The following is a 69,191-nucleotide window of genomic DNA, read 5'->3' as shown; positions in this document are numbered from 1 at the left end:
CTGTTCTAGTGTTAAATTGGTTACCTAGAGTCTTTTGCTGATTTCTCTCTCTCTCTCTCTCTCTTTCTCTCTCACAATTGCTCCCCCTCTTCAATCAATTACAGGGACCAGCTATGGCAGCTCTCTCACACTCAATGCCGGTGGAGATAGACTGAGACTGAAATACTGCTTTGAATGCTGCCATCCTATTTCTAACCTCTCTCTCATACACATACACAGTCTGTACTGGTCATATATCTCTCCCTCTCTTTTCTCTTCTGTCTGTCTGTCTGTCTGTCTGTCTGTCTGTCTGTCTATCTGTCTGTCTGTCTGTCTATCTGTCTCTCTCACTCTCTATGGGAACATGCGGTACACCGCATCAATTTGAGGACAACATCATTGTGGTTATTATGGTAATAGCCATATTCCATATTCCTCTCCCTGGACATTTCAAAGCCACCAGCAATCAATGTCCACTGGTTATTCAGTTCTATTTTGTATTTCTGAAGGTTTCTGCTTTGCATTATCCTCATTGCCCATGTGTGTATTAGCAATGCAGCACTCACCACTCATAATTACAAGAATTATATTATTCTGGGGTGAGAGGCGAGTTTGACACCCAGGCAGGCGGCATACTGCCTTCACTGGGAAATGCCTCATGGCTTTCTAATTAAAGTCTCTCACCTGGCAGCATGGCACACACTATGCCAGATGGACACTGGGTACCGTAGTTGAAAGACATTTGCGATAGATACAAAACGAGGGGTAGGGGTAAAAATAAGAAATGGGATTGGGCCTTTAGACTCAACAAGCGTGCACCGGGCTATACTAACAGTATGTACTGTATGTTACAGTATTATATTATTATTATATTTATCAATTGAGGTAAACTGTGCTGTGGTATTCAGTCCTATGTTGTGGCACCACAGAGCCCAGAGTTTTAAATGACCACATGATTTGTACCAGGAACAACTCTAGCCCCTAGATATAGGGCTAGTTTTTTCAGTTCTTCACATATTCGTCACATATTCAGGGAAAATACATGACCCAAGGCAGAACTGATCTAGGTGATACAATAAAGGTGAGGCGAAACATATACATAGGATATGCATCATGTACGCAATCCAATTACACTGAATGAATAATTCCTAGAAGTAATGCACGCCTCTGTGTATGACCAGTAGATCATAGGTCTCGTCCAACACAGGTACATACATATTAAGCATGGTCTGACATTTAACCAAGACAGTTGACACTGTCAATGTGAACCCATAGAAAGACCATGACTATGGATGGCCTTTTTTTGCGCTGGTGAATACAGATGAAAAGATCCTCTCTTCCACACTGCAACTCAATATCAGGAAGAGATGTCAATTGCCAATGCCAATTATTTAGGGATTTTAACATCTAGTCCTATTAAGAATCCTGTAAATCTTTTGTAAAGCCTTGACACATTTCCGAAAAGAAATGCAGAATATGGAGTTCAGAAAGAAGAAAAGGAATCAAACCAATGCACATTGACGTTTTTGACATGATGCCTTGTCTATAGAAAGTGTACTGTGTACCGTTTGTTGCCCCAGATGCTTCAATAGAATACACACATTAAATTCCCCACGGATCTAACATTTCTCATTTAACCTCAACAAGCACAAATTCACAAATTCTATGGGAATGGAAAAGATATACAGGTGGATCCGAGAATGTCCAATTAGTGTCTATTCTCAGGGAGAACTGAAAAAAACAATCTAGGTCGTATAGCAATAAAAGGAACTTGTATTTTGTTATGCAAAAAGGAAATGACTATGGTGGGAGAAAACATCCTCTAAGAGAGTATACATTAGACTGTTTGAGAGAAGATTGGAATCCTACGCAACCTGCCCAGTGGTGAGTACATAGTGTAGTGTTTGAAGTACAGTAGACCAACAGACAGCACTATATGCATTTCCTGTCTTTTGAGGCCATAATGTGTTTGACAAGCCTTAACTTCTCACTTAAAACATAGTTTTGGGTCATTCATTATGTAGGTAGATGTTGCCTGCACAGCAGGCAGTCAAGTATAAAAATGTGCCTTTATGGATGTGCATAGGGTAAAGAGCCGCTGCTTCCCTGATAACATCGATCTTTCAGAGATGTTAATGATAAACAATTGTGAATTAAACATGCCTTACAGGCCTCACTGTTGATGATGTCATTCTAATTATAGCAGGCAAGATTAAGGACTTGTTCTTCTGTGCAATGGGTGCAAAAACAATTGTCCCATATTCTTTCATATTTCAAATGATCAACAATCATTTTCAAAGTATTATCTAATTGTGAAGCTATCCATGGTACGTTTGGCTGTTCATCGCTTCCCTTTATAGTATTTTACTATTGTGAGTTCACCGTAATATGTACAGTGAATAATACAGTCAGGAAGAGCAGTCTGATTCAGGTTTTAGAGTTCTGAAAGAGATAAATACATGTTTTGATTCAATGTTTAGTACAAAACAAGGTAGCCCGCACTCACTTTTCGTTGTTCCAATTTTTATTTAGCAAGCAGCAAGTAAAAATAGACGTTTCGACCGTGAGGTCTTCTTCAGTATAGCAGGAAACAGAAAACAATGTCTTTTTTTAGACAAATGTGACATTGACAATCATTAGCCCCACCTGGGGTGTTGGAGCACGTATCAGTGTAGACATGATTTAGAACAAGATTCACAAAAAATTACATGATTACATAGTATTGTTTTTTTCTTCTTTTTCTTTTTTATATAAACATACAAAATTTAGAAAATACACCTCTCCAAGGAAATCAGATCCTAACTTGATTTCAACCTTCATGTTGACTACATCACCAAAAACACAAACAAATGTTCATAGACAGGCTATATTCAAATTTGATTTCAACCTTCATGTTGACTACATCAAAAACACAAACACATTTTCATAGACAGGCTATACTCAAATTTTCATAGACAGGCTATACTCATAGACCCTCTGTTTTACAAAAAGGGCCTGATATCGAAGTCTTCATTTAAGCCTACAGGTGCCATTGTTTTCAAGTAGTCAATCCACCACACTTCTCTTTTTAGGAGAAGATTATCTATGTCACCTCCCCGTCTGGGGTAATGCACTTTTTCAATTCCTAGATATCTTAAAGATGAGACATTGTGCTTTGCCTGTTTAAAGTGTACCGCTACTGGACTTTTCTCGTCCCCATTACGAATAGTGCTCCTGTGTTCCGCAATGCGGGTCTTTAAGGCCCGTGTAGTTTTTCCGACATAAGCTTTTCCACAGGGACACTTGAGCATGTAAATAACATGAGTAGTTGAGCAGGTTATTTTTCCTTTTATTTTAACCTGTTGTCCTGTAGTAGGATGTGTTAGGGATTTGTATTAAATACTGTGTGTTCATTTAAATAATATGTGACTGAGATCAGTTGAAGGCTCCCAGAACCATAAAAGAGAGGTTCTGCTTTTGAGCGACGTGGGGGGAAGGGGCTCCTGACTGGGAGAAAGTATTGAGGTTCAAACCGCCTGTAGATTGCTTATTTTTACCTATGTACTAACAACCATTTTGTACCTGCTGTTATGATATCCTATTTTTCCTATACTCATTTTATACTATCATAACTAATGATTAATGATAAGTCTATTCTTCAATATTGTATTTTAAACTTGTTAATCGAATCCCAAGTCATGGGAATCTGTGGGCCTGGCAACAGTGATGTTTACACAAACGATCCTGATAAGGACAGAGAACCATACAGACCTGGTCATGGAAGGAATGTGTTTGAAGATTAAATAACTGGCCAATTAGTGCTTTAGAACGTATGTAGAATACACCCAAAATAACTATCAAAATATCTGTGCATTCTAAAAACATAACTGTGTGCATATGCTTACTGGTTCCTTAAAAAACATTAGAATGTGTGTGTGTCTAAGGTCGTGTTAGGCTGTTCAGGACACCGTTGCAGACAGAGTGTCCAAACACTCCCACCATGACAAACGACCGGGGGGTCAGAAGAAGAAGATAACACACTCGCACGGACACCGAAAGGAGTCGAACGCCACATTCAGACATAAAACAGACGTTTACCATAAAACCTACGAGAGGGACAGCCCATCCCAAAATGTTAAAGAAAAATAGATATAGACTGTGGACCCAGGGGAAACGTGGCTCTTGTCCGGTGAAACTTCTGCGGAGGTGAAGCTAGATAAGACCCCTTTCCATGGAATGAAATGCTATTGTATGCTGATATTATTGTTTGCAGATGTGCTCAAATAAATATTCTCTTAAAGAACAGTTCAGTAGTGGTGCCGAATATTTGATTGGATCATTTTATCTTAGAAGTTATATCAAGGACGTCTCGTTGAGATTAAACGGACTCGCTTGTAAGTGACGACTCAATTAAATCAATTCTGGAGAAGTTGATCACCTTACAGATGATAAAAGAAATTACATTTTTCCGTAAAGTGACACTGGGCACAAGACCCACAGCGTCTGTTCCCATCAGGTAAATCATCTAAGAAAGTATGCATTTTCTTGGGCGGCAAGTCAGACTTCACCACAATGTCTCTAATATTAGGTGCCCTTCTATACACTAGACGGGGGGGTACCTGAAACGATTTATCTAGTGTTGGATCCGAACTCAGCAGATGCCAATGTTTTTTTTTAATCGTTTTTTTCAAAAAGTTACCAAGAGGTGAGTATTGTGTCACACATAGCACTGGTTGTACTGTATTTTCTTTTTTATTAGTCTGCAAGCACTCATCTTGAGTCTTCAGACTAACTTTCTCAGCTGCTTTGTCTACAATGTCCTGTGTGTATCCTCTGCTTGTAAACATATTTTTCAAAGTCTCTGTCTGTTCCTGGAATGACTTCTCTGTACTGCAGATCCTCCGGATTCTATAGAACTGGCTAATAGGTAAACTGTTTTTTAAAGGAGTAGGATGAAACGAATCACTTTTCAATAAAGAGTTTCTATAACAAGGTTTTCTATATACATCGGTTTGGAATGTACCATTTTGTCTTGTGATACTAATATCCAAAACATTTACTTGGTGCTGGTCATGCTCCATAGTACATTTTAGATGTTCATTTTTCACATTTAGAAAGTTAAAGAAATTAAGTAGTGTCGTTTCATCCCCTGTCCACAGTATACAGATGTCATCAATATATCTCTTCCACATTTTGATGTAGGGTAGAAACACATTTTCCGTCGAGTTAAATACATAGTTCTGTTCAAAAAGACCCATATATATATTCGCTATGGACGGGCTGGCTTTGCTGCCCATACTCACACCCTTGACTTGTAGATAGTTCTCGTCTTGGAACATGAAGTAGTTGTGTGTGAGTAGAGTCTCAGTCAGCTCAATAAGAACATGAGTTTCTGGTTTCGAACCTGGTGGTCGCTGGTTCAGGAACAGAGTCAGAGCTTCTAGGGCCCCTGTATGGGGTACTGAGGTGTACAGGGATTCCACATCAAAACAGGCCATGTAGGTCACAGCAGTTGGATCTTGGATAGATTTTAGAGTCTTCAATAGGTCCGTTGAATCCTGTGTAAAGGATGGGAGAGATTTCACTATTGGTTGTAGGAAAAAATCCACAAAGGAAGATATATTTTCAGTGAGAGATCCTATTGCTGCCACTATTGGTCTACCTTTTGGCTGGATCGGATCTTTATGCACTTTGGGTAGGCAGTAGAATACTGGAGTGATTGGGTGTTCAATTTTTAGAAACTCATATTCCTTTTTGGTCAAAAGGTCATTGTCCAACCAGTTTTGTAGTTGTTGATGAATCTCATTTTTGAAAACTGATGTTGGATTTCCCGACAGTTTTCTATAGTGTTTTTCATCTCTTAGTTGGCGGTGTATTTCTTTTTCATAGTCACTCCTGTTTTGAACTACTATCGCTCCTCCTTTGTCTGCATTTTTAATAATCAATGATGTATCTTTTGACAGTGTGTTCAGTGCCTCCCTTTCATCTTTAGTTAGATTATTATACACCTTATATTCTTTTCTCTTCTTAAAAGAGTTTCTAACATCTTGTTCCACAAGTCTGCAGTATGTATCCTATTAAAAAAGTAATTAGTTATAGTTACTAGTTACTTATCCCAAAAAGTAACTGAGTTAGTAACTGAATTACTTCATTATAAAAGTAACTAGTTACTAAGGAAAGTACACACACACACACACACACACACACACACACACAACCTCTTCGGAAAAACTCTTGGTTGGATGTAACTCGGACGGTCTCATCTCTGGTCTCAGTGGTTTTTTAAGTCTTTGTCTGTTTCACCTTCACCCTTCACCTCAGTTCTACTGCTGTGTGCCTATGTCTCCTCCCTGACCTTTCTGTGACCTTTAACCTTCGACCTCTCACTGCTCTTCCTCCCCCTCAGGGTCAGTATTGACCCGTCCAAACGGCAGACAGCCAAACCTTCCACCCCTCCTGCACAGGGAGACAAGACTCTTAGTAAGTCTTCTGTCCAACCGACCTCTCCTCTTCTCCTCCCACTCCCTCCCTCCCTCCCTCCTTCTCTCCCTCCTTTTATCACCCCGGCGTTTGCGGCCTGTGATCCATGTCTTACATTTTTTCTTTCTTTCTTTCTTTCTTTCTTTTCATGTATCCGTAAACAAAAACAAAAGAAAATATATACACTACTTTTTTTCAGAATCCATCTTTTCTTCCAGATTCAGGAGCGGAAGATATAGAGAGTTGTAGGAAGTCGCAGATGGAGATATAGCGACAGCGTAAGGGATCATTAAAACCCCCCTACCCCCCCCAACCCTAACCCCCCCCCCCCCCCCCCCCCACAAAGAGAGCTCTCGACCTGTCTGTGTTTCAAGGTTATGTGAGAGAACAAACTCTGATGATGCACACCCCAGTCCTGTCCTGTCCCGTCCCCCCCTCTCCCATATGTGTATGTAAAACCCTCACAGCCCCCCCCACCCCCCTGTCCCACATAACAGTCTCAGAGCCTTTTTTTCGGCCCTTCTATTCTTGCCCCCTATCCCCCTGGGCCGTCAGCAATGCTGCAGGAACACCAGCCAGCCCAGAGACCCTCAGGAGCAGCTTCTCCTCCGCCTGTCCTGCCCTGTCCTGTCCTGTCCTGTCCCCTGTCCTGTCCTGTCCTGTCCCCTGTCCTGTCCTGTCCTATCCCCTGTCCTGTCCCCAGCCAGCCCAGAGACCCTCAGGAGCAGCTTCTCTCTGCCTCCCTGCTGGCTGACGTCCAGGCTGGTCTGCATGTCCTGATGTCCTGATGTCCTGATGTCCTGATGTCCTGATGTCCTGATGTCCCCAGCAGGGGACTGGGCCTCATGTCCCTACCCGTAGTCTCTCTAGCCGTCTCTGCGCTCTGCAGCGGCCTGTCCTGTCCCCTGTCCTGTCCCCTGTCCTGTCCCCTGTCCTGTCCCACGGTGACTAGCAATCTGCTTGTCCTCTCCTGACACACGTCCAAGAGAGAGAAGAAATAGAGGACACACCTCCTTCGCCTCCTAAAGAGACACTGTCCAACTTTCACCCCCACCTCCCCTCCCCTTCCCTCCCCCCCTCCCCTCCCCCCCTCCCCTCCCCTCCCCTCCCCTCCACCCCCCCAGACCAGAGTAGACAGCATGAGTCCTCCCACACCAGCACCAAGTCCACATGGTGGCGTCTTCTGCATGCAGTGGAAGTGATGCACAGTGTGTCTGGTTATGCGTGGACTGTAGGTGAAGTGTGTGTGTGTGTGTGTGTGTGTGTGTGTGTGTGTATGTGTGTGTGCGTGTGTGTGTGTGTGTGTGCGTGTGTGTGTGTGTGTGTGTGTGTGTCTCTGTCTGTTTGGGTGAATCTCATGTTCTCATGTTTATCAAGCTTTACACAAGCTGTCATCTGGTCATAGCATCACCACCATCACTGTGTTCCCTGTGCTGTGTGTGTGTGGTGTAGAAGCATCTCTTCTTCTTTGTTACTTTTTAAAATCTGGGTTTCAATGTTTTTGGTTAAAGAAGCAAGAAAGTGTGAACCCCCAGTCTGACTGATCATGTGACTGGTCATGTGACTGGTCATGTGATTGGTCCTGTGACTGGTCCTGTGACTGGTCCTGTGACTGGTCCTGTGACTGGTCAGCTCGAGCTCCATTTGATTTATTCCAGATATTCTTGAGAGAATCGTCAATATTTTGTCCTGTGTCGGGGTTTCATGTTAAGATTGTTCTGATGAGGTGATGATATTTTGGTGGTGGCTTTCTTGTTTTTATAACTTCCAGTTATGTTACTTGTTCTCTCTCTGTGTATGTACGGTAAACAATATCTCTCTCTTGTTCTCCGTGATCTTTCAATGATAAAAAAACGTTCTTTGGGAAGTCAACATTTCAGTTTTTTTGTCTTCCCCCCCCATCCCCTCTTCATCTTCCTCCGCTCCCTCAACGTCTGACAGAGTCTCAACCGAGTTTGAGAGAACCGGGAGATTTGAGGGCTCAAGGTGAGGTATCTGCGCTGGTCCTGACCCCCACAGGCTTCAAGCCTCCTCCTCCCGCCACCATGCTATGAACCCCCCCCCCCATCCATCCAGTCAGTCAGTCAGTCCCTAGCCCCCCCGGTCCATCCAGGATGTCTCCCCCCTCCTCCCATTAGAAGCTTATGAGGGGATCTGAATGGGGTGTGTTGGTGTTGTTGGTGCTTTAAGTGCGTGCCCCCCGCCTGTTGTGATTGTGCCCCCCCCCCCCCCACCCCCGGTCTGCATGACGCCGCTCTGCTTGTGTGCTGCATAACCGCCAGTCAGTCGCATGCTCACGACCCCGCAATCAACACCCTGCATGGTCGTGTTGTCGGTTTATTGAGACCTCTGTGTGTCTGTACAGGTTTGATGGATACATTTTGTCCATTTCCTGTCTCCTGTGTGTCATTTCCTGTCTTCCTGTCTCCCACCCTGCAGTCGCCATGTACCTGGGGATCAGAAAGGGGAAAGGGCGGGCGGTAAACCCCGCTCCCTCAGGTTCACTTGGAGTATGCGGACCACCAGCTCCCTGGAGCCCAGCCACATCATGAGGGAGATCCGCAAGGTGCTCGACGCCAACAACTGCGACTACGAACACTGCTGTGTGTCCACGGAGACGGACACGCTGAGAACCTTGTCCAGTGGGAGATGGAGGTGTGTAAGCTGCCCCGCCTCTCCCTCAACGGCGTGAGGTTCAAGAGGATATCCGGCTCATCCATCGCTTTTAAAAACATTGCTTCCAAAGTCTCCAACGAGTTAAAGCTCTGAACACAAGGGCCGAATATGATCTAGAACGTATTTAAGCTGTACAATCATTAAAGTAGCAGTTTCCAAATGTTTTTTTAACAAGAATACACAGAGTATGTATTGAATATTATAATGTATAGAGTAATGCTTTGGCAATAATCACTGAATAACTTACTAATAACTACAGTATAATCTGGCCATATTTGGCCAACATAACGAGTTGAATGATTTGTCATGCTGTGAATGTGGACAAAGAGCATTTCTAGTCTTTGGTATTATTTATTTCATCTTTTCTCTCCTCATGAAACCTTAGCATTGTTTTCAGTGTACATAATGTATCTTACTTCCAGACAGCCACACATTGTTATACACCATTTTTCTTTTATATTGTTTAAAAGTAGAGCTCATGGAATTCATGTAAAATGTATGCTCACAAGGTCAGAGTCACCCGTCTCTCAATTAAAATGTCTGTAAACATGGTTCACAGTCTTGACTTCTCATGCTAAGGGTCGATCGTGTGGCTTATTTAAATACCAAGAAGGATCATGGGTAACTTCAGCACGCATGAAGTGACAAAGGACAAACGCAGTCAACCACAGATCGAAACATTTTATTGTTGTGTTTTCAGATCCACTCTCACATTGAAAGAAGACCTTGAGTGAGAGAGTAAGTGCTCTTTAATACAGAGTGCATTCCAGGATAGTGTCACACATTCATTCAGACATGGGGAGGGGGAGGGAGGGAGGGAGGGGGGGGAGGGGTGTCCAACCAGGGGAGAGTTTACTTCTGGGCGGGCATCAGGTCATCGATTGACCCGCCCTTCTCCAGCTTCTTCTCCATCTCCACCAGCAGCTTCACGCCGTCCACCACCATCTGCATCAGCGCCACCTCAGAGAAGCCCAGCCGGTCGGCGTTGGAGATGTCGAAGGTTCCTCCCACGGCCGCGGTGTCCACGCCACCTGAGGAGAGGCCAGACCGTTAGTCACCAGCCATCAACACAGGGGTTTCAGAACCTATACAGTATTCCTTCTGGCAAATGTATTGTCAGCATTACATGACGACATCATCCTCATCATCTCCTTTACCTGTTCCGCGTTTCTGAAGCCTCAGCTTCTTGAGGATCTCCTCAAACTTGGCGTGCTTGTTGACGTTGGGGATCTTGACGTGGACGCCGGCGCGCAGCCCCGTGCCGAGGTTAGAGGGGCAGGTCAGCACGTAGCCCAGGTGCTCGTTCCACATGAAGGCGTGGCCGTTGTCTTTGAACAGAGACTCGATCTGCGGAGAAGGAGATTCGGGGGGTGGGGGCAGAATTTAGTGAAGGTCGACATCGACGTTACCACAGAGTCGATAACTAGCAACATTTTTTATAAAAACACCACGTTCTGAACGTGTGACGATGGTAAGTTACGGTGGAGATGATTGGCAGGTCTAGCTCGCCCAACCAGACGCCCCCTGGGTCTCACCTTGGTGAGGCCGGTGCAGAAGCGTGTGAACACCTCCCTCATGTTGCCTCCCTTCTGCATGGAGATGACCCTCAGGTGGTCCTCCTCGTTCACCCACACCAGGAACGTCTTGTTCTCGTTGTGCCTGAGACAGAGGAGAGCCTTAAACAACCTTCCTCTGAGCTCAGGAAGTAAGGCTTCTGAAGCACCAAATGTAATGTATGTATAAATAAGCCTTATTAACACCAGAACAGCCGTGGGTGGGGTCTTTTGACCGTGAGAGTAAAATTATTTTTATATCTTTGCACTTGATCAAATTTCAGGACCACTAGTGGTCGTTGTGTGTAAGTAGCAGCTTCCCATTGTAAAGACTATGGTCGTTTGACCCCCGAGGCGCCTCACCAGATGCCCCGGCCGTCGGGCCAGTCCCGGCCCATCCCGGCGGACAGCAGCAGAGGAGACACGGGCTTGTCGAACAGGAAGTGGTCGTCGATCAGCAGCTGCTGCTCCTCGTCCGTCATGTTCTTCAGGGCGTAGTACTTCCCCTTCAGGTCACCTGACAGGGCGGCCAGGGCTGGAGAGGAACGGACATGTTAGCTCCTCTGGGGCTCGGGCGGTAGAGCATGGCGCTAACAGCGCTTAGGTTGTGGGTTCGATTCCCGCTGGGACCGTATATACTCAAATGTATGTATGCACTCACTGCAATGTAAGTGTCTTTGGATAAACATGTCAGCTGAATGGTGTATGTTATTATATTATTATATCAGCTCCGTTTGAGTCTCCATTCATCTGGAGGATTAAATGTGTGGTGTCCCTCTTCTTACCTTCACTAATCCTGCCATGTAACAACAGTATTATTAACACCAGTATTATTAACACCAGTATTTACATTACAAGCCACAAATGACCTGTTCAAAACAGCCAAACAAAGCCAGTGACCTAAAACTGTTTAACAAAGACATCCCCATACGACTCGCCAACTCTCCTGTCAATAACTTGCATTAATTCGGCTTGCCACCAGAGGGGGCCCTCTACACAGTAATGTGGAAATGCATCATGACAGGGTGGCGTGCAGAGCTCCTGACCCGTTGCTGTGCAGAATGCTGTCTGTCCTCTGCTCCGTTATAGGTCATGGCTGGACAGAAACATCCACCTTTATCCTAAGCCTGCTTAGTGGTGCGTCAGCTTCTGTCCACCGCAACCCCCTCCCCTGTCATCCTCATCTAACCCCGCCTCTGTCACCCTCATCTAAACATCTGTGCTCAACTCTACGTACCACCCTACCCCTCTATGTACCACCCTACACCTCTATACCGCCCTACATACCACCCTACCCCTCTATGTACCACCCTACCCCTCTATACCGCCCTACATACCACCCTACCCCTCTATGTACCACCCTACCCCTCTATACCGCCCTACATACCACCCTACCCCTCTATGTACCACCCTACCACTCCATGTACCACCTTATCACTCCACTATGTACTACCCTACCCCTCGACGTACCACCCTACCCTACCCTACCCCTCTACGTACCATCCTACCCCTCCATGTACCACCCTATCCTACCACTCCACGTACCACCCTACCCCCATCACTCCAAGTAACATTTAAACCCTCGCCACACGGCCCCTCTCCTCCGTACCCTCTATGGAGAGCTTCTCGATGCCCCTCCTCTCCCCGCGGCTGCAGTGGGGGGGCAGGCAGAACCCGCGGACGCTCCGGCCTGTCCGGACGCGGGAGCTCAGGACGTAGTTGGGGTCCAGGTCATCTCCGCCCTGCAACAACACACAGCGGTTAGCCTCTCTGCAGGAGGGTAGAGGGCTTCAATAAACCATGGGTCTCCCATCTCCAGAGAGACAGACTGACAGCCGTGTGTCAGGGAACAGAACAGCACCGGACCTTCAGGTTCTCTGGGTTCAGGTCGGTCTTGTGCTTGTCGGAGGGTTTGTAGCCTCCGTGTCTCTCCTCGATGACGGGGTCCAGCAGCTCCTTGAACACCTCGTAGGTCTCCTCGTCTCCCGCCACGCACCCCACCGTCATGATGAAGGGATGGCCTGGAGGAGAGACCAATCAGGAGGGGGCTTAGATGGAGACACACACTCAGGACCAATGACCAGGGTGGTGTTCCATCAACAACGCTAAAGGGAAAATCCAGGCTTATTCTGATAAGTCTAGTTATCCAAAATAAGCCTGGATGTTCCTTTATAGACGTTGATGGAACAACCCCCAGGTCACTGACCAAAGCTCAGAATGTCATCAAGCTCAAGGCCTATACTGAGACTGAGACTGGGGATGGGTGTGTGTTACCAGGATTATCAACCCCTGTCTGAATGACCCCGTCTATGGTGAAGCCGTTGGGGGTGGCTCTCTCTCGGAGCTGCTTGTATATGTCCTGGGTTAAGAACTTGGCCATGTGGTTGTTGTGCTGGCTGAGGTCTGGGAACTCCTCGTCAGGCGACAGCCTCTTGATTGTCACTTTGGCCATTTGGTCATTGCTGAACAGTAACAACAAACACATTCTACAGGGTAAGGGGAAGCTACCTGTTATGCTTTAAAAAAATGCATATGGCATTTTTGAAATCTACATTCTCCTTAAAAGTGTTCTCCTTACTTGGTAGGCTAGTAAGGTAGGTTAAGTGTTGATTGTAAGTCGCTTTGGAATAAGCCGGCGTCTGCTAAATGCCAAAAATGTAAATGGAAGGGGGCAACTGTCAGCTAGTGATATTCTTGTTGCCTGTTAAATGTTATTATGGCATGCCTGACTAACCAAATAATTGACCTATGTTCCAGCTACTAACACTGAGTGAGAGGCAGACCAATTGAATAAACTGCAACTATACACTTGATGCCGAAATGTTGCTGTAATGTTTTAACCCATCGGCAAGGTCATTGTGCAGAACAGAAGTGTGTCCTTGAAACGTGACGATCAGAAGCCGCCACATCGGATCCAGAGACGCCCTAAACGCCCCTCGCTAAACCCCGTTACCAGGCAGGACAGGTGTCTGGGTGGTTGAAAGCCGCTTGACTCTTTACCTGGGTTATCTACCCCGGTCTGTCTTGTAAACCAATACACTAGTCTTGTATGTAAAACCAATGCACTAGTCTTGTATGTAAAACCAATGCACTAGTCTTGTATGTAAACCACTACTACACTAGTCTTGTATGTAAACCAATGCACTAGTATTGTATGTAAACTTTACATACAATACTAGTGCATTGGTTTACATACAAGACTAGTGCATTGGTTTACATACAAGACTAGTGCATTGGTTTACATACAAGACTAGTGCATTGGTTTACATACAAGACGAGTGTGTTGGTTTATTTGGGAATCAGAAGAGCTTCATAATAATTGTTTGGGATTGTCAATGTCTCCATGTAGAAGAAGAGCAGTATTATGTATGCATCAATGCAATCACGATTCCCAGTTGTTAACTGACCACTAAAACCCATTAAAACCCATTGAAACCATTAAAACCCATTTAAATCATTAAAACCCATCTTTTTAATATTGCCTTTAAATTACTAAATGGTTAAATGATGATTACATAATGATTAAAGCATTTGAGCTGCAATGTTTGCAGGAAAAGTGCTATACGAATAATGGTTATTATTATAACCATTATTGTTATTATTATTATTATTATTATTATTATTATTATTATTATACAGTTTCTCCTCCTGTCTTTTTAAAAGATTCCGACGTCATCAACTGGAGCCGAAAATAACACATTTCAGTCGTTTGATCGCATCTACGAAGCGCAGCGTTTGCGCCGATTCACAGATTTGCACCGCATCTAGACCGCCTCGTACTTCAGATGTCAATGTAACTGAAGCAAATACGATGTGATAGTCTGCAAACCTGCGCCTCCTCCGCCCAGTTACAACACTCACCAACCAGGACACGCGGAGACTGATGTGAGAGCTCCTGGATCGCCATCCTCATTTGGAAAACACCGTGATATCAACAGCAACCTTTTATTTGATGTTTTAATCCAGCTGTTTTTCAGAAGGTGGGTCAAGAAGCTGATGAACGGTGTGAGAGGTGAAAGCGTAGCTACTATAGCTAGCATCGTTGAGACCAGTTCAGTTGTGCACAGGGACCTTGCCGGATAACACTAGCTGGCTAGTTTGCTTGTCTGTGTAGATTAAAGATGTGTACAGTTTCTCCAGGTTGTTTATTGTTAGGCTATGCTTGCACCCTTGGCTAGCTAGCCACCGCTGCTCATGTAGCTAACTGCTCCTTTAGTTTAGTTTAGTTTAGTTAGGGTTAGTTTACTCCACTGGGATATATTCTATATCTATATTATATATACTTACAGTTTCTCCATATGTTCTGCCGTGGTTGTGGCTGTTTCAGGTGAAGCCGTCAGGTGAAAATAAACGGTCAGTTAATCAGAGTTATGATGATAAACTGTCACTTTAAATGATACAATGTTTGAATCTAAACAAGGCGCGTGGCGTGTGTGGCGCGTGTGCATGCATTTGATGATTAACAACATTTTGTAGAATGTTTATTTTTGAGAGAGGAGATTTCTGCCTGCAGGCTGGTCAAGGGTTAGAATTGAGTGTCATAATGTCTAGGTTGTTGTTATCTATCTATCTATCTATCTATCTATCTATCTATCTATCTATCTATCTATCTATCTACATACAATATCTGTGTCCATACACTAGCTGTGTCCATACAGTAGCTGTGTCCATACAGTAGCTGTGTCCATACAGTAGCTGGTCCATACACTAGCTGTGTCCATACAGTATCTGTGTACATACACTAGCTGTGTCCATACAGTATCTGTCCATACAGTAGCTGTGTCCATACAGTAGCTGTCCATACACTAGCTGTGTCCATACAGTAGCTGTGTCCATACACTAGCTGTGTCCATACACTAGCTGTGTCCATACAGTAGCTGGTCCATAGACACTAGCTGTGTCCACACACTAGTTGTGTCCATACACTAGCTGTGTCCATACAGTAGCTGTGTCCACACACTAGCTGTGTCCATACAGTAGCTGTGTCCATACACTAGCTGTGTCCATACAGTAGCTGGTCCATACACTAGCTGTGTCCATACACATACACTAGCTGTGTCCATACAGTAGCTGTGTCCATACAGTAGCTGTGTCCATACAGTAGCTGTGTCCGTACAGTAGCTGTGTCCAGACAGTAGCTGTGTCCATACAGTAGCTGTGTCACAGGTAAGGGTCACCGGATCCTTCAATCGATCCAGACAAATCGGGCATCTGAATTGGTCCTCCTCTACAAACATTTTAGCTGCTCCCATTTTGCCAACAGTCTATACACAAAGTAGGAATTATATCAATTTTGACTTTTGAACAAGATTAAATGTAGAGCTGAGATCGACGCAAATGTGCCTCAACATTGAATGTGTGGTCGTTCTGGTTGAACTGGTACAACAGTCACTGGCTGCAGTGCAGTGTTCTTCGTCAATATAGTGTGGAACAGTCACAGACTTGGGACCTAACACACAGTGCCCCTAGCCTGGCACAATGCAGCAGTCCCTCAGCCGCTTCTCCGGGGTTAAAAGAGTAGGCACTATTTTACCCTCTACCTGTTGAATAGAATACTGCAAGTAATGCATCTTTTGAATTACTTATATTCAGTACTCAAGTTGTAAAAGAAAATCAGGGGGGATGGTGGATTTTATCATATGGGGACAATTTGAGCATCCCACAGCGTCAGTGACTTCAGTGTCAGTGACTTGGTAAAAATGTCATTGCATGTGTGCGTGCTAGGGGTGGGCATCAATGATCGACGATCGATAATTGATCGATAAGGATCTTGGTCGATCACAAAATATTTTAATCGATAATCATTAATAAATTAGATTTATTTTTTTAAAGGACATTAACGTTTTCAGTCATCCTCCTATTTGTGAGTAACTGTTTTTTTACTGCTCCTATGGTGAGTTACGTAAAATGTGTTTTTAAGTTAAACAATTTAGGCTACTCACTGCCTTGTTTAAGAGGATTGTTATCTGACTGATGAATGTGTGCAATAGCAACACAAATAACGTTTTTTCCCCCAAGGAAAACATGCTTGTTATTTCTTGTAAAAAAAAAGAAAAAAACCTTTTTTTTTTTTTATGAAAAAAAAGCGTATTGATTAATCGATAATTGGTCGTTAATTCTTGCGATTATCGAAAAAGAAATTTTGATCGTTTGCCCAGCCCTAGTGCGTGCCCCCCCCGCTCGCCCACAGTATTTTACTCAATATGCGCAAAACTAAATGTTGAAATAGCAGTAATACCACGTTCATTGATAAAATGACATAAGGGATGGAATGGGGGGATGGCAGTTTTCGAAGGGGGATGATTTTTACTGTTCAAAACAATGTAGCCTACATTGAATCAAATGGTCTGGTGTCAGCTCCATAGAGCTCCCTCAGCAGACACATGATGCGATGCTCTCTTCCTTCTGTCCAGTCGTGTTACCCCTAACTCACCCTTGGCCCAGCGTAGAGTAATTGTGAAATACCAGGTTATTTCTTGCGTCTTATTTGAACATAATCATATGGTCACCAGTTTGATGGTGATGGAGCGCTATCTGACAGAGAGAAATGTTATTGTCACCACTCTAGTGTCTTTTTGGGAGTTTTTTAAGTAATTTTTTCTGAGTGGGGCAGTCCCACTCACATTTGTCATTTTATTGACAGATACAGTAGAGAATCTAGACAGGAAGGATGGGTGAGAGAGAGAGAGGAGGGATGACATGCAGGATGTGTCCCCGGCCGGAATCGAATCGGTTACATGGTCAACGCTTAACCCGCTACGCCAACCTAAGCGCCCCCACTCTAGTGTCTTTATGGTGTTTTGTGCATCACACATTTTTTCATCCATCATACGTAGTATTACATGTTACCTGCTCACAGTACATGTCCTGCTCACAGCATGAAGGGGAGATAAGGCAACGTCTGGGTGGGGGCCACGGGTGTGGTTAGAAAGGCTTGTGTTTGTGCCTAAGGCAGGGGTAGGGGTCTAGCCAAATAAGGAGGACAATGAAACTGATTGGAGAGGAATCAGTCGAGTCGAAGATGCTTGCGCAGAGCACGATAATATAATTTTGAGTTGAGTGGTATCTCAAACTGTTTTGATAACGCTTCCAGAGCATTTGTTGCAGGCAACTTGTATACAATGTCTCGACTCTCAGGTGCAATGAAACATGCCTGATTGTAGCTATATCCTATCCTTACCTTATGATTATAACGCATATATATTTTGGGGTCACCAGTATTACTTTGCAGTGAAGTTATGTGTGAGATTCTGAAACTGAGTTTGGTAGGGAAATTTATAGGGCTGGGTATCGCCACTGATTTCCCAAAACGATTCGATTCCGATTCACAGCTCCCGATTCGATTCACGATTCGATTCGATTCCGATTCGATTTAGTTACAATATCAATTTTCCTTGAATATGAAGAGATTCTCAGAACTAATGCTATAAATGGTTCAAGGAACCCTATAACATGTAGCATTGTTAAACATATCAATGTTTACATTAAGAATTGACTCCAAAGCAGTTACATGAATGTACTTCTTATTGGAACATAAATGAACATCATTGACCAACATTTTGCTAAATCAGACACTACAAAAAGTGCTTTTTAACGTGCTTTACTGCAGCCAGTGTACCGTATTTTCCGGACTATAAGTCGCGGTTTTTTTCATACTTTGGCTGGTCCTGCGACTTATAGTCAGGTGCGACTTATATATCAATAATTCATAATCTCTGACTGACATGAACTGACATACGGTAATCTCTGACTGACATGAACCAAGGAGTAACTTCCGCTAGCGCCTCATACACGATAGAATAGCCATTATACTTGACAATGTGGACATTAAACACGACAATGTGGACATTAAACATGATGTTATGGACCTTATACACAATGTTATGGACGTTATAAACGATATTAAAGTCATTTATTCCTTCCAGAGACTGTTCTATGTTGCTAAGTTACCCCCGCGAGGCTATTTTGCTACTTCCGCTAGCGCCACATACGCGATAGAATAGCCATTATACTCGACAATGTGGACATTAAACACGACAATGTGGACATTAAACATGATATTATGGACCTTATACACGATATTATGAACGTTATACACGATATTAAAGTCATTTATTACCTTTCAGAGGCTGTTCAATGTTGCATTGTTTGTAGGCCGCCCTTCATCCTAACTACTTCCGTTTTTCACCAAGCTATCTTTGTCATGGCCTTATACACGATAAATAGTCGTTACACTCGACAATGTGGACATTAAGCACTATATTATGAACGTTATACACGCTATTATGAACGTTATACACGATATTAAAGTCATTTATTACCTTTCAGAGGCTGTTCCATCCTGTTTGCTTGCTCCCGCGACGCCATTTTGCTAACCTTCGTTAGCAACGCGCTAGCTAGCCCTGGCTTTACACTCGATAATTTAAGTATTTCTAACCTTTCAGAAGAAGTTTTAACGTGAATTATGTCCTTCCTGGGCTTACAAATCCTCTCATGTCTCTTCACAGTGCCAGACTAGAGTCAAGCTCAACAGGGTCTTCTTTCCCCGCTGATTCCGCCAAGCCCGTTCCCTTGAACCATGCGACTTATAGTCCAGTGCGACTTATATGTGGTTTTTTCCTCTTCATGACCCATTTTTGGCCTGCTGCGACTTATACTCGGGTGCGACTTATAGTCCGGAAAATACGGTAAATAAAGGGGCTACAAACATAGCCTATCGGTAAACAAGACATCACATATCCCTCAGGACTGTCTCAAATAGCTTATTTGCATAATATATATATATATATACAAAATAAAAATGTGCAAAACTCAAACGAAAATAGTGCAATAGATGAGGGTATTTTGGGGAACAAAAAAACACATAGTAAACCATAATGTCCATGAAACTAAAGCCCTTCATTACTGCTTTCTCACTTTTTGGAGATTGGAAGATTTTATTCAGGAATAAACATACTTGGAAAATCAATGATTATTAAAATACTGTAGTATACAGTAACAATAAGTTAGTGGAAACACCCCAAACACCACAGGCTTGTTTCGGATCCGCTTTTCCATGTTTCACGTCAGGGTGATGCCTCAATAAGTGGTTCCGTAGATTTGTGGTGTTTCCACTAAATTTAACCTCTCTATCGTCATAATTTTTACATCCAAAATGCACCCAGACATCTGCCTTTAAGCCTGGTCGTTGCGTGAGATATGATCAATTCTTGTAGCGCGAGATCTGGCCACGAGATCTCGTTGCGGGTTGAAGCTGCAAGCAAAAAAAAAAGAAAAAAAAGATCGATCTCGGGATTTATGAATCGATAATCGCTCATTCAATGAAGATCGATTCAGAATCGGGAAATCGATTTTTTGAACCCAGCCCTAGAAATTTATGAATTTCAAAAATCTAAAATGCTGGGAATTCATTTTCTCTGTCTAAACGGGAGGGCTGAACAGGGATATTCTTGAGCACAACCTTCAAGTAATGTTCAAACTAATTAAGACATTGAGAAGTAAATGCTTTTATATTCCACAATGTCTTGTGTTCATTTAGGAATACAGTAATCTCCCTGCATATTCAACAGATACAATAGCTGATCAGATTGTATAGATTGCAGTTATTCATGGAAGAGTTGTTCTGTGCCAAATAACTGTGCGTGTGTGTGTGTGTGTGTGTGTGTGAGAAAAAAAAACTAAACTAGCTTCATGTTATATGTGAAATTATAAGATGGTGTCATGTTTCGACCTCTGTAGGGCCGCTAACTTTTGACTTTATAAGTTGTTCAAAAAGCCAGTGCAATTTAGCGCTTTTGATATTCCCTAGATCTGTTAAAGCTGTGAAACTAGCTATTGTCTCTAGGGATGCACCGAAATGAAAATTCTTGGCCGAAGCCGAATTTAAGGAAACACTTGGCCGAATACCGAATACCGAATGTGTATCGGCAGTTTTTAATTTTATCATTGCATAAACTAAATACATTTTGCTTTTTATTCATGCTTCTCAAAGAAAGAAATTGAGATTGAAAAAAAAGAACTTTTATATATAACTTATTATAACTAATTATCGTGGGATTTAATCTCTACTGCTTTCCAGGGTTCAAGTTAATGATATTCATGATTTGTCTCTACATAGGCTTCAGAAAGTATTTAGACCCCTTCACTTTTTTCACATTTTTGAATAGATTTGCCATCAATCCACACACAGTAATATAATCTAAGTAAAAACGTTTTTTAATGTTTGCAAATGTATTCAAATGTAAATACAGAAATACCTCATGTACATAAGTATTCAGACCCTTTGTCACTCTTAAAATTAGGTCAAATGCTAAATGTCTTCAACAAGTCATTCAACAAGTTGAATTGAGTCCACCTGAGTGTAAGGATAATAGTTCATGTTATTTCAGAATGAATATCTTTTGTTTTTATAGTCTCTGGTTTGCATAGAAACCACCGCATGATACAGCTGCATGTCATAAACTCGTGTAGAACAGCTGGGAGTCTGAATATGTTTTCAACAAGGCAACAACTCTGCTTCTTCCGCTACGACTGCTAAGCTAACTAGCTAGATGAGTGTAAGGTTGCGTTCGTAAAGTCGCTCTGAGAGCGCTGGAGCGCACACTGGGCCCGACGTCATAGAGAAACCGAGTCATTTGATTGGACGAGAGGCATTCCACGAGTGCTGATCGGACTTCCTGAGTGAATTTACGAACGCAGCCAGTTTTGAAAGCGCGTCGCCTCGCGCCGCGCGCCTGTTGAGAGTTATATTTAATTGTATTGCGTCATCAAAACACGGCCACTATTCGGTGGTAAACATTCGGTGTTTTCACACATTCGGCCGAATACCGAATGTGCTTTATTTTGCGATATTCGGCCGAATACATTCGGTGGCCGAATGTTCGGTGCATCCCTAATTGTCTCAATATTTATTGTCTCAATGAATGGACCAGCTGCAGGGGAGAAAGAAGAATGGGTTGAAACTAATCTAAAATAATGCACATTAAGAACAAAGGAGGTAGAAAACACACACACACACACACACACACACAGACACACACACACACACACACACACACACACACACACTCTTATTTACTTGGTGCAGCAGGAGGCGACAGGCCCGAGCCTAAAAAGGAGGAAATACAAAACATTGTAAGTTCCTCTGTATTTCTGACCTCTAAATATTATTATTATAGTTTGCTCCTTACCAGAAACACACACACACACACACACACACACACACACACACTTTGACATTATGAAAACAGTCAGTTACAATAGTGCTGAATTGACAACCAGTTATGCCTATAAAACAGACAGTATAAAGCTCATGAGTACAAGAAGCACTGCCTTCTCCACATTGAGCGGCTACCAATAATAGCAGATACTGAGCAATACTTTGCTAACTGTTTGGCCCTTCTCTTAGATAGGCCAGCCATTTGAAGGCCTCTGACAACAAGCTTGTGAACATGGCCCAGGCTGCCAAATATGACAACTAAAAGTTTACATCTGTAACCCAGTTGTGATATGGCCTGCTCCAGTTGGTATTTCAAGAACTCGGTTGAAAAGGCTTCCTCTATGTTAACCTCACAGTAATTGTTTGATTTCAAATAAACCAAACAAACAATGTTTTATTAGCCATGCAATCGATCATTCAATCATAGGAATGTGGTCATTTTTTACACACACCCAAAAACACCCTGAAGCTTTTGGAGTGTAGAGCCAAAAGAGGAAAATATGCTTCACTGTCCCATTACTTAAGTGCAGGGCACTATAGATTTATAACTCATGCGCTTGCTGAAAATATAATTGTTTTCACTAGCAATGATTCATACTCAGCCAGACTCTGTGTGCCATCTCCATTCAATGTTTAACCTTCTTCCTTTCCTCTCTCACACTTCCAATCTCATGGTTGGTTCTTTGGAGGGCCCAGAGTCTGGCTCCCAGGTTGAACCCTCCTACATTGTGAGCATGGGGCCTCTGGAGGCACCTGGCCGGCAGCTTTGCATCGTTGCCCCTGTTTTTTCTTTTTGTTGTTATTTTTTCCGAGTGGGGCAGTCCCACTCATATTTGTACATTTTATTAGACAGATACATCGAAGACAGACAGGAAAGTAAGGAGAAGAAGGGAGAGAGAGGGCATGTCAGCAGGGCATGGGCCGGATTCGAACCCATGTCGACATGGGCATGTGTGCACTGTAGACCGTGGTGCTAGACCACTGGACCACCCCAGGCCACATCGTTGCCCCTGTTGATAGGATGGCAATACCCCTGCCTCGAGAGGGCCTGAGTTAATGCTCTTGACAAGCTGTTCAAGCTCTTGCGGGTGTTTGATCTGGGTTACCCAGAGCAGCTTGGCTCCTTTTATGGCTTCCTGGAGCACTTGTATGGTTTGGATATGACCCCACACGCTGCCCAAGACTCGCCCTGCAGCAAGAGGTCCAAAGTGCTTGAACTGGTGTCACGACTCCACATGCCTTCCTGACAAATAGAAACGGGACACATAAGACATGACTTCCCCCCCGACCGCTGTTTTCTTTATCGTGTCATGTTGCCTTCTCAGTGTCGTGTGATGTGACAGGTGTAACTCAAGACTGAAGTTTGCTTTACTATATTTATTAGCAGTTCCTCTATAGTGTAGGCTATTGGATTGTTTTACCCAAAATGTTTAAAAAGATATATGTTGTATTGAAGAGTATATTGCATTATGGATATTGGGCACTGAAGTGATGCCTCCTCTTTTGTATTGAGATATTCCTGATCCTGTCATTTTTTTTGTAAGAGTCATATATTTGATTTTTTAAAGAATAAATGTAATAGTTCAGAAAAGTGATGGTACCCAGTTTGTCATGTGAAAACCTGTACACTGCACAATGTATCATGATCTGAACATATGAGATCACAACTCTTCTTGTTATACTGTATGTGTGTGACTACCATACCATTACACTAAGATAATAAGATGGTTATCATACTTTTTCAAATCTTTAATAAGTAATTACAGAAAAAGTAAATGACATTTCTGTCATGGCTTCCGCATTTACGAGAGAGTCGGAATGTGAGAAAGCATAATACTTCTACATGATCCATTTTTAAAAGCGTATTATTCCTATATTAAAATAACACATTTTATGCTGATGAGAATTGTATTCCAACTTCATATCCCTTATGTTTCTAATGGACAATGTTCTACCCGTCCTGGGTACTGGACTGCAACTGTGGCAGTCAATTATTTGACCCAGGGTTGCCAGATGGGGCGTATTCCCGACGAATGGGTTACTTTTGATCACATTTTATTTTACAAATATCATTGGCAACAGACATACAGGCCTCCTACCCAATGGGCACCTACCCAATAGTAAATAGCGGTTTTCTGACAATCTAGGTTTTGGGCTGGTTTTTGGTGGATTTAGCTATTCTTAGACTGTAGTTAGGCTGGAATTGTTGATCCCATCTGGCAACCCTGTTGATTGAACTTCCAGGTCGCGGCTCCTGTTAAACAGACGTTGGACGAACTTCTTCTGTGTTCTGGAATAATACGGTATTTTATATCTATATCTATATATATATATATATATACTCACACACGACATACCTATACAAACTAAGGATATGTAAACAAACACCTTATCTGTCACTGAATTAGCTATTTGTTTGATCATAACTTCCTTTATTTTTCGAACAGTGCAATTACATACCCAGCCATCACCGTGTCTCGAGACGTCTTAAGACACATTTGACATCTTGACAGACAAAATGTCTTATTTGGGTTAATTAAGACATCTTAAGACACATTTGATGATATTTTGGTTAATTAAGACATCTTAAGACATCTCAAGGTGACAAGGTGATGGCTGGGTGGGTGGGTATGTACCATACGAGCTGCTAGCTAGCTAGCTCAGCAGACACGTCGACGCCCCGGCGCTCTCAGAGCTCATTTACGAACGCGGCCTTTTGTTACCAGGCTTGTATTATATCATATATATTATATTCCTTAAGTCATTGAACAATAAGTCATTGATATAAGTAATTGATTCCATAAGTATTTGAATAATATCGATGATTCGGTGACAGTCCATCTATCCATCATCATCACCTATGCTGCCTGTCGAGTCAGTTGGCTAGCTGAAGGTGATTCAGAGATTCATATCAATTGAGTTGACACGTATTTGACACTTGAGTGACATTCTTGGCATGGATTGTTTAATGTATCTAGCAAGCTACAGACTACAGGTATATAACAATATCATATAGAGGTTTGTCCCGTTTCCATGGGAATGTCTTCATCATATTTTCATCCATTGTTGCTGGGTCATTATGTCCTTATGCAGACTATGAGCTGAACATTGACTGTGTGAAGAGGTGGAGACACTTCTATTCACACCAAAGCGTTCCTGTCTGGCTGTCATAGCCAGCTCAACCACGTTGGCAGAATAATCACTTTAGTTTATTGTTGTGTGTGTGGTGGGGGCTGTAGTATTATTGTTATTATTATTATTTTAGCTCTATTCTCCAACAGTTTGGATTTGAAATCAAACAATTACTGTGAGGTTAAAGTAGAGATTCTCAGCTTTAATTCAATGTTTTCTTTTTCTTGGGTTCACCATTTAGAAAGTGCAATGTTTTTTGACATACTCCCCCTATTTCAGGGCTAGAGTAAAGGTATTGGAAAAAACATATAATGTCCACATGAAGTAGGCTACTCATGTTTAGCATTTGTTCAACAATACTTTGCTGCAATAACTGGCTGAAGTCACTGACTCTTCCGGATGCTTTTTGCCTAAAATCGTATCATCACCGCTTTTTGACTCTGAAATAAGTTGCTATGGCGATGCTCTGCTATGTTTGGGGTCATTGTCTTGCTGTATGATGAGGGGTCAGGGTCAGGGGTCAGGGTTAGGGGTCAGGGTTAGGGTCAGGGTTAGGGGTCAGGGTTAGGGTCAGGGTTAGGGGTCATGGTCAGGGTTAGGGGTCAGGGTTAGGGGTCAGGGTTAGGGGTCAGGGTTAGGGGTCAGGGTCAGGGTCAGGGTTAGGGGTCAGGGTTAGGGTCAGGGTTAGGGGTCAGGGTCAAGGGTTAGGGTTAGGGGTCAGGGTTAGGGGTCAGGGTTAGGGGTTATGGGTCAGGGTTAGGCCCTGTGGTGAAGCTCCTCCTCCTCCCATGATGCACTGCAGCGGCTGGGCTTCTAAACAGCGGCGTGTGTCTCTGTCTCTCTCTGTCTCTCTAACTCTGTCTCTCTGTCTGTCTCTCTCTGTCTCTCTAACTCTGTCTCTCTGTCTGTATCTCTCTGCAGGGCTCTACGCTAACCTTTTTCACTAGGAGCACATGTGCTCCTAAATGAAAAATGTTAGGGGCACACAAAGAAATTTAGGAGCACAGTGAAAAATGTAATTATAACACATTTTTATTAGTGATTTTGCAATTTTTGCACCAAAATCACACATTGGCCCATGCCTACAGCCCTACTAGACGCAGAGTTGATGGCATTGTATTATGGTAACTAGCTGTGTCAAGTTCTCCTGGTTAGCAGCATGTTCATTCATTCATCCATGTCATGCCTGTCAGCTAGCAGCTAGCAGCCCAGCCAGGCTTTAGGGCTAGGTCTGTCAGCTAGCAGCCCAGCCAGGCCATGCAGAGGTCTGTCTCCATGCTGCCCACCTCCCTGCTGCTGGGTCAGGCTACATCAGTCACACACGGTGGCCAGACAACTCCACATCTAGGGGTATTAAACTACCCCACATCCAGATGACCAGTCCCCAGCCCCATGCTGCCCGGGGTGGTGACATGTGGAGGTGGCCAGCCCAGCACGGTGCCTCTGCGGCGGCTAGCTGTTAGCACACCACCATCCCCGGGGGTCCCACCTCTCTGCCACACTCAAGTACAACATGTTGCATTTTCATGCCATTAGGCAACTTGCTTCCTAGGGTTTCCTAGGATTAGAGATGCATTTGGACTTCTGGAGTACCTCCACTACTTTCAATGGGTTCTGAAGGTCTGAGAGCTTTCTACTTTCTACCCTGGGTAGTTAACCCTGGTTGTAACCTTGGGTTCAAATCTGGAGCGTGTGGGACCAAATCTGTAGATGTGGTGAGCTAATGAAGCTAATGAAGCTTGAGATGAGAAAAGGGCGCTTGTCTCTTTAAGGCCCAAAAGGGAGTTAGCGATTAGCGATGTTAGCTTAGCGCCAGTTTAACAGAAGTAACTTCACTTTTAACATGACTTCCCGTGGTCGTAGCGGGCTGGCTGACGGCTTAAAATGTGGCCACACGGTTCGCGCAGATTTATTTTTAGAATTTAAAAAAAAATAAATAAAAAAAATAATAATAATATATATATCTGTACTCGCACGTGTGCTCGTGAATTTATTTCTCTAGTCGCACAGATGTATTTTTAGTCGCAAATGCGAGTGAAATGGTCGCACTGTAGAGCCCTGCTCTGTATGTCTCTCTCTGTATGTCTCTCTCTCTCTAACTCTGTCTCTCTCTGTCTCTCTAACTCTGTCTCTCTGTCTGTCTCTCTCTGTATGTCTCTCTCTGTATGTCTCTCTCTCTAACTCTGTCTCTCTCTGTCTGTCTCTCTCTGTATGTCTCTCTCTGTATGTCTCTCTCTCTAAACCAGTGGTTCTCAACCTTTTTTGGGCCAGCGCCCCCCTGTCCATTATCCAGGTCTCTTACCGCCCCCCCCCATAAAAAAAAGTTGGCTTATTTTCTTCCCTAAATATTAATGTTGACTAATATTCTGTGTTATATCATTTAAAAAGCATGTCACTGAATGCCAAATAATAGATTGGATTTAACTGGGCAGTTGGAATATCATTATCATTAGTTTATCAGAGAGCAGAAAAGCCATGTGAATGTGAATAAAAATGCTGTTTCTGAGTGTTAAACAAACTCAGACAACATCAGAGAATACAAACAGACTGCTACGGAACAGCAGCAATTTCACACATGTCCGATGCAGAACAAACAGTAGGCTGCAGAACTGTTCATTACAACTAACATTGTTAGTTTTTTAAAGTGTGCTGGTGTTGCATTTCTCCAAATTGCTGTTTTATGATGCTAATATTTATTCATTTTTGATTGGACTTTGGGGGGGGGGCTGTCACAATATGGCGGCAAACGCTAGGGGGCTATTATTTAAATATTTTATTTAGTATTCTATGGTATTATTTTCATAAACTGACCACTTCGAATTTCTCATATCAAAACATATCAAAACATAACAAAGTTCCAAAGTTCAGAGCTCTGCGCTCTGGGAGCGCTCAGAGATGGGTGCTCTGACAGAAAACACGGTTTTGTCCGAGCGAACTGACCGTTCGTGCATTTATAACACTGATGACAGCTGATCAATACAAAAGACGCTGCAGCTGATGCGTTCGTTTCCAGGACATCACAAGAGGAGCAACATATCACAAAAAAGCTATCGTATATTTTAGTTTGCAAACACATCGCAATGCTAACCTCAGAATGGCACTAGGGATAACATCCACAACAACACTTAACAGTAATACATTTATGTAATATACTGTGATGAACCTGCAAGGGGAGGGGACATTCGTAGCTGATTTCTCTAGGTTCGATTATTGGTAAGCGACAGAGAACTTTCAGGACTGGTTTATAACGATCACTTTTTTGAGATAGGTTGTTCCTGCTGCGATGTTCTGGTATGGTGGTATGGTATAGCACTAATTTTAACTAAATTAAATAAGCTGTATTGAAAGGAAGCGAACGAAGCGAACGCAACAATTACAATGAGCCCACAAACTGAAACATATGTCACTCAAGCATAGCCTACAAGGAAAACACTCATAGAAGTTGGGCATTGGTCAACATGACGTTACAGATGGGATGAACCGGGGTTCTTTCTATCGTAGCATAGTATTGCAATTTCTGCACTGTACATGAACTGTCAAGATTCTTCTACAATGCAGCTTACCCAGACACATTGGAAACTATCAAAAGCTCTGCCTTTGCTAGCTGAGTTTTTAGCTTCTCCATCTTCTTGATGACACTCACTTTAATTTTTTTGGGCGCTGCGCTACGTGTGTCTGCGTCACAGAGCCTGGCCAAGTTCAGAGCGCTCAGAGATGGGCGCTCTGACTGAAAACACGGTTTGTCCGAGCGAACTGACCGTTCGTGCATTTACGAATGTGCCCGTAATAACACAGCTGTTTTTCATGAGAAAAATACTGTATGCGTAAACGCCCCCCAAGAACACCTCAACGCCCCCCTTTAAAAAATATTTGAGAAACGATGATCTAAACCCTTCCTCCAACTTGGATCTGGATACCCTCAAATTAAAGAGGGTGTTTGACAGTCTGCACTTTAAGGCCATATTCATTCTATGACTATAACTTGAATATGTTTTAGTAAACAACTAAAATAACAACAGTTCTGTCAAAGAGTCCAAATGGACCTAACTGTAGCTTGGCTACTGTTTTCCAATTCTGGAAAAAGAAATGTTCAATGTTTTGATTAAATTCCGTCACTCTGTTTTAATATTTTGATCATCTGTGTTGGTAGGATTCCCTGCACTGTGAACTGTCCATCTGGGCAGAGAGATGGAGGCTTCTGCTTACTCAGTGTCAGAGAGCCAGAGGACACACCTTGGGTCCCCTGATGCAGAGGCAGAAGGACAGAACCACCGGAAGGACAATCTTATTAGGCTCCAGCATAGTTGTGGTCATGAGGACATGCGCCAGTGCTACGTCCAGTGTGGGAAGAAACTAAACACGGCGGATATTGTGAAAATACAGCAGCGAATTAGAAGACCAGACCAACACCGTTGTGCTACAACTGATCAGTAAGTCACACATGCTGCTAACCCCTAACACATGCTGCTAACCCTAACACATGCTGCTAACCCTAACACATGCTGCTAACCCTAACACATGCTGCTAACCCTAACACATGCTGCTAACGCTAACACATGCTGCTAACCCTAACACATGCTGCTAACCCTAACACATGCTGCTAACCCTAACACATGCTGCTAACCCTAACACATGCTGCTAACCCTAACACATGCTGCTAACCCTAACACATGCTGCTAACCCTAACACATGCTGCTAACGCTAACACATGCTGCTAACCCTAACACATGCTGCTAACCCTAACACATGCTGCTAACCCTAACACATGCTGCTAACCCTAACACATGCTGCTAACCCTAACACATGCTGCCAACGCTAACACATGCTGCTAACGCTAACACATGCTGCTAACCCTAACACATGCTGCTAACGCTAACACATGCTGTGGATCCTGTCCACAAATATCCTGTTCAATAATTCACCATAGGGTGCCAGGTGTACAGTATGCTAATGGTGGTCATTGAATTGATATGATGAGTCATACTGCAGTGCATGACTATAATCATACTGCAGGTGCATAAGTCCATTTGTATTTGTATTAGCTCAGTATTTACACATTTCAACAGCAGCTTAACAGTTATTAAACAGTTGGTAGTTAAAGGGCAGTAGGTAATTAAACATTTGGTAATTAAACAGTAGGTAATTAAACAGTAGGTAATTAAACAGTTGGTAATTAAACAGTAGGTAATTAAACAGTTGGTAATTAAACAGTTGGTAGTTAAACAGTTGGTAATTAAACAGTTGGTAGTTAAAGGGCAGAACTAGGGATGCACGATATGTATTTTTTTCCAACCGATACCGATACCGATGTTTACCCGCTTCTCGTGGCCGATAACCGATATGAGAACAGATATAATTTCACAGTTGATAACCTGTAGTTCATGCACACCTGAAGGTAAGAAAGGCTATGTAGTGAGCAAAGATTGATGATTTAATATTCCATAGTGATCTCACCAAATCTAACTTACATCACTATTGTTAACACAACAAAGAGACCACTTCTGACTCTTCAAATGTTCATTTATTATTTCCTCTAAGAAACAGAATCTGTTATAGACACTGTGCACAATGCTTTTTTTTAGCCAAGATCTGGCCTCCTTTTATGAAAACAAAAAAGACTCACCTAAGAGTAATTAGATCAAAAAAGTGTCAAAAATAAAGTGCATCTTGTCCATCCCTGTAAATTGAAAATGCATAAATAAAATATCAAGAAATAAATAAATAAAGTGCATCAGTCAATACAAAAATAAAGACTTTTATAGAACCAAAAGTTTTATAGAACTTTTACAGAAACTAGTGCCAAATGGCTGCTTAGTCTGCAGATAAACAGAATGACACAAGGCACATAGTAGGCTACACTAGTATGCTTAATAAAGCAACTGAAAAGGGCTGGGCTATGCTACTTTTAGTGCATGAGGATGAGGTAGGTTGTGATAAAACTTATCTGGCTTATGCTAGTATCGATCAGACTATGTGTGTGGCGACTATCATACAGAGCAGGCAGGCACACGTCTGCAAAATAGCGGCGGCTTGGGAGTGTATACCGGGGCTCTAAATGTGAAATTAGCTGGCGAAATCCTTTATCTTCTACTACAGAGAAAGGCTGGTCGTCGAGGGCCATAAACTCCATAATTTTTTCATTGATTGCTTGAGCCTTTGAGCTGTCTCGAGTAAACTTCCTGCAGTTTTCAAATGCGTGTTCAATAGGCACAGCAGCTTTTTTTTTTCGCAGCTAGGCTACCTTCTGCTACTAGTGCTTGATATTCCTTCCATACAGCGTGCTTGCAATGGTGAATCTTAAGGTGACTTATGAGATTCGTTGTGTTGTAACTCGTAGACCTTTGCCCTCCTCTCCGAACTTTTGTCGAACATGTGTTGCAAATTGCAAACGCACTATCTGCCTCAGAAACTCTGAAGAATGTCCACACCGGGGAAGACATGTTTCGCTCTCGTCTCTACACTGCGTGGTTGTACGCAGGCGCAGCATCATGAGCGCGGAAACCGGAAGCAGAAATATTTCCGGCTTCATATTGTCGGCTCTATATCGGCTGAAATTGTATAAAACCGATAAATATTTAATAACATTAATTTCCCATTATCGGGCCGATAAATATCGGTGCCGATAATATCGTGCATCCCTAGGCAGAACTCTAAGCATGTCTAACAGATGAATGTCATCTGTATGATAAGGCAGCAAGCTGGCTTGGAAGGGAGCTGCCAGTCAAGCGTGCAAAGGCCACGCCCACACAGCCTCAGAACTGTCTGACCAGGAAGTAGAGCCTAACTAGAAGATTATTTTCATAGTTTATTATGTGTTAACATTTTTCCTGGACACAAAATACAATTGGAACCATTTAATGATTACTTTCCAGACCCTTTAATTACAGCAAATGCCATCAGTAATATTATTATTGCATTTGCAGGACGTGTCCTGTCAGTCTAGATGGGAGTTCAGTGAACTGTTTGTCTGTCATGTCTAATCGACATGCGCTGTTTCTGCCTCCAGTGTTTCTAGCCGCAGGTCCTCTTCAGCTGTAACCATGGTAACCATGTATGAACCAGAATCCACCGAGTCCCCTGGATCTGGCCGTGGTTCTCCAGCCCTGAAAAGCCCACAGTGGGGTCCAGAGATGGTGGCAGTGAAGCTGGAGGAAGAGGATGTAGAGGAGAATGGTGTGATGGTGAAAAGCCCACAGTGGGGTCCAGAGATGGTGGCAGTGAAGCTGGAGGAAGAGGATGTAGAGGAGAATGGTGTGATGGTGAAAGAAGAGGATGGAGGAGACCAAAGGAGGGAGGAGGGAGTGACGGTGAATCAAGAGGACAGAGGAAGAGTGGAGATGAAAGACAGTGAGATGGATGGTAAGTCTTTGTTATTGGTGAGTGTCATTGCACTGTTGTAAAACCAATGCTGCCAGTGCAGTGTAAGTCAGTCAGTGCCTGCATCATCTGACAGTCCTGCTCTCTCCCACTGTGTGGGGTTGATATATCAGGGCTAGTTCCCCAATCTAACCCAGTCCTGGACTACAGGACAGCCACATGTTAACACCGTTATCCCCAGTCTAACCCAGTCCTGGAGGCCGTTCCACTAAAGTGGATTAGTATATCGGCGATTGAAATAAATCAATCAGGCGATCAGGCAACTCGGGATTGGAATTCAAGCCTCAGGTGATTCCTCGAACGAGGATCAGGCTTGTGTCATGAGTGTTCACAGAACACCGGCTTAGAAATCCTCGATATGGGCGCGTGCACGCAGACATAAAGAGCCCCGAAGAGTCGATCTGTCGAAATAAAGATACTCCACTCTGCAGGGGTCCTACATTTGCGCAGCATTCCGAATTATTGATCTTTATGAAGACGGAAAAATAAGATGTAAAATAGTGCAATACTACCGCAATTAACAAGGCGAGGGAAATGGTTTGGCAAGAAATTGCTGACCGATTAAATGCGTAGGTCATACTAGCCCCAGTTATTGTTATATGTTCATATTTTAATAAATGAATATTTACTACTGTGGTGATATCCGCAGCAGGCTACAAGCCGTCTTATCGTCACAATGGCCTAGTGGTATCGACCGCTGCTATAGTATTTATTCGTCTTTTTAAATCGGTGGTTCAAATCCTTCTTCAGACACACTTTTTACTGCATTTCGTTGTCTGAATCTAATCTAAAATCTCATCTAAAAAAGTATGTAGGCTATAAAATTGTGGTGCAGGCTAATTTACAATAACTGACACGATTACAATGGTGTTTGAAGCCTTTGCATGAAATCTTCGGTTAAATGTAAAAAAAAAAAAAAAAAAAACGTATTCAAGTCTCGAACTCGCAACCTTCGGAACTCTAGCTGGTTGCCTTAACCACTGCGCCAGCCAGACCGCTGTGTCAAAAGCAATGCAAGTTAATAGACATACCTATTTATTTTATTTTATTTTTTACACTTTTTAATTTATTTATCTATCTATCACACTTTCAAATTATCTATCTATCACACAGTCAAACTATCTATCTATCTATCTCGTAAAAAGTGGGAACTAATATTTCCTAAAAGACACTTGATGGAACTGTCGTTCGGGATATAGTTTCCGCCTGTGAGACATTTTTGACGCACGCATTACTTTAGCCAGCCTCTTAGCCTGCTCGCGATCAGAATAACTCGGGAGGCTATGTTGCATAGCAACCAAACAGCGAATTATTTGAGCCACATTGATGGACCCGAACGCAAGATAAAATTATCGCCGATTAGAACTTTATCGAGGATTAGAAGATAATCGACCTTCGTGGAATGGGCCCCTGGACTACAGGACAGCCACATGTAAACACCGTTATCCCCAATCTAACCCAGTCCTGGGGGCCGTTCCACTAAAGGTGGATCAGTATAGCGGCGCTATAAATAAATGCGGCGCTCAGGGAACTCGAGATTGGATTTCAAGCCTCAGGTGATTCCTCGAATGAGGATCAGCCTTGTGTCATCAGTGTTCACAGAAGACAGGCTTACAAATCTTCGATATGGGCGCGTGCACGCAGACATACGCAGCCCAGAAGAGTCGATCTGTCGAAATGAAGATACTCCACTCTGCAGGGGTACTACATTTGCGCAGCATTCCGAATTATTGATTTTTTATGAAGACGGAAAAATAAGATGTAAAATAGTGCAATACTGCCGCAATTAACAAGGCGAGGGAAATGGTTTGGCAAGAAATTGCTGACCGATTAAATGCGTAGGTCATACTAGCCCCAGTTATTGTTATATGTTCATATTTTAATAAATGAATATTTACTACTGTGGTGATATCAGCAGCAGGCTACAAACCGTCATATCGCCACAATGGCCTAGTGGTATCGACCGCTGCCACAGGTTTTATTCGTCATTTTATATCGGTGGTTCAAATCCCTCTTCAGGCGCACTTTTTACTGCATTTCGTTGTCTGAATCTAATCTAAAATCTCATCTAAAAAAGTATGTAGGCTATAAAATTATGGTGCAGGCTAATTTACAAGAACTGACACGATTACAATGGTGTTTGAAACCTTTGCATGAAATCTTCGGTTAAATGTAAAAAAAAAAGAAAAAAGAATGACTTAGTCAAGTCTCGAACTCGCAACCTTTGGAACTCGAGTCCGCAGCCTTAACCACTACGCCAGCCAGACCGCTGTGATGACAGCAACGCAAGTTGAGAGAATTACTTTTTTTTTTACACTCTTTTCTTTATTGATATATCGATCTATCTATCACACTTTCAAAATATCAAGTTATCTATCACACAATCAAACTATCTATCGATCGATCACACTTTCAAAATATCAAATTATCTGTCTATCACACAGTCAACCTATCCATCTATCTATCTTGTGTGAAGTGGGAACTAATATTTCCTAGGGAGGAACTGTCGTTCGGGATGTAGTTTCCGCCTGTGAGCCTTTTTCGACGTGCGTCTCACTATAGCCTGTGTTTTAGCCTGGTCGCGACCAGGCTAGTTATATCTGACTCAGAAGGAGCTCAACCAAGCAGCGAATTATTTGAGCCACATTGATGGCACCGAACGCAAGCTAACATTTTCGAGGCTTAAAACGTTATCGAGGCTTAGAACTTTATCGAGCTTCGTGGAATAGGGCCCTGGACTACAGGACAGCCACATGTAAACACCGTTATCCCCAATCTAACCCAGTCCTGGACTACAGGTCAGCCACATGTAAACACTTTTATCCAAAGTGACTTACTACATTTGTCTAAAGTAAGTGAATCAATTTACAAAATTGGGGAATAAAACATAATAAAAACAGACAAGAGAGAAATATGATAGAAAATCAATTTTAGGAATAGCAACTGCACTCTACTGCCCTCTACTGCTCTCTACTGCCCCCTACTGCTCTCTACTGCTCTCTACTGCTCTCTACTGCACTCTACTGCTCTCTGCTGCTCTCTACTGCTCTCTACTGCTCTCTACTGCCCTCTACTGCCCTCTACTGCTCTCTACTGCTCTCTACTGCCCTCTACTGCCCTCTACTGCTCTCTACTGCTCTCTACTGCTCTCTACTGCTCTCTACTGCCCCCTACTGCTCTCTACTGCCCCCTGCTGTTCTCTACTGCACTCTACTGCCCTCTACTGCTCTCTATGGAGAGGTATGGAGGGGCGGGGTTATGGATGGCCTTGAAAGTATGGAGAAGGATTTTGTAATCGATGCGGTGTTTGATGGGGAGCCAGTGGAGTTGGTGTAGAATGGGGGTGATGTGACTGATGACAGGGGGTTCTGGTGACAATACGGGCAGCAGCGTTCTGGACCAGTTGGATCTTGTGGAGCAGTTTGTGGGGGAGACCAAAGAGAAGGGAGTTACAGTAATCTAGGCGGGAAGTGACGAGGGAGTGGACCAGGATTGCGGCGCTGTTGGGAGTAGGGGTGCAACGGTTCAGTTGGCCCACGGTTCGGTACGGTTCGGTATTTTGGGTCACGGTTTTCGGTACGGTTCGGTTCAGAAACAAACGTTCCAGACCAACTCGACCTCTGACCAAAGGCCGCGTTCGAGGCATTCACGTGGACGCTCCGGCGCTCTCAGAGCTAATTTACGAACGCGGCCAAATTGATCTTCTCGCCATAAAGCTTAAGCGTACAGTGGGCTTCCTGTATAGATTTAAATCTTGCTTTTCCTTGGCTTCCAGAAAACGTCTTGTCTCCGCCCTTTTCCTTTCACAATTGGATTATGGTGATACAGTATATAGGTTTGCTTCTCTGTCCACTTTATCCAAGCTAGACCCCCTGTATCATTCGGTTCTAAGATACATCACCAATAGTGCCTTCAGGACCCATCACTGTACACTGTATAGTCTGGTTGGATGGCCATCTCTTTCTGTCAGAAGGCTCCAACACTGGTACACTCTTGTGTTTAAAATCATCTCTGGCTTCTTACCGAATTATCTGGGCCTGAAGTTCATCCCTATACCGAGTGGCTCGGGTCTCAGGTCTCGTAGATGGCTACAATACAAGGTGCCACTTATCATGAACAATGTTGGAAGGGCAAGCTTGTCTTATTATGGCCCTTGGTCTTGGAATGACCTACAGACTACTTTTAAATTAGAGGCCCTTATTTCCATAAGTATCTTCAAGCGTAGATTAAAGGATGTGGTCACCGCTCGCTGTACCTGCTTTGGTTAGACTTCTCAATGTTTTAATCACCTTGTAAATACCCCTACCATTGTTTGTCTATTGTATTGTTGCCACTGTCTTATGTCCTGTCTTGTTATCTGAACTGTTTTTTTAAGCTACTATTTTGACCCTGTCTTGGCCAGGTCTCTCTTGTAAAAGAGGTTTTAATCTCAATGTGACTTCCTGGTAAAATAAAGGTAAAAAAAAAAAAAAAAAAAAAAAAAAAAAAACGAAAACCGAAAACCGTCACGGTTCACTAGTGAATTGAGCCGTGGAACGCAAACCGTACCGTCCGTAAAAAAACCGAGAACCGTTGCACCCCTAGTTGGGAGTGAGTGAAGGGCGGAGGCGGTTGATATTACGAAGATGGAAGTAAGCAGACCTGATGGTGTTGTTGACGTGGGAGTGGAATGAAAGGGTGCTGTCGAGGACGACACCCAGACTCTTAACCTGGGGGGAGGGGGAAACCAAGGAGTTGTCAATGTTGAGGGTGAAACTGGGGTGCTTGGTGAGTGTGGATTTGGAGCCAATGAGAATTACCTCTGTTTTATTACTGTTTAGTTTGAGGAAATTTGAAGTGAACCAGGATTTAAGTTCATGTAGACAGGCACAGAGGGAGGAGGGAGGGAGGGTGGAAGTGGGTTTGTAGGAAACGTAGAGCTGGGTGTCGTCCGCATAACAGTGGAAATGAATGTTGTATTTATGGAAAATCAGACCAAGTGGGAGGAGGTAGATGATGAAGAGGATAGGGCCAAGGACAGAGCCCTGGGGAACACCAGAGGAGAGGGGGGACGTGAATGATTTTAACTGTATAAATTGAGTGCGGCCAGAGAGATAGGAATGGAACCAGTGTAGATGGGTGTCAGATATACCAATGGAGGCTAAACGGTTAAGGAGGGTGGAGTGTGATATAGAATCAAAAGCGGCGCTCAGATCGAGTAGGATGAGGATGGATATGAGTCCGGAGTCAGCTGCCATCAGGAGGTCATTTGTGATTTTGAGGAGGGCTGTTTCTGTGCTGTGAAGGGGGCGGAAGCCAGACTGGAACTGTTCATAGAGGTTATTGTTTGAGAGATGAGTATGAATCTGTAAAGCCACCACTTTTTCCATGATTTTTGAAAGAAATGGCAGGTTGGAGATGGGACGGAGGTTATTGAAGATGTTGGGGTCTGAACCAGGTTTCTTCAGAATAGGTGTTATGGCTGCGGATTTGAGAGATGATGGGACAGAACCAGAGGTGAGGGAGGAATGGATGATTGCAGTTATCAGGGGCAGGAGAGAGGGGAGGGAGGCTATGACCAGGGAGGAGGGCAGGGGGTCAAGTTGGCAGGTGGATGGCTTGGATTTCCGGATGAGTTTAGATAAATCGGCAGCAGAGGGGAGATGGAAGCAGGAGAGAGGTACAGAGAGGGGGGGATGGGGAGATAGGGGAGATGGACAACTGGACATAAGAGGGGTCAGTTGCTGGTGGATGTTGGCTATTTTTGAGTTGAAAAATGACATCAGGGAGTTACAGTGCTCAGTGGAGTAGAAGGGAGTCGGGGGGGCGGAGTGAGTAGTTGACCACTGAGAACAGGGCCCTGGTGTTCCCAGCACCAGCAGTGATTGTGTCTGTAAGATATTGGGATTTGGCTGAGGAGAGGGCGTCTTTGTAAAGGAGGATGTGGGCAATATGCATCTGTTTGTGAACAGTGAGACCGGTTTTTCTTGAAAGCCGCTCCAGCTGACGTCCTTTGGCTTTCACTCTACTGTCACACAATTATTCAGAGCTTTGACAGCCATGGGTGGGGTCATTAACACTAGAACAGCCATGGGTGGGGTCATTAACACTAGAACAGCCACGGGTGGGGTCATTAACACTAGAACAGCCATGGGTTGGGTCATTAACACTAGAACAGCCATGGGTGGGGTCATTAACACTAGAACAGCCATGGGTGGGGTCATTAACACTAGAACAGCCATGGGTGGGGTCATTAACACTAGAACAGCCATGGGTGGGGTCATTAACACTAGAACAGCCATGGGTGGGGTCATTAACACTAGAACAGCCATGGGTGGGGTCATTTGACCTAGTGAGTAAAAATAAATTCTACCTTTGAAGTTGATCAAATTTCAGGACCCTCCTTTCATGACTTTTCCGAGATAAGTGCGTTCTACCTCCTGACATGTTCTAAATCTACCTCGTATAAAGCTATTTCTATAACAGGTTTTACCCCAGTTACATACGCAGTAGTGATAGGATATTATATGTCTATGTACAGACAGTTATGAATGATAAACTGTACAGTAGGTCTCGCTATAGCTATCGCAGCAAAGTACTTGCAGTAGCCTACATTTGATTATGTCTGTAATCCTCAACTGATTTTCATGGAACAACATGGAACAAATACAATTTTATTTATGATACAGTATATAATGTGTATAAAGTGTATTTATGATACAGTATATAATGTATATCAATTTTCAAATATTAGCGTATTTATGACTATTATTTTTAAATAATGATTGTTAAAGGAGCACAGTCTAATACTGGGCTACTGAGATGCTAACCCGCGGACTCTGGTTGACGCGCCGTGCGTTCTAGTTTGATGTGTTCTGTTGGTTATACACGATCCGTAGTCATTGGTTTGCTGCATAAAAAACCTTTATTGCGTTACTAAGTGCCACATTCCAAATGGCTTAATCACTGGTATAAAACAATAACAATCACAAACTCAGCGCCCTTGCGGTCAAACCTATTTGCCCTTCCGGGGTCAACACCTGACGATAACAACAATTGTACTACCTTATAAAGACCTGCCTCAGGTATTGTGACAGCGCCACCCCATGCCCACACAGTGAATTACCACAAATATGACAGGACCATATCTGGCTCTTACACACCGGCCCCTAATTGTTACTGGCACCGACATAACAATTTAAACAAAATACCATAAAAGGAGCAAACGTTATAACAGACCACAACCAATATAAAGTACAGACAAAACAAATTTACCCTTCATGTAACAAACAAAGTTTCGTCACTGGCCTTTCAATTGTACTTGATTTGGTCTGTAATCTCACAGAACGTACCAGCCCCTGTTTGTCTGGAAAAACCTCTATAACCTTGCCTAGTGGCCAAGAACCACGAGGAGCTGAGGAATCCATAATAACAACGATATCTCCCGCTGTCAAACTCCTTTTCTTCTGGTTCCATTTTTGCCTCTCCTGGAGCAAGGGCAAGTACTCCCGTATCCATCTCTTCCAGAAAAGATCCGAGAGGTACTGAACTTGTCGCCATCGTCTTCTCACATATTGGTCCTGAGGATCAAACACTCCAGGTGGTAAGGCGGGTTTACCCTTCAAGAGAAGAAGATGGTTGGGCGTGAGTGGTTCCAGGTCATCGGGTTCCTCCGAGAGCTTGGTAATTGGCCGATCATTCAAAATGGCCTCCACTTCACACAACACTGTATGCAGTCCATCATCATCCAACGTTTGCTGACGTAGGACAGAGCTGAGAACTCTTCTCACCAGACGGATCATTCTTTCCCACACCCCACCATGGTGTGAACCTGCTGGTGGGTTAAAACTCCAACGGATTCCAACCTCCTTGAATTCTCTCATGACTCAATGCAGCCAGAGCCCCCTTCAGTTCTCTCTCTGCCCCAACGAAGTTGGTACCGTTGTCTGACCTTAGGTGGACCACCTGTCCTCTCCTGCTAATAAAACGCCGCAAAGCATTGATGCAAGCATCCGTTTCCAATGAAACAGCTACCTCCAGATGTATAGCCCTGCTTGCCATACAGGTAAATATAACTCCGTACCGCTTACAAATTGATCTTCCCCTCCTTACTTCAACGGGTCCAAAGTAATCCACTCCAGTGTTGGTAAACGGTGGTAGATCGGGAAGGTTTCTCTCCTTAGGGAGATCTGCCATCTTTTGCTCCACTGCTCTTCCATTGTAGCGTTTACAAAATCCACAGTCAGAAATAATCTTCCTGACAGCCGAATTGGCGTTGGTGATCCAAAACCTCCTCCTCACCTTGGACAGTGTGTGAACCCGCCCTCCATGACCCAGATTTTGATGCACATGCTTGAGAATGAGCGTAGATACATATTGATCTTTGGAGAGAATGAGCGGATGTTTGGATTCCTCAGGCATTGCTCCTCTGATCAGTCTTCCACCAACCCTCAAAAGGCCATCCTCCAAAGTAGGATCCAGCTTAAATATTGGACTCTGGCGACTCACTGTGGCTCTCTTAGAAATCCTCTAGCATCAAACCGCGACTTGCGGACATTGCCGTGACCCCTTGTCCTTGCACCTTTCTCAGGTTACTGCGTTCCAACAACATGGCTTTTAGCCTGAGAAACCAGGCAACTGATGTTTTGAGCCTCCTCCAATCAGAAAAGTAGGCAATGAGATGGTCAGTAGGACTCGACACGTCACTTATGGCATTTACTGTTGCCTCCTTTCTGATTTCCTGGTCATTAGGGTCCACCGACACTTCCCCCACCATTTTGGGCCAGTCCTTCTCATGCTTCCAAAGAAACGCGGGCCCTTCAAGCCATCTGCTATTCCTCAAAAAGTCAGAGACCTTCAACCCTCTTGACGCATCATCAGCTGGATTGTCTTTGGAACCAACATGCCTCCATTGTGATGGTTCAGATGTTTCTCTGATTGCCGAGACTCTGTTGGCCACGAATGTATGAAAGCGCCTATCCTCATTGTTCAGGTATTTCAACACTGCAGTGCTGTCAGTCCAGTACATGGAGTCCTCCAACTGGAAGTTCAACTCTGCCTTCAGTAATGAGTCCACTCTGACAACAAGGCCAGCTGCTGTTAACTCCAGTCTGGGGATAGTCACCGCCTTCAAAGGTGTCACCCTGGCTTTACCGAGCAGAAAGGAGACCTGGATCTTGCTCTCATGATTCAACATCCGGATGTATGTTACGGTTCCGTAGCCCCTTTCACTGGCATCGGCAAAGTGATGTAGTTGAGCCTGTTTGACCTCTCCAAAGTCCACTGGCTTGATGCACCTGCCCACATTGAATGCTGCCAGCACATCTAAGTCCTCCAACCACCTTTTCCATTGCTGTAAGATGTCCTGTGGCAATGCATCATCCCAACCACATCGTCTCCGACAGAGCTCTTGCTGCATCATCTTAGCAGGCAAAGTGACTGGTGCCAGGAAACCTAAAGGGTCATATACTGAACTGGTGATCGACAACATACCACGTCGGGTGAAAGGCTGTTGTTTTACCTCCATCTTGAATCTGAAAGAGTCGGTCTCCACACACCATTGTAGACCCAGCGCCCTCTCTACTGGGAGCTCATCTCGATCCAGATCCAATTCCTTTAGGTCCGTGGCCCTTTGCTCTTCTGTGACTGTTTGCAAGACCCTACGACTGTTACTAATCCATTTTTCCAAGATAAAGCTCCCCTTGCGACAGAGAGTGATAAGATCTTTGATCATCTGGACAGCTTCTCCTTCAGTGGCTGAGCTCTTCAAACAGTCGTCTACATAGAAATTCTGCTTGACAGACTGAAGGACCTCAGCTGAAAACCAGTTTGAGTTATCATCAGCAGTTCTTCTCAGTGCATAACTTGCACAACTGGGAGATGACACTGCACCGAACAGATGCACCGTCATACGATACTCCACAAGATCCTTGGTGACATCCCCATCTGTCCACCAGAGAAAGCGAAGAAAATCCCTGTCCTCCTCCGCAACCTTCACCTGATGGAACATGGCTTGAATATCACCCATAAACGCCACCGGTTCCTGTCTGAAACGACTAAGGACTCCAAGGAGTGAGCTGGTGAGATTAGGACCCTGCAAGAGTTCACTGTTCAATGATGCACCTTGAAATGTGGCTCCACAGTCAAAAACCACACGAAGGGATCCTTTCCTAGGATGGTGGACACCATGGTGAGGAATGTACCACACTTTCCCGTTCTCACCATGCCGTTGCTGTTGTGTCACTTGCTCCGCATAGTTCTTACTGATGAGCTTGTTCATGTACTCTGTATACTCCCGGTGCACAAGCTTGTTATTGAGAAACCTTTTCCTCAGCCCTTGAATTCTTTGCTTTGCCACCACAAAGTTATTGGGCAGATGTACATCCTTGTTCTTAAAGGGCAATTTCAAACAATACTTCCCCTCCTGAAGTACTGCTGAATTCTCCATGATTTCCAGAAACTTGAGGTCTTGTCTGGACATTTCATTTTCCTTCACAGTATTTTCATTGAATTCATGGTTGTATTGATTGGTCAGCATTTCCTCCAGCTTGCACACTGCGATCCTGTTTACCATAGCAGAGGGAACTTCTGCCTCCCAAGCACCACTGCTTCCATTCAACGGACCATTAACGGCCCATCCCAGCACTGTCCTAATGGCGTAGGGGCCATTACCGCGGCTGTTAATGATCTCCCATGGTTCTAATACCTTGGGAGAATTGGTTCCTATCAAAAGGTCGACATTTGCCTTAATAGTCGGGATGTGTACCTTCGACAAGTATGGCCATTTAGCCAACTGTTCAGGAGTCACTATATGGTCCGGAGTGACTGGCATCCTTTTCTGTGTGAGAACTTCTGGGAGAGCATAAAAATCATTGCTGACCAAATCAGCTACCTCCAAGCCAGTCAAGGAATAGGCTAAAGCAACAGTTTCTTGCCCCATTGTGCTCAACCGGAAGGTGGTTCTTCTGCCTGTAATATTCAGTTTCTGCATTAGATCTTCTGAGCAGAATGTGGCTGAACTACCAGGATCCAGGAAGGCATATGTTTTTATGGTGCGATTTCCTTTTGTCACTTTCACCTGTACAGGGAGAATGGACAAACCACAGTGGTCCTTACCGGCCCCTGTATCAGGGTTTCCGTTAACCGGTAATTACCGGTCTTTGTCCGGTAAAATTAGTTGAAGTCCGACAAATGTAAAACTCTTCGGTCACAATGTCCGGTGAAAATAATTCCCTAAAACCCTTCTGCGCCGAAATGTACCTCCGCCGTCACAAATCCGCACACAACATTGTAATTACCGTAATTTCGAAACGGTTTGTGCTATCGAAAAAATTCCAACTGTCCCTGAAAGCTGAGATGTTGCACTTCAACCAACATATAGGGTATTACGGTAAAATGTGGCGTGACGACATTCTCAGAGTCAGTTTACTCACAGTGAAGGCGGAGGAGGAGTTGTACTCCCGAGTCCGAGTAAGTATGATTTGACAGGCAGTTAAACTAAATGCCTTCCCAACCAGCGAGACCTGGTTATAGAAAGGACGTTGTTTTATTGATAAAAAAAGGGTAAAACTGGAAAGAGAAAATAGAAAACTCACATTAATCCCAAACAATTTAACAAACTTCAGTTAACGTAATGTGGAGTCCGTTCATTGATCGATGCTGTCTGTTCAGTTCCCAGTGAGGCGCCCGTTCAGCGCTGGACATAATGGCATAGCGCGCATGCGAATCATGTTATATTATTATATATTGTATATAGCTCGCATCTAATCGTATCGGATGAGAAATAGACATTAAATGGCATATATAGGCCGCTACACAACAGTAATCACCGCGACAAACAGCTATATTATATTTTAATATGATGACCGGAATATCTGACGTTTGTCCGGTAAATCGAAATCTTCCCGGACACGATGTCCGGCGGCAATTTTTTCTAGCGGAAACCCTGCCCTGTATGTCCACACGTTTTGTATGTCCATATCTGGCTCTTACAATGATAATTAACCTCTTCTGCATGTGCAGCCACTCCCCGTGATAATCTGACCGTAATCCTGTATGGTGGTACGATGCTTGTAGGAGGTGCTCTCTGAGAGACATACTTAGATAGAGAACACTTTAATTCATATATTTGTATTCATTGCCTATTATCTTGTTAAATGTTGATATTTAATTTCTATATTTTTTTTTCTTTCTTTATATCCTAATAGGGCTGTCCCAAACGACTATTTTTCTAACGATTAATCTAGCGACTAATTTAACGCTATTTTGTTTTACTGTTCGATAAAAATAAAAGAAAATGATCATGTGTAGGCCCCTTAATTTCCACCTCACTGCTATGTTTAGCCAACTTGAATGCCAACATGGTCATTTAGAAGTCTGTCCATCACCACTAACGTTACTCTCGCTGCTATGTTATGATTAGCTAAATTGATGCTAACGTAGCATGCGAGCTACGAGCTAGATAACGTACAGTAGGTGCGAGCACCACAATGACAATAGGCTACCGTAGCTAGCCAGCTACATAGCTAACGTTACTAACACCAGAAGACAAGACATACAAGCTGTGGTGAGCTACATTGCTTGTGTAACATTAGCTAGTAGCTATCAATTTTTCGCTCATACACGGCCGGAAAAGTGAACAGAAATACAACGGTGACTTGCGGCTGTCTTCACAAAGAGCTCCAGGATGCTTTCGCTTGAGGTGCTCGTTCATTGCAGACGTACTGCTGTGATAGGCCATTTCATTTTTGCTTATTTTTTTTTGCTTATTTTTTGGGTTATTAAAAAAATAAAAAATAAAAAACTATTTTTTAAAATTTACGACGCACCGACGCACATTGCGCAAGTCGACGAATCGTAACAGCCCTATATCCTAATGCTGTATGTAAAGCACTTTGATGCAAGAATGACACTATTTACAGCGCTGTCAATTTTCAAATATTAGCATATTTATTATTTAAAGCACTATTATTTTAGCACTTTGAATTGCCCTCGTTGTATAAAATGTGCTATACAAATAAACTTGCCTATGTAACCCTGTATATGTTCCTATTCTTACAGACCAGCAGAGCTCCAACCCAGGTTCAGACAGCGAGCCCAGCTCCACCACACCAGGAAACCATCAACAACACAGGAGCTCGAGGCGGAAGAATCACCTTAAAACACACCCACAGACTTACACCGGAGAGAAGACCTACCGCTGCCCACTGTGTGGGAAGAGTTTTAGTGAAGCAGGAGTCCTGAAGAAGCATCAGAGAATACACACCGGAGAGAAACCATACCACTGCTCCCAATGTGATAAGAGTTTCAGTAAAGCAGAACATCTTAAGAGGCATCAGAGAACACACACAGGAGAGAAACCATACCACTGCTCCCAATGTGATAAGAGTTTCAGTAAAGCAGAACATCTTAAGAGGCATCAGAGAACACACACAGGAGAGAAACCATACCACTGCTCCCAATGTGGGAATAGTTTCAATCAATCAGGAAGTCTGAAGATTCACCAGAGAATACACACCGGGGAGAAACCATACCACTGCTCCCAATGTGATAAGAGTTTCAGTAAAGCAGGAAATCTAAAGATTCATCAGAGAACACACACAGGAGAGAAACCATACCACTGCTCCCAGTGTGGGAAGAGGTTCAATACAGCAGGACATCTAAAGATTCATCAGAGAATACACACCGGAGAGAAACCATACCACTGCTCCCAGTGTGGGAAGAGTTTTAGTGAAGGAGGAAGCCTGAAGATGCATCAGAGAACACACACAGGAGAGAAACCATACCACTGCTCCCAATGTGGGAAGAGTTTCAGTCAAGCCGGACAACTAACGATTCATCAGAGAACACACACAGGAGAAAAACCATACCACTGCTCCCAATGTGGGAAGTGTTTTAGTGATGCAGGACACCTGAAGATGCATCAGAGAACACACACAGGAGAGAAACCATACCACTGCTCCCAATGTGATAAGAGTTTCAGTAAAGCAGAACATCTTAAGATTCATCAGAGAACACACACAGGAGAGAAACCATACCACTGCTCCCAATGTGGGAAGAGTTTCAAAGTAGCAGGACAACTAAAGAGGCATCAGAGAACACACACAGGAGAGAAACCATACCACTGCTCCCAATGTGGGAAGAGTTTCAATCAATCAGGAAGTCTGAAGAAGCATCAGAGAACACACACCGGAGAGAAACCATACCACCAGGAAGCCTGAAGATGCATCAGAGAACACACACAGGAGAGTAACCATACCACTGCTCCCAGTGTGAGAAGAGGTTCAATACAGCAGAAAATCTAAAGAAGCATCAGAGAACACACACCGGAGAGAAACCATACCACTGCTCCCAATGTGGGAAGAGTTTCAATCAATCAGGAAGTCTAAAGATTCACCAGAGAATACACACAGAAGAGAATTCATACTACTGCTCCCAATATGGGAAGAGTTTCAGTCAAGCCGGACAACTAACGATTCATCAGAGAACACACACAGGAGAGTAACCATACCACTGCTCCCAGTGTGGGAAGAGTTTTAGTGAAGGAGGAAGCCTGAAGATGCATCAGAGAACACACACAGGAGAGTAACCATACCACTGCTCTGGAAACGATCGTAGCTCTACGTCGGGTATTACCTACTGGTTATGCAGAGTTATTTCAGGCATGTGAGCCGCACTGCCTATACTGTAATTCATGCGAAGTGAATGTGGCTCGTAATAAAATTAACAATGTTGTTATCAGCCGAGAAAATGAGTTAAGAAATGGTTTCTTTTACAACTTGAGTATAAGCATTTGCCTGGTTAGTAATCAAACGTTAAATCACCCTTCTCTGCCCTCTCCCGCTTCCAGACCAACGCCTACCCTATATTTTAGCACTTGGCTTAATTCAGCCGCTTTTCTTTGAGCCGCTATTCACCTGCGTTCAATTTAAAGTATATTTGGTATTTATAGAAGGAAGCACGTACGCAATGTTAAACAAGCGCAGCTCGTTTTATAAATAATGCTTACGTCCGTTTAGAAAAATTTGCTTACGTGAAAGTCAAAGATGACGTACCTTTTTATAAATAAATAAACAGAATAGGGGGGGTTTCAAATCAGTTGTGCAATAGTCTATTTTGGTGAGTTGTTTCTATACAATTGACTTATATTACATTAACTCTTTCACCGCCAGTGTTTTCTGAAAAAGTTGCCAGCCAGCGCCAGCCTTTTTGATCATTTTCACTCATCTTCACTCATCTTCAATTCCCAGAATATTCTGTTCTATGAATATGTAAACACTGAATACATCAGAAGAAAGAAGAGACCTTCTTCTTGCACACAAAAAAACAAGTTTGATTCTATCTTCTTCCTAGCATGTTCAGTGAACACTTCAATGTTGGTGATTTTCATCAAAAAACTACTTTTCGGACAAAAAAACAGAGAAAAACGCGTTATTTTCACCCCCAAGACCCGTTTGACCCATTTAACATTATAAAACTATAATACACATATATAATAATATAATACACTACATTTTATGTATTTATTTATTTTCTAATATTCATTATAATAATAATAACAATACATTTATTTTATAAGGCATTTATACATTTAGTCTATACTCCAAAATAACCCATCAAGTTGAGTTGATATAAATAATCAACCATAAAACCAAGAGATGACGGGTTGTTGCTGGGGTTTCACATTTGGGTATTTTCTCCCGACAAATATGCTTATTTAAATATTTAGGGTTATGGTTATTTTTATTTTATTGTTTTCTTTAAATTCTTCTTGAATAACTGATATTTTGGGGGAAACAATCTCTTATTTCACGGCTGGCTGGCTGGCTGGCTGGCTCTCTCTCTCCGACAGGACTGAGCGCCATCTGATGGTGACATTTGGCATGACATAAAATATATTCCTTTATTTGAAATCAGCATTTATACATTACTCTATACTCCAAAATAACCCATCAAGTTGAGTTTATATAAATAATCAACCATAGAAACCAAGAGCTATATCTGTAATCTGTGTATTAATTATAGGCTACTAAATCTGAGTGGCAGTTGCCTGATGAAATCAAATTCACAACTTTTGTCTTTCATTATAATCTTCTTAATGAGGTCATTTGATGTAGGCCTAGTGATTTATTTTAAAATTATCTTTATTACATTCTATTAATGTTTTATTCATATTTGATCAGTTCTAATTCCTACTTAGTTCCATAACTGCTTATGTTACCAGTGAAGACAAGAGCAGGTGATCTCCAATTGATGCAGGTTTTATTGTGTGGCTCTGTGCATACAGACAGACACGCAAAATGAGAGAAAATCATTCCCCTTAGGGAGGGGGGAGGGAGGGTGAGGAAGGCCCCCTCCGTCCACTCTCCCCTCCATAAGGGATGAATGATTTAAAGTAACACCGGCTCCTCCGGCCTCCCCTACCGGCTCGGTCTTACCGCCTCCTCCGGCCTCCCCTCCTCCTCCTCCGGCTAACCCTGGGGCGCCGGCGGCGACGGACGGGGCGGGAGGTTCTGCGAGCTGGTCTGCGGGGCATGATGGTGGTAAGGGGAGTGTCTGAACAACGGAGAACCTCCGCTATTTATGGCGTTTTCGCCCCGTGACGTCACGCTCATCACTGTGACGCAATCGGCCCGTTTTATCAAAACCACTTTGATGTCTGTCACAACAGAGTTGACGGGTTGTTGCTGGGGTTTCACATTGGGGTATTTTCTCCCGACAAATATTTGAAAATTAAAAAATTAATATGTTTTAGTTGAAATAGGGTGATATTCTGGGCCAGATACTAACTAGTTGTGATATTACGTGGTCTGGCCGTTATCGGGCTGGTCCGAATTCGTCCAGGTCCGTCGGTGCTTGCTGGGGTATACCTATATACAGGGGTGCACATAACTGGTGCGCCAGTGCGCATGCGTCGCCAAAATGCATGCTGCGCGGCAGATCAGCCGCATGAGGGCGCTTTTGCGCACCAAAAAAAATAAATAAAAAGAAGTTGATCACAAAAAAAACATCCTCTACCATGGTTGAAATTGAGGACAGTGATAATTTACAGCAGTCAAGAGAGCAGTGATGATGACGATTAAGCTTGTAGTATAAATAAATGCTTAGGCTGTAACTTTTTGTTGAAAAGTTGATTTCAGTGTTTACAGAACAGAGCAGTGCTTAAAGAGATGTCAGTTGATTTCATTGTGTTTAAAGAACAGACATTCAGTTAGTGCTTAAAGAGATGTCAGTTGATTTCATTGTGTTTAAAGGAGTCTGACAGACTTTCATGCTTAAAGAGCAGTCATTTGATTTTGCATTTGTTTCTTTTGTTTTGCACACAATCATTTGTTCGTTCATCTTTATTTATGAATAAATGTCGTTTTGCTAATATAAGTTATCCATGTATCCCTTTTTCATCCATCCTGTGGGACGGGTCGTGACTCGCGAGCTCGGGGAGCACCAAGCAGCATCCCTAGGTGCTCCTCTGAGCACTGGCCCCAAAAAGTTATGTGCACCCCTGCCTATATATAATATAAACATAATAATCATCTCAATGTATAATATGTGTTTTTAAGGGTTCGTAATATCAAAATTAACCTTGCTGTACTGTATAGCGGACACATAATGGACTGTACTCAATATATAACAGATTAGATTAGATTAGATTCACTTTATTGTCATTACATAGTAGGCTACAAGAAAATGCAACAAAATTATTGTGCGTCTAACCAGAAGTGCAAAAATAGCAATTACATTGCAGTGATAAGTAGCAGTATTTACAGCAGTATTTACAGCAATCTATACAGTTAAGTGCAAATGGTAGCGTGATGTGCAATGACATACAATGGTGACTGGATGTATATGTGCAGTGGTATATATACATTGAGATTATATACAATGTGCAATTTTACAGGCTATGATAAATATGTTGTATATAGTGAAGTATACAAAAATACAGGGTGTGGGCTATGATACACAACTTATTGTGAGAGTCACCTTAAACCAGTGGTGTAGTCTACGTGATACGCAGGACTACACCGTATACCCACTAGGAAAGGCCAAGGATTTCCGTATACCCACTTAGAAATTAGCGAGGATACGTGACAGCGTTTTGTGACAGAACTTTCACACTTTCATTCATAAAATTCACCCCGTCTGTGTTACGAAGCACTTGACTTTTGGACCATTGGGACTGACTATAGCGTCATACACCATCAAAGGGGGGAAATGCGACATGAAATATGTCAAAATGCAGCACTATCATGCACAGATCAACCTTATAACCTTGTAATGTTATGTTATGTAATGTTAGATATATAACGTTAGACAGGGAGCGCAGATTTATTTTTATGGCGTTCCAAAATGAACGATATGAGGCTTGGGAGGGGAAAATCACAATATACCCAGTAGAAAAAACTAGACTACACCACTGCCTTAAACTTCACCATGACCTAAACCCCGGGGAAAAACAAGGTTATTGGTGCCACTGAACAACTTCAGGCTGAGATATGCTGTCCTCATGACAAACTGCTGGAGATATACTGCCGGACTAATAATCAATGTGTCTGTTATCTATGTGTTACACCCACCATATAGGTCCCTAGCATAAGAATGACAGTTGAGAATGTACTTTAAATAGAAAATAGTTTTATTACATTAGTTCACAATCCAGGCCCACATTGACCTCTCTCCAAAGAACCTCAGTTATTGTTACCAGGGCAGGTGTTATATTCACTGCACACATTAGGCTACACACTGTAGAAAAGGGTTGTTCACTGCACACCATAGGCTACACACTGTAGAAAAGGGTTGTTCACTGCACACGCCCGTAGGGAAATACTTTGACACTCTGGGTGAACAAGTTTACACACGTGATAGGATTCACTGCAATCATCTATAAATATAGCACACTCAAACCTGCCCTGATGGTCGAACTGGGATTAACCTGGTGAAGTGGCAATGGTGGGGGGAAAGCGGATTTAAATAACAAATAAACAAACAAACAAACAAACAAAAAAGAAAAACTAGTCCGCCCCGCTACCGGCACACTTGCCCAGGCGGACTAGATAAGGACAAACTGTAACCAAACAAAACGTCTCACGGCAAGAGCAGCTGGCCGCTCTGATGCTCTGGTACGTCGATGGCAGCGTCCTACCAGCGACTACCAGCCGCCTTCAACCCAGCAGGGAAGTAGGTGACCTCTTGATCTCTGCCTGTCAGCATGGAGTAAGGTGTGCAACTACCTCACCTCCGACCTGATCACACGGCTGCGCTCTGGCTTTCCCCCTAAGGTGAGCCCTATGTGCTTTCCTTTGGGCACCTCCCCTTTTCCTATTGGCGCCACCCGCCACACATATATCATACCTCCACTATGATTCATATGCAGAGTTTGACTTAGGACGGCACCAGAAAAAAAAATGTCCAGCCTAACCAAATGGAGTACCTCTCTAGCCCAGGCAGTGAGCTGACCTCATGCACTGAAAAACTGTTTAAAGTACAATAATGAGTATTGTACTACTTGGACTTCTATTCTGGTTGTACTGTGTGTATTCATTCATTTATGTATTCATACATTCATTTATGTATCTATATATTTATTGTAAATGTTGACAGACTTGGTCCTCCATATACATGCTTTTGGACACTGTGTTGGTTTGTGATAACAGAAAGTAGTCAGGTTAACCATCCAGGAACAATTGAGTGGATTCGTCCATCTGTTAGGACAGGCAGCACACAAACAAACACAAAGTCTCGGAATGATCGTCGGAGTGATCGTCGGCAGGATGTCAACTAGTGACACAGTATACCCAAACACTTGTCAAGTGGTTTCAGTTGATTCAGGCAATTCCTTTGGCACACGTATTATTCAAGTGTAAACACAATAAGTGGTCACGAAAGTAACCAACGACTTCATTTCAAACCAGTATCATCATTCAGATAGGGCACTTTGCGCTGTATGGCCCCAGTAATGAGCCATCAGCATTTCTACGTGAGCTTAGAATGATAAGGTTCTATCTCCGTTTAGAATGAGAAGGTTCTATCTCCGTTTAGAATGATAAGGTTCTATCTCCGTTTAGAATGATAAGGTTCTATCTCCGTTTAGAATGATAAGGTTCTTCTATCTCCGTTTAGAATGATACGGTTCTATCTCCGTTTAGAATGATAAGGTTCTATCTCCGTTTAGGGTAGTTCAGAGATATTGAGCGTCAAAGTGTTTACATTCCATTATGTTTTGTGAGATGGGATTGAGGGAATGTTCTTCAGTGGCCAAGTCAAACTTACATTTTAATCCAATTGAACATGCATTTCAATTCCTTGATAATAAGATTGTAGGCAAAAAAAAGACCACAAACAACAAGTGAAGATGGCTGCATACAGGTCTGGTGGGGGAATGGGTGGCAGACTTCAGGGGAGGTATTGCATGCAAAGGATTTTCGACCAATTATTTAAAATGAGTGCTTAATTTAGACATGATATGAATCCCATTATTGTTGGTGCCCTGAAAGACTAAGTGTAAAAAAAAAAATGTAATTTCTAAATGGTGAAACCAATGTACACAAACACCATTAAATTAAAGAACTCTACTTGACCATCTTTATAGTGATTGTTGTCATTTCAAATCCAAACGAGTATAGAGCCAAAAGAAGAAAAACGTTCTTACTTATGCAGGGCTCTGTATATTCATATATATCATCATCAATAGTAGGCTAATATGAAAGTGTAGCTGTGTCAGATTGTGTAGTGTAGAGCGGAGAGGAGACCAGATTGTGTAGTGTAGAGCGGAGAGGAGACCAGATGAGGGAATGCGGTTGAAAGGCCACTTGGAGATAAGTCCATCAGGAGTTCTCTGCCGCCCCCTGGTGTCCAGATGGAGTTATGAATGAATGGTCTTTATTGTCATTAATTAATACAGTACAGGTACCATACAAAGACATTTAGGAGGGGGGGCTCCCCTGGTGCTTGGAAAAAAGACTAAAAACAAGAGGTCCAAGGGTAAAATAAAAAAGGGAAAAGAGCTGGTTTACGTAAATAAAGGCTATGTACACTATCTACTATACTATACAAATTAAAACACTGTGTTGTACTCTATGCTATGCTATAAATATCCAAACTTTTCCTATATCTGAACCTTATGTACACAAGGGTAGTCATATTGCACATAGTATTTTTGCACATTCATTAAAGTGTCGCAGTTAGCAGGTTTGAAATGTACTACATTACTTTTGAAATGTATTTTATGACAAACTGAGCCACATCCAGCGTTGACACATTGAAAAGTGGGGGGAAGGGATGCACATAGCCTACATGGATTTCACTAACGACCTCGATCAGTGTATTTTCTTTGACTACTGCCTGATTCACTTGTACCCTAATGGCACGTAGGACTCCCCCACCCCCATCCCCAGCACTATCTCTGTAGGCGACATATTTCTGTAGGCCTACAATGATTGCAGTGGGAAAAAAGAAAGAATTAAAGTAAATAATAAAACAAAACGAAATGGTGATCGGGCGGGGGTCTGTATCTTGGGACAGGGTCTGGCGTACTATTACGTTTGAATGTTTCATAGTTGGGTGTATCAGTCATGTTTGATCTTATTTTAATGTAGCCTATGTTTTATGAGGCATATTTCGATACATTTTACGTTATTGTGTGATATTTCGTTCCAGTGTTTCGTTTTTTGTATTTTTAATAAAGTTCCACTCAAACGCGAAATGCAAATGATTTCAGACCCAAGCGGCTGTTAGGCTACTTGTGGAAAACACTGTTTACGAATGGAATGCTTTTGTTGTGATAACTTGCCAGTGAGTGTTCCCCATTAAAAGCTATTTTGATATTCATGGTTGAAACCTTACCGAGTGTGGTAATGCTGGTATAAATTGTTCTCAGAATCTGACTTCGAGCAGTCAGTTTAACCGATCTCCTAAGCACACATTGGCCTGGGCTCCATGGCGCTGGATTTGTCTGAAACGGTGAAGAGTTGATATTTGCACGGAGGGTTTTAGACAGATCGTATTTGCTTTTTTATAACCACTAACTATTGTACATTCCCTCTCGAAGACTAAGTTGGACTTCAGTTGATGTACCCGACGCTCTTTCATGGGAATGTTGGTGTCAAGCTATCGGTGTTATTGTCTTCTCTTCTGGTGTAAGTATATTACAATGACCTTCTACTGCTACACTGCAATATAGTTGCTATTTGTTGCAATTCTGGTTAGACGCACAATCATTTCGTTGCATTGTCTTGTACTATGTAGCCTACATTTCGTGACGTTAGAATTATAAGGTTCTATCTCCATTTCTGTCAAAATTGAGTTTTTTACATAATCTGATCCATTAGGTGTTTATTAATTCCTGTGTGGTGTTATTTTTTAAAATGTTTACATTTTTGAGTTAGTAATTAATAAAATACAAAGGTTCCATCTCATAAAACATAATGGAATGTAAAAACTTTGACGCTCAATATCTCTGAACTACCCTAAACGGAGATAGAACCTTATCATTCTAAACGGAGATAGAACCTTATCATTCTTAACGGAGATAGAACCTTATCATTCTAAACGGAGATAGAACCTTATCATTCTAAACGGAGATAGAACCTTATCATTCTAAACGGAGATATAACCTTATCATTCTAAACTGAGATAGAACCTTATCATTCTAAACGGAGATAGAACCTTATCATTCTTAACGGAGATAGAACCTTATCATTCTAAATGGAGATAGAACCTTATCATTCTAAGCTCACCTAATGACAAAACGTGTTGTTGTTGTTTTTTGCAGATTGGTAAGGAAACCGAGGACACCATCCAACCAGGCCTATATTGGGCCAGATATACATCTTCTTGCGACAGTCATGAAGCGACCAATTGCGCGAGCCTATGTTTAAGGTTTAAATATCCAGAGCGGTTATATACACGACACACACACACACACACACACACACACACACACACACACACACACGCACACACACACACACACACACACACACACACACACCGCAAGTCCTGCTGCTTTGCTCCATCAACAGAACACGGACTCTTTTACTCTTTTCTTCATTTATTGACCATTGGAAACACATTTAATTAAGGTAAGAAACTTGTGAAATTATATTTGTCATATCATATGTATGATACATGTAATCTGTCTAAAAAATAGACAAACAACAACAACAACAAAAAATATATATACTGGCAATATTAGTGCAGCCGTGGAATTCCACCCATACATTGTTTTTATGATGACAAATAGTTCAAATGACCAATATGAGTTTATTTGTCGACAGTGACTCAGGATTCTCGTGTTCTCATGATTACGTCTTACTGGGGTTAGAGTAAGGAGTAAGGGCTGAGAGGTGTATGTTCGGTGTATGTTCACCAGGAATGCATCAATTATGATGCTTCATTGTGTAGCGGAGTGGTGTTGCTAGGCAGAAACCACATAAAACATGTGGCACTCTATGTGGTGAGAGTTCCAGAATTATTTGTCAGTTGTTAAGTTAAGCCTCATCAAACACTGAGATCTGTGGCAGAGAAAGACTTTACTCTGTAGAACCTCTGACCTGATACACTCTCCTGTTTACTGTTCATAGCTGAGAGAGACAGAGAGAGTTTGAGTGTTTAAGTGGCTTCAAACACGGTGATCCATGCCAGAGGAAGTGTTAACTCTGTAGCAACCTTAGTCCTGATCACACATATTATTCTGATTACAGTTGATACTGACTGGGAACAATATGATGATTGGAAATGACAGGTAAGAAGAGCGTGTCTGTAAAAGCACATGTTAGAAACAGAGCAGCCTGTAAAGGGTTAACTCTGTTCCAGGGAGGAGAGCTGTACTGGGAGGGGAGGAGCATCTCAACGTCAGGCAGCTGAAATGAAACTAAACTGTGTAGAGACGTAAAGTGGAGAGCAGACTCTCGCAAACTCCTGAGAAATCGTCCTCAAACAATCTATCACACATACAGTAGAAAGGACAGAGACATCTATCACACTCTCACAGAATCACAGACAGGTGAGTTGAGACTTACAATGACAAGTCAAGATAAGCTATTGTGTTCACACTCTCTCAGAGTTTTTTATTTACAGTTCAGTATGTACAACTTTTTGATTTGGTTGAAGGACTATTTTCTATGTGATACAAAATATTATAATGTTATCATTATTGATCGCTGTATAATCTCATAAGACAGTCCCTATCGAGATCTGATTGATTCCAGGAAATGCTTTATGGTGTCTCCTCTGGTCTCTCTAGATATGGCTTCCTCCAGCAGTCTCCTGTCTGAGGAGCAGTTCCTGTGTTCTGTCTGTCTGGATGTGTTCACTGACCCAGTCTCTATTCAATGTGGACACAACTTCTGCATGGCCTGTATCAGAAAGTACTGGGACAGCAATGACCCGTGCCAGTGTCCAATGTGTAAAAAATCATTTGATAAGAGACCAGATCTCTTTGTCAATACTTTCATCTCTGAGATGGCCGCTCAGGTTAGGAAGTCAGTTGAAGTGAAGGCAACCAGCAGCCCAGCCCCAGACACACCTGTCAAACCTAGAGAAGTGTCCTGTGACTTCTGCCCTGGGACGAAGGTCAAGGCTCTGAAGTCCTGCCTGGTGTGTCAGACCTCTTACTGTGAGACTCACCTGGAGCCTCATCAGAGAGTCGCAGCCTTAAAGAGACACAAGCTGATCGACCCTGTGGAGAACCTGGAAGACAGGATGTGTAAGAAGCATGACAGACCCCTGGAGCTGTTCTGTAGGCGTGACCAGACGTGTGTGTGTCAGTTCTGCACTGAGACAGACCACAAGACCCATGACACCGTCCCCATAGAGGAGGAGTATGGAGAGAGGAAGGCTCAGCTGGGGAAGACAGAGGCAGATGTTCAGCAGATGATCCAGGAGCGACTGCAGAAGGTTTCAGAGATCAAACACTCAGTAGATCTTAGTCAGAAAGTTGCAGAGAGAGAGAAAGCAGACAGCGTACAGGTCTTCACTGCTCTGGTGGACTCCATGAAGAGAGGCCAGGCTGAGCTCCTTGACGTGATCGAGGAGAAGCAGAAAGCAGCAGAGAGGCGGGCTGAAGGGCTGATTAAAGAGCTGGAGCAGGAGATCACTGAGCTACAGAGGAGAAGCACTGAGCTGGAGCAGCTCTCACACACTGAGGACCACCTCCACCTCCTCCAGAGCTTCCCTTCCCTGTCCACCCCTCCACACACCAAGGACTGGTCTGAGGTCAGCGTCCACAGTGATCTCTATGTGGGGACTGTGAGGAGAGCTGTGTCTCAGCTGGAGGAGACACTTATGAGTGAAGTGAAGAAGTTGTGCGATGCTGAGCTGAATATGATTCAGCAGTATGCAGTGGCCGTGACTCTGGACCCTGATACAGCACATCCCCGTTTCATTCTGTCTCAGGATGGGAAACAAGTTAGATTAGGAGCCACAAGAAAGAATCTCCCTGATAACGCAGAGAGGTTTGACTGTGCCAGTGTTTTAGGAAAGGAGGGATTCTCCTCAGGGAGGTTTTACTATGAAGTGGAGGTGAAGAAGAAGACTGACTGGGATGTAGGAGTGGCCAGAGAGTCCATCAACAGGAAGAGGGGTAGTATCATACTGAACCCTAGGAATGGATACTGGACTGTAGTGTTGAGGAATGGAAATGAGTACCAGGCTAATGTTGTCCCCCTGTCCCTGAGAGAGAAGCCCCAGAAGGTGGGGGTGTTTGTGGATTATGAGGAGGGCCAGGTCTCCTTTTATGATGTGGAGGCCAGGTCTCTGATCTACTCTTTCACTGGCTGCACCTTCACTGAGAAACTCTATCCATTCTTCAGCCCTGAGCTGAATGCTGGTGGTAAAAACTCTGCCCCTCTGATCATCTCTCCTGTCAATCACACTGACTGATTTTCAACCTTTAAAGCAGTAAAATATGCACCTTTAGAATTATCTTTATCTGTAGTCACTCATTAGGGAAGGTTTTGATATAATTTACCACAGAGAGTAATTTCTGAGCTGGTTATGGTTTGTTATCATATAGTTTGTGCTCTGAGTGTGTCTGCTAGATGTGAATATGCAGCAGCAATGTCAGATATAGCCCAGCCTCTCCAGCCTCATAAGAACATATGACTCTATATACGTGAGACTGTTTGACTTCTCTGGGTGTTCACATTATTATAAACCAGATGCTCTCATACTGTATTTTCATTATTAGCTAGTTATCATTGTAATGTTTACCTATTTTGGGGACTTTGAGTGTAATGAATACTGGGTGTGTACAGAGGGAAATTGAGGATGTTCAGACAATTAAATTCACTTGGATCGATCAGATCCATTGATCACATTAATAATCAGTCTAGTCCAGGTCCCAATGCTGTAGAATGGTGGTGGTGAGGTAACAGACTGGCTGTCTGGCTTATTAAAACACAAACACAAGTTGTCCTTCAGTCTCTGCATGTGTGTGACGAAATTACATTTAACAGAATGTACATTTGATAATCATTTTTTATAGATTTAATGGCTTGCAAAGGGAATCAGATATGCTTAAAAACTGTTTGATAAGGTTGACTGTGATTGTAATATAGATTTTCTGTATGTGATATTATAAGTTTGTATAATAGTCTGTTTCAGTGGTGGTTTTATCATCACTGCATATCAAACATCAACACCTGATGAATAAAGTCCCTGTTCCCTGACACCTGTGAACGATGATTCATTCATTTATCACAGAGGTGAATAAAGTCGCCCACATTGTCAACATCCTAGACTGCCACAGATTTGTTCTCCCCCGTCAAAGTACAAAAAGATTTGGACAGTCCTTTGTTCCAGCTGCACTCCGACTCTACAACCAGGCCCTGCAGGGTGGGGGAGACCTGGAGCTGGAGCTTTTGGAACTTTTTACTTATTGAGCCTGCGCTGTTTTATGTATTTTATTGAATGTTTTCTGTTTTCTGTATTGAATGTTTTCTGCCCTAACTGAGCTGTTTGACAACAAAATTTCCCCATTGGGGACAATAAAGGTTTTCAATCAATCAAGGGAGACTTTATTCACCAGGAATGCATCAATTATGATGCTTCATTGTGTAGACAATCAAAGTGGTGTTGCTAGGCAGAAACCACATAAAACACTTGGCACTCTAGGTGGTGAGAGTTCCAGAATTCTGTCAGTTGTTAAGTTAAGCCTCATTAAACACTGAGATCTGTGGCAGAGGATGTACTGGGCCGTATGATAAATGTAATCTGTCTAAAAAATAGACAAACAACAACAACAAAATATATATATATATATATACTGGCAATATTAGTGCAGCCGTGGAATTCCACCCCTACATTGTTTTTATGATGACAAATAGTTCAAATGACCAATATGAGTTTATTTGTCGACAGTGACTCAGGATTCTCGTGTTCTCATGATTACGTCTTGCTGGGGTTAGAGTAAGGAGTAAGGTCTGAGAGGTGTGTGTTCAACATGTGTACACTACTGTAGCCCTGCATCCCCACAGTTGTAGTTGTGTATCCTGTCAAATGTTCAACCCATACTCCACTAAAGTAATTTTCTCTCTCCTCAGTAGCGCCATCTAGTGGACATGACAACCTCTTCGCAACTAACCTGGCATCTCACACTGTTATGTGGGTTCATTGTGGACCTCAAAATAACATTTATTACAAATATTAAACACTAAGAGACAGACACAGCTTTATAGATACAGGATATATACTTTATTTATCCATGAAGAGAAGAAAAAAAAAAGACAAACAATTCATCAACATACAACTTACATTGAAAGTGTGATTTAGTCCAGGACTAGGCTTAAGCCTTGTCTCTGAAACCGGCCCTATATGTTTTTTCCAATACCTTTACTCTAGCCCTGAAATAGGGGGAGTATGTCAAAAAACATTGCACTTTCTAAATGGTGAACCCAAGAAAAAGAAAACATTGAATTAAAGCTGAGAATCTCTACTTTAACCTCACAGTAATTGTTTGATTTCAAATCCAAACTGTTGGAGAATAGAGCTAAAATAATAATAATAACAATAATACTACAGCCCCCACCACACACACAACAATAAACTAAAGTGATGATTCTGCCAACGTGGTTGAGCTGGCTATGACAGCCAGACAGGAACGCTTTGGTGGGAATAGAAGTGTCTCCACCTCTTCACACAGTCAATGTTCAGCTCATAGTCTGCATAAGGACTGAATGACCCAGCAACAATGGATGAATATATGATGAAGACATTCCCATGGAAACAGGACAAACCTCTATATTATATTGTTATATACCTGTAGTCTGTAGCTTGCTAGATACATTAAACAATCCATGCCAAGAATGTCACCCAAGTGTCAAATACGTGTCAACTCAATTGATATGAATATCTGAATCACCTTCAGCTAGCCAACTGACTCAACAGGCAGCATAGGTGATGATGATGGATAGATGGACTGTCACCGAATCATCGATATTATTCAAATACTTATGGAATCAATGACTTATATCAATGACTTATTGTTCAATGACTTAAGGAATATAATATATATGATAATACAAGCCTGGTAACAAAAGGCCGCGTTCGTAAATGAGCTCTGAGAGCGCCGGAGCCTCGACGTGTCTGCTGAGCTAGCTAGGCCCACATTGACCTCTCTCCAAAGAACCTCAGTTATTGTTACCAGGGCAGGTGTTATATTCACTGCACACCATAGGCTACACACTGTAGAAAAGGGTTGTTCACTGCACACCATAGGCTACACACTGTAGAAAAGGGTTGTTCACTGCACACCAGTAGGCTGTACACTGTAGAAAAGGGTTGTTCACTGCACACCATAGGCTACACACTGTAGAAAAGGGTTGTTCACTGCACACCATAGGCTACACACTGTAGAAAAGGGTTGTTCACTGCACACGCCCGTAGGGAAATACTTTGACACTCTGGGTGAACAAGTTTACACACGTGATAGGATTCACTGCAATCATCTATAAATATAGCACACTCAAACCTGCCCTGATGGTAGAACTGGGATTAACCCGGTGAAGTGGCAATGGTGGGGGGAAAGCGGATTTAAATAACAAATAAACAAACAAACAAACAAACAAACAAACAAACAAACAAACAAAAAAGAAAAACTAGTCCGCCCCGCTACCGGCACACTTGCCCAGGCGGACTAGATAAGAACATAAACTTTAACCAAACAAAACGTCTCACGGCAAGAGCAGCTGGCCGCTCTGATGCTCTGGAGGAAACACAAATGAACAACCTTAAAACACTATTACCGACATATTAAAATACATAATGATTCAATTTACATGACGAATACATTAAAATACTGATACGTCGATGGCAGCGTCCTACCAGCGACTACCAGCCGCCTTCAACCCAGCAGGGAAGTAGGTGACCTGTAATACATCACACCATCAATATTACATACAATCAAAGAAATAATATAAAACGCTACGCACAGAAAATAGCCATAGGCTGCGGCCTACCTCTTGATCTCTGCCTGTCAGCCCTAAGTGCTTTCCTTTGGGCACCTCCCCTTTTCCTATTGGCGCCACCCGCCACACATATCATACCTCCACTATGATTCATATGCAGAGTTTGACTTAGGACGGCACCAGAAAAAAATGTCCAGCCTAACCAAATGGAGTACCTCTCTAGCCCAGGCAGTGAGCTGACCTCATGCACTGAAAAACTGTTTAAAGTACAATAATGAGTATTGTACTACTTGGACTTCTATTCTGGTTGTACTGTGTGTATTCATTCATTTATGTATTCATACATTCATTTATGTATCTATATATTTATTGTAAATGTTGACAGACTTGGTCCTCCATATACATGCTTTTGGACACTGTGTTGGTTTGTGATAACAGAAAGTAGTCAGGTTAACCATCCAGGAACAATTGAGTGGATTCGTCCATCTGTTAGGACAAGCAGCACACAAACAAACACAAACACAAAGTCTCGGAATGCGTCGATTTGATCGTAGGCAGGATGTCAACTAGTGACACACCCAAAACACTTGTCAAGTGGTTTCAGTTGATTCAGGCAATTCCTTTGGCACACGTATTATTCAAGTGTAAACACAATAAGTGGTCACGAAAGTAACCAACGACTTCATTTCAAACCAGTATCATCATTCAGATAGGGCACTTTGCGCTGTATGGCCCCAGTAATGAGCCATCAGCATTTCTACATGAGCTTAGAATGATAAGGTTCTATCTCCGTTTAGAATGAGAAGGTTCTATCTCCGTTTAGAATGAGAAGGTTCTATCTCCGTTTAGAATGATAAGGTTCTATCTCCGTTTAGAATGATAAGGTTCTTCTATCTCCGTTTAGAATGATACGGTTCTATCTCCGTTTAGAATGATAAGGTTCTATCTCCGTTTAGGGTAGTTCAGAGATATTGAGCGTCAAAGTGTTTACATTCCATTATGTTTTGTGAGATGGGATTGAGGGAATGTTCTTCAGTGGCCAAGTCAATCTTACATTTTAATCCAATTGAACATGCATTTCAATTCCTTGATGATAAGATTGTAGGCAAAAAAAAGACCACAAACAACAAGTGAAGATGGCTGCATACAGGTCTGGTGGGGGGATGGGTGGCAGACTTCAGGGGAGGTATTGCATGCAAAGGATTTTCGACCAATTATTTAAAATGAGTGCTTAATTTAGACATTATATGAATCCCATTATTGTTGGTGCCCTGAAAGACTAAGTGTAAAAAAAAATGTGATTTCTAAATGGTGAAACCAATGTACACAAACACCATTAAATAAGAGAACTCTACTTGACCATCTTTATAGTGATTGTTGTTGGAAAAAAAGAAAGAATTAAAGTAAATAATAAAACCAAACAAAATGGTGATCGGGCGGGGGTCTGTGTATCTTGGGACAGGGTCTGGTGTATTATTACGTGTGAATGTTTCATAGTTGGGTGTATCAGTCATGTTTCATCTTATTTTAATGTAGCCTATGTTTTATGAGTCATATTTCGATACATGTTTCATTATTGTGTGATATTTCGTTCCAGTATTTCGTTTTTTGTATTTTTAATAAAGTTCCACTCAAACGCGAAATGCAAATTATTTCAGACCCAAGCGGCTGTTAGGCTACTTGTGGAAAACACTGTTTACGAATGGAATGTTTTTGTTGTGATAACTTGCCAGTGAGTGTTCCCCATTAAAAGCTCTTTTGATATTCATGGTTGAAACCTTACCGAGTGTGGTAATGGTATAAATTGTTCTCAGAATCTGACTTCGAGCAGTCAGTTTAACCGATCTCCTGGCTATGGGAGTCGTGTGGTCAACGATATAGTCTTTTTAGACAGATCGTATTTGCTTTTTTATAACCACTAACTATTGTACATTCCCTCTCGAAGACTAAGTTGGACTTCAGTTGATGTACCCGACGCTCTTTCATGGGAATGTTGGTGTCAAGCTAACGGTGTTATTGTCGTCTCTTCTGATGTAAGTATATTACAATTACCTTCTACTGCTACACTGCAATATAGTTGCTATGTGTTGCACTGTAAAAAATATCCGTGAATAATACGGCGGAAAACTATTAAATCGCAACAGTAAAACACCGTAAAATGAAAAACAGTATATCACAGTTACAATTACAGGGATAGATAAGAGGATGAATATAATTTTTACAGCAAAAAAATGTAAAAAGGACATTGTTGTTAAAAATATCAATTTGTGTTACAAATAACAGTTAAAGACCATTATATGGCAAACAACAATTTACCGTAAAAATTGCATTAAAGTATGTTTTTGCTGATGTCAAGGATATATAATTAACGGTAAAACACAGTTGAACGGTAAACCAATATATATACCTTCATTTTTACGGCAACAAGCAGTTTGAAAAACATTACAAGCTGTTTAAAATATTATTTTTGCTGATGTCAAGTGGTCGGTCCGGACGGCATATAAATTACCGAATTCCCCCAGGTAAAAAATGTATTGCCGGGGTCCTCAGGTAATTTATATGCCGTCCGGACAGGGTTAAATTAACCTCCAGATTCCTGTACATACCCTGTATCATCTCAAGCTAGCGGGGCTAACTAACTAACTAGTGTGCCGAATATGTTGTAGCCGGCTTGATTAGAGAGATGAATATGTTGTAGCAAGCTTGATTAGATAGAGGAATGGCAATGAAACTTGACTTGCTGGCTGGTCAGCTGTGTTGACAATCATATTTTACAGGTGAGACCGCGGATGAGGCTCTGTTACTTGCCAAGTCAAAAGTGATAATCACGTTTTCTACTGTCGTATATTTTTACACATATTAATAGCCTTCTTATATAACGTATATCTTACACATATATTAACGTATATTTTTACACATATTACATGTATATATATATATATATATATACATACATATTATTACAGATGATCGCGGGGAGATTTGAGAAGCAATTGTCGCACATGCGCAGACACACACACACGAACATGCACGCCCCCAAGGGTATAGGCCAATCAGAGGCCTAGAAGGAAGGACCACGATTGGCCAAGAACATACTGTGATGTGATTGGCTGAGAGACCGCTATAAAACCAGGAACACAGAGATTTCTGTCTGCTTCTGTCTTCCTCTAACCAGTCGTGACTGTTTGTGTGTAAACCTGATCCTGTAATCTGAGGACCCGATCTTGTCTTTTTTGAATAAATAACTCTTAACTTTGGCCAGGAGTTTTTACCTCATTTTTGATCACCAAACAGAGAAAAGAGACTACACTACTATTTATATCATAGCTACGCGAGTAATGCTGTGTTGTTAATACAAGTACTACAGCACGTTAGTTGTTCCAAGTTAGTTAATTGTTAATTGTATTTATAATGCGCCCCCCATCCAACTTTTACATCGGCCCGGGGCGCAGATAGTTAGTTGTCTCATCTCTGTCTCTACATCTCTATTTGGTTCTGTCAGCGCATCAACTGGACGGAAGGGAAGGGCTGTATAGTTGGAGGACAGCGACCGCTGGTTCGATGATCTGGGTGAGACAAGCATCCGTGCATGTAACGAATATCTGTTCTTGTGCGTTGCATGTCCAATGCATGATATTGTGCCAGTGTTATACACGGTTAACTGGTATGAGGGGTGTACCCTCTCTGGATCCTCAGTATGTTTAATGACTCTTTATTCTCCTCCAGATTCTGCTTCAGATGGAAACCAGCTCCCCTTGTCTCCATTGACCAAAACCAGCCCATCATCAGAAGAGGAAGAGGAGGTGGAGAGAGGAGCTTCATCGTGCCAAGAACAACTTCACTCAACAGGGAAACATCCAAGGCCTCGAGCGGTAATATACCTTCATACTATGCACTTAAGTATGCTTCATGCTATTTTATGACATGATATGGAGTTCAAGAATTGACACACTGATAAATGGCCCTGACACTAGATGCCCAAAGGAGAGGACGTGCACGCAGAGGGGAGAGTCGCCAGCCCGTTAATGGAGAACGGTGAGAAAATACACAGTTCTTATTTTATTTATTTTATTTAACCTTTATTTAACCAGGCAGGCCAATAACAACTAATTCTTATTTACAAGACAAAAGCCTCTTGGGGGGTGGGGTGGGGGGGGGGCTGAAAAGAAATCAGGTTACATGTTAAAAACAAAGAACACACACGACAGACAGCAGCACACATCCAAGCATTTCCAGCACAGTTAAAAGAGTAAAAACATACAGACATCTCCACACCTCCTCCACTTACAGTCATAGCATCAAGTTTAAGGGATAGCGTCACACATCCACATAAACCCGCACAACATTAAGCACAGCAGAAAGCACACTAACAGCATTAGAGAATTAGCAATACATACAGTATGCAAATACATACAGTATGCAAATACATGGACATAACCCTAACAGGAAATACACATGGACATAACCCTAACAGGAAATACACATGGACATAACCCTAACAGGAAATTGGGATGGTATCTGAAATGCTCCCTTGCCTGATTTATTTGGGTGGACTTAATGCATAGGTGTCACCAACGTACCTCTGTTTCCTCAGAAAGGGAGTGGGACTATGTACAAGCCTTCTGGGCTTCGTTCCCTCCTTGCACCGTTTCATGTGTGCTAAATAAACTAAACCAAAAAAACTAAACTAAAGCAGTGCCCTGCGTAAGTAATGTAAATGCCTTTACACTAATTTTTTTTGGATTTGGAATCAAACATATGTATTATTAAGATTCTCATATTTTCCTGTTTCAGGATACCCAAATGTGTACACATTGTTGGACAGATTTACCAAATGTCCAAATTAAGCACTCATTTATAGTATTTGGTGGACAATCCTTTGCATGCTATAATTGTCTAAAGTCTGCGACCCATTGACCCGATCAGAAGCTATAATACCCCTCACACTTTTTGTTGCTTACTCTATTATCACTTGCAGAGATGGAGAGTCTGTTTGAAGAACAGAGACCAATGAAGACCTCCAGTCCTATTGGACAGGTAGTGGATGTTGAAACGGGAGGCATGGATAGGGATGGAGCCGCTCAAATATGCTCTTTACCGGCCTTGTTGCTCTTTACCGATGATGATGATGATGATGATGATGGCCAGGGGCTGAGTGAGCCTATCCACAACCAGAAACCACAGTGCAACGGGTAAGGGACATGTAGTGAATTCAGATGTAGTGGAAAGCCTGACACTCAGTTTGTTTTGAATAGTTTTGCTGATGGTAACAATTTTTCTTCCTTTCCTCATTTGTTTTCCTTCATTCACACTAATCTAGAAGAACTAGACAATTGGAGAGCATTTAACAGTGTCAGTTAAATTTCATACACTCATTATGTCCATCAGATCAGTGTGAAAGGAAGACAGGAGACATGGAAAGGAAGCCACTTTAGACTACAGAGAGAAACTTAGTGTCCTGTAATGTACAGTAGCACTCTTGCAGTATATCATTTAACCTTTATAGTTTCCCTTCAAATTAACCATCCCTCTTCAGCACGGAGACTGATCCTTCCCCTGAGGACCCCATCTCTAAGAGCCCATCTACAGCACCAGAGCCCATAGGAAAACAAGCCCGGTAAGAATGTACTTCTTAACTTATATATCCTGTTGTTGTTAGAAATTACAGTTACAGCACACTTTATTGTTTACTGTCTAATGTTTCAGCCCAGTACAGTGTCCATCCATCCACAGTCGCTCTGTAACGGGACTACTCAAGTCTACTTATGATGTTTTTGGAATAAGGTTATCTCATTCTCTCTGCTGCATGGTTAGGGTTAGGGTTAGGATTCGATTTCCTCCAGAAGCGTGGCAGTCCAAGCCAGTATGGTGAGTGGAGAGATTATGCAGTGTTTCCTCTATATGCATTGATTCGTGGCGAGCCGCCACAGATACATTTTCTCCGCCACTAATTGATTGTCCACTTTATGACGGAGAACAGAAAAAAAGCTGATTGAAGCTAGTTTAGGCCGCTTTCAGACCTACATTTCGTTCCGATTTAGGGTGTAGTAAGTTACAATATGTTACAATGTTGCAATTAACCTCGTCGGCGACGCGCTTTCAAAACAGTTTTGTGATCGGTTGGAAATCCCTTCCCTCTCTCTTCGCCCATCGCCTGTCCCTTTAATCCCGTATGCGTATCCTAATCGAAAATGCAACATCATCAGCGACGACTGTGGGTTATTGCATTTACTGCTGTTCTCTGGTTCATGTTCTTATACCAGTGCTCACTATAGAGTATTTTAAATGAACATTCGTAATGTAGTCTCTGATGTTCATGGTCAACTAAATCAGGCTATTTTGTGAAACAAATAATGTTCCCGAGCAGCCTCGCACCTAACGCTAGCTTCGAACTATTGATAGCATAAACGTTGGTAAATGTCACAAACGACACAGTATTGGCAGGGGAAAAGAAGGGGAGTCTAATTTTTATTGACAACGGATTTACAACGCTGGAAAAACATGCAGCTAAAATTCAGGGAACATTTGGACAATAAGAGACTCATTTGGTTTGATGACTAATCATGATAATAAGTTACCCCGGTTGTGTCTTCTTTAATACTGCAGAACCTTTCCCCTTCATATGATTGGCCATCCTTGCTGCCGTTTTGTCCTGCTGAGATTTGTAAATTTTCTCCCCAATTGAATTTGATAATTGGTCAATCATTGTCATGAAGTGACAGACCAGTGTTTCCCCTAGGTTTGCTGCCTTGGGAGGGTGGCATGGATCCTCCACCTCCACCCCCCCCCCCCCCCCCCTGTTGTGAAATGTTAATTTCTCCCCCCCCCCCCCCCCCCCCCACAATTAGTGTAACAGATTAGTAACAGAACAAGTTATCTCTGTAATATCATAATATCAATTATGTGACTAGAACAAATATGATAATTTATAGACTTTATTGTTGAGCCACAAAGCCATCACTTATTTTTTATTAATTGTTTTACTGTTTTGACACTATAACAATCTTGACTTCACTATCTGTCCACTTTCTCACCTGGTTCTTCTTGCTCTCTCTCACTCTCTCTCTCTCTCTCTCTCTCTCTCTCTCTCTCTCTCTCTCTCTCTCTCTCTCTCTCTCTGTGTCATCTCCATCCTCCTCTCTCCCTCTTTGCACTGACAATCACACACAAACATATGTGACAGGGTGGCAACATCATTTTTCAGTTTTTTTACTACCTTTCATTATCTACCTGTCATCTGTCAGTGATGACAGGCTGACATGTTTAAATAGCAAAAATGTTTTGCTAATTCAAGATTCATGTTTTTTTATTGCCATGTGTGTCAAACGTTAATTACATCCTATTACAAGTAATGAAGGGGGGTGCTGAGGGTGCTGCACCAGAACCATAGGTTCTCAAGGCTACTTGTGGTCTTGACTA

General features: G+C 42.6%; 2 protein-coding genes across 2 annotated transcripts; one reads left to right on the top strand and one right to left on the bottom strand.

Moving 5' to 3' along the window:
- Positions 1-9,966: 9,966 nt before the first annotated feature.
- On the bottom strand, positions 9,967-41,794 carry LOC308154421 (creatine kinase, testis isozyme-like; the record flags this gene model as incomplete). The annotated part of the gene is made up of 8 exons (XM_080527583.1): positions 9,967-10,145; positions 10,272-10,461; positions 10,650-10,773; positions 11,031-11,202; positions 12,277-12,409; positions 12,534-12,688; positions 12,942-13,129; positions 41,400-41,794. 8 exons carry the CDS (start codon positions 41,792-41,794, stop codon positions 9,967-9,969), a joined length of 1,536 nt encoding a protein of 511 aa, XP_080383709.1.
- Positions 41,795-56,613: 14,819 nt separating this feature from the next.
- On the top strand, positions 56,614-58,248 carry LOC308153375 (E3 ubiquitin-protein ligase TRIM21-like; the record flags this gene model as incomplete). The annotated part of the gene is made up of 1 exon (XM_080526497.1): positions 56,614-58,248. The coding sequence occupies one exon, from the start codon at positions 56,614-56,616 to the stop codon at positions 58,246-58,248; it is 1,635 nt and encodes a 544-aa protein (XP_080382623.1).
- Positions 58,249-69,191: the final 10,943 nt, after the last annotated feature.

This window comes from Nansenia antarctica (assembly GCF_963989245.1).
Source record: "Nansenia antarctica genome assembly, chromosome: 3".
Lineage (NCBI taxonomy): Eukaryota > Metazoa > Chordata > Actinopteri > Argentiniformes > Microstomatidae > Nansenia > Nansenia antarctica.
The sequence above is the reverse complement of the archived record's forward strand: the minus strand, read 5'-3'. Positions and strand labels throughout refer to the sequence as shown.